Source organism: Haliotis rufescens, unplaced genomic scaffold, assembly GCF_023055435.1.
Source record: "Haliotis rufescens isolate VD_foot unplaced genomic scaffold, xgHalRufe1.0.p SCAF_6, whole genome shotgun sequence".
Classification (NCBI taxonomy): Eukaryota; Metazoa; Mollusca; class Gastropoda; order Lepetellida; family Haliotidae; genus Haliotis; species Haliotis rufescens.
Window position 1 is genome coordinate 27,924,692 of NW_025964334.1, and position 72,089 is coordinate 27,996,780.

The 72,089-nt window shown below is 39.5% G+C and overlaps 3 protein-coding genes across 3 annotated transcripts; 2 read left to right on the plus strand and 1 right to left on the minus strand.

Moving 5' to 3' along the window:
- Positions 1-1,990: 1,990 nt before the first annotated feature.
- Positions 1,991-36,930, plus strand: LOC124141086. Its single transcript, XM_046508983.2, has 6 exons — positions 1,991-2,060; positions 5,687-6,044; positions 21,872-22,025; positions 23,994-25,133; positions 26,685-26,875; positions 27,853-36,930. Exons 2-6 carry the CDS (start codon positions 5,904-5,906, stop codon positions 28,225-28,227), a joined length of 2,001 nt encoding a protein of 666 aa, XP_046364939.1. The 5' UTR covers positions 1,991-2,060; positions 5,687-5,903; the 3' UTR covers positions 28,228-36,930.
- Positions 36,931-41,193: 4,263 nt separating this feature from the next.
- On the minus strand, positions 41,194-58,549 carry LOC124141084 (COMM domain-containing protein 9-like). Its single transcript, XM_046508981.2, has 6 exons — positions 58,398-58,549; positions 47,122-47,259; positions 45,403-45,487; positions 44,638-44,727; positions 43,484-43,587; positions 41,194-41,493 (listed from the first exon to the last, which is right to left on the minus strand). The coding sequence occupies exons 1-6, from the start codon at positions 58,434-58,436 to the stop codon at positions 41,353-41,355; spliced, it is 597 nt and encodes a 198-aa protein (XP_046364937.1). The 5' UTR covers positions 58,437-58,549; the 3' UTR covers positions 41,194-41,352.
- A 190-nt stretch (positions 58,550-58,739) lies between these two features.
- LOC124141085 (uncharacterized protein DDB_G0286299-like) lies at positions 58,740-60,363 on the plus strand. The gene is made up of 4 exons (XM_046508982.2): positions 58,740-58,894; positions 59,517-59,607; positions 59,779-59,908; positions 60,100-60,363. Exons 1-4 carry the CDS (start codon positions 58,881-58,883, stop codon positions 60,228-60,230), a joined length of 366 nt encoding a protein of 121 aa, XP_046364938.1. The 5' UTR covers positions 58,740-58,880; the 3' UTR covers positions 60,231-60,363.
- Positions 60,364-72,089: the final 11,726 nt, after the last annotated feature.

The following is a 72,089-nucleotide window of genomic DNA, read 5'->3' on the forward strand; positions in this document are numbered from 1 at the left end:
ACATAACTGCATTGCAAGAAATATCCGACTGCCCGCACACAAGCTATAGATATCGTAAGGGTTAATATTAATAAATCATTTCGGTTTGATTTCTTTTTATCTATGTATTTGTATGCTTGTGTTTGTTGCAGTTGCAATTATATACCACTCACAAAAAGTTAAGGACCACCCGATTCATTGATTTTACTTTTGTTAATCTGCCTTGATATGAAAGAATCCATGGTCCCTTGCCTCTTTTGTGGGGACTGGTCAATTGCATGTATCAGATTTTCGTGGTCAGTATATAAGCAAAGGAGTTTAAAAATATATTTGTATGATTAATGCTTTTTCGCAAGTAGATGCTCTTTGAAGCGATATCAACATACAAGAACATGAAACAAATAATGTTGATGTTGATCATAGGCGGATCCCCATGGGGAGGGGCTGGTAAAAAATCCACCTCCCCCCACCCCCACCCTGAAAACCAAATGTAGTATGTTGTGGGCAGTACAATTATCTGAGAGAGGATTTTTCATATTTTGGACCCCTCCCTTTTGAAAATGATGGATCCGCCCTCAGTAACCCCCTGCATTGTGAAGGCGATTGCTTGTCACGCAGAGGGACAGTTAGGACAGGAAACCAACAAGAAATGGTTACTCGATAGTGTTTTTTGCTTTTTATACGGGTATCAAAGCTATATTTTGGACCTTAAAGTTTGCAGTGTTTCGGTGACACAATACCAAGTAACCTTTTTGAAAACGTTTGTAATTTTTGAAGTCAAATCCAATTTAAACATTGCAAATGTTTTGTCCCAGTAACATTTTGATAACGTTTAACTTTTGTTGTTGTCAAATCCAGTTTTTAAGTGTATACTTCCTTTGCGTGACAGTTTATACTGATGGATATGAACTAAAAACATGTTTCAAAGTCTGTACTGCTTCATGTCCACAACATGAGTCACTTCTTGTGTATTCACTACATTATCTTCAAGGTATTTGTGGGGCGGTCGGGTAGCCTAGTGGTTAAAGCGTTCGCTCGTCACGCCGAAGACCCGGGTTCGAATCCCGACATGGGTACAATGTGTGAAGCCCATTTCTGGTGTCCCCCGCCGTGATATTGCTGGAATATTGCTAAAAGCGGCGTAAAACCATACTCACTCACTCACTCAAGGTATTTGCGGAATGCAGGCTGCAGCTTCAAACAGAAACTGACCTATCTCCATATCTGTTACCATTTCAGACTAATGGGGATGGACGGGTAGACAGTTCCACGGTGACACAACACGCACGTGTACATGTTCCCGTGTGTTCCTGGTTCTGTTCTGGAAATTGAATGTACTTCGGCGGGCGGTGGGGTTGCCGAGTGGTTAAAGCGTTCGCTCGTCGCTCGGGGTCGTTCCCCACAAGGAGACGATGTGTGAAGACGATTTCTGGTGTCCCCTGTTAGAGACAGACAGACAGACAGATCACCACCCGATTAATTTAGTCGTCTTGTACGACAAGCATAGGTTGCTTAGGTCCTTGAAAGGAGTCCTGTTAAAAGCGGCGTTAAACCCAACTCACTCACTCACTTGAACGGAGTCATATGATGGAAAATTATGAATGTTATTAATTGCAACAGTTGTAAACAATCCTTGTCTCAGTTTATGAGTTTGGTTTTACGCCAATCTTTGCAATATTCCAGCTTGGGTCTATATCTGGATTTAAGCTGCCTATGTTACTCCACGTCTGTGCCAAGTCGCACGTTGGTATAATTTGTTTGTTCAGAACCCTCGCGCGAATGTTCTTTGTGAGTTATTCATATTATAAGGACATTATTTCACACACGAAAATGTATATACTTTTAATTCCTCGTTGCTCATATTGTTCTATAAAAATCGCGATTTCTTTTAAAAAATTGCAAACAGAGCTTATACTTCTTTTTTTAAATAAAGAATGGTTTTGTTCCGTTAACAGAAGTTCCCTCAGCCATCATGACGTGCCTAATGTTCTCGCCTCTTTCTGAAATCGACACGCTAGTTGCTCGCTCAAACGCAACCAAAATGGCGTCCACCAACAACTTCCTTGTTGGAACTGGGTGAGGTAAGCATTCATTGTAAACAACATGCTTTTATCTAAATGTCACGTATTAATTATGCCTCTATCAATGCTGGTCATTGGTGTATAAACAGCATGTTATGTTAATGAACATGAGTTTATTTTCAGGAAAGACATTCGCGCAAAGAAAAAGCAGATGGTTCATATTCATAAGCAGCTGATAACTATTGATCGCGGTTGTTGGTGTCCTAAAGCCAGTCAAACAAGTGATCAGATAAGGCATATGTGCACATTAGTTATAATGTCTTCTTTCTGTTCAAACAAATTTTGAACAAATGGCCAATGTCGTTTTTGATCATAAACAGCTTCTACATATCACCTCGCCATGCTCACTGTTCTCAGGTCAACAGGTGTTTTATTGATGAAGTGTTGATCAGAGCTCCAGATAAGCTTTTGGTGTTGTGGGTATTTTACCCATGCATTTTAAAATCATTGGGTATCAGTAATTCTACCTGAGTATTCAAATTTCTGTTACCCACTAGTTTTTACACATGTGGGTATTTAAGTTAAATATTTAAAAACACAACTCATCTAGTCCCTGCAAACTGGTGTCATGTGGGTTCGAGAACTTAATAGGACTCAAAAATACCACGATACTTCCATAAGAAAGTGTGATGGCAAATGATCATGATGTAACTGTCATCGTGGAGTTTGGCAAGGTTGACGGAATGCCCCTTTATAATTTCAAAATAAGTTGCTGATTTGCTAATCGAATATGCAGGGTTACTTCACAATATTTTGATGATACGCACAAGTTTTATTTTTGTAGCGTATCTGTAATGTTTGTTGCATATTTTGCTTGGATTATATTTTACTGTGTATTTCTGCATTTCTGATGCGTATTTCACGCAGATACGCAGCTTATCTGGAGTTCTGGTTGATATAAGAAAACTCCGTAGAAATGGTGAATATGTATTTGCAGTTCCACTAATCCACCAATTCCCACGTTTCTGGTTATTCTAAAGACTGGTGCCTGAATTGCCTGGTGCCAAACCAATGACGTACGTGTTAGCCCATTGTACCCACCAAATCAGTCTCATTTAAATCAGACTTCGGTGCTGGCGACCCTATCTGATGACATCCCATCACAGGTTACGCCAGAAAGACTTTCCATCCGACCAATTAGGGGTTATGAGATTGCCGCTAAAGTGAAAGCCTGAATGTGTTTTCTAATGATGTTGTACATGACTGATTCCATCAAAATCTCTCCCTTCAATGGGATATAAACATTTGAAACATACGAAACATATATAGCTTGTGGGAAGTAATGCCATAAATTCTTGGCCATATGTTAGACATTTCAGAATTTTTTTGTTTCAGTTTTTAATTTTTAAACTGAAAATATTTTATGCAAAATATTTTTCAAAGCATCATCTGGAATGGAAGTCTCCAGGTTGAAACTAGTGCCTAAAGCTCAAGAAGACCCTTTCTGATTGGCTAATGAAGACTTCTTGTCAGTCATTTCATTGGTCAGTCAGAGTTCGCAAAAGGCATTCTGACGTGACCTTAGTGGCATGTCCTCAGATCGGTAGCAAGCACTAAGACCTGAATAGAAGGAGATTGGACCCAAATTAACCCCCCAAATTCCTTGAGCCAAAACAAATATAACAATTAGGGAGTACTGCACTTTATTGGGCACACTTTTTCGGATTTTGATTAGTGCTGTGTAGAGAATCGAACACATGTTAACAGCTTAAGCTAAATTATGCTGCTAATGAGTTAATCTCTGGACAAATAATTAGTGCTCATTTCTCATGTGAACAGCACCCAGTTGTTTACCTTGATGCTCGTTTTCTCTGCGAAACCCGTAACTTGATAACAATTGTACAGATATCCTCATTGGAACATTTCGTTGAAAGAAACAGCCAACTCATACCTGAACTCAGAACCAGGCCTGAGAACCGTAAAGGGGTGCTTAGCCTATGTTCACCATGACTGATTCTTGATTTATCATCACCAAACTCGTTCTTGTGGGGGTTTCTCTGAAGGTCAAGGTCTGCAAGGTCCCCACCCCACCCTTAGAAACCAACTGTTGTATGTTGTTGGCTGTAAAATTAGTTTTTTAGGGCATCGGTTGTGAAAATGAAAATCACGGGTGAGCCATGAGAAGGAATACAGGTCTTAGTGTAGGTTTTCCTGAATGTGAGTAATAGAGGATGTGTGTTGTTTTGATCAAGGAAATACAATAAAAGCCTGTTTACACTAATTACTTCGATCTTGATCATTTAATACCTATCAAAAGAACTTTATCTATTACCGGGTAACACTGATCAGTGTATTTTCTGGGGCTTAAGCTTCAATTCCTTTCTAGTGAAGACTGAGCATACAATTTCAGAAATATATCCCCCAAAATATTTATGATCCCTAACTTATTTTGGTCTGTATGTTAGCTCCCCTGACAAGATGTGAAGTGAGTTGATGTCATGCTGCGATGTACATCATCAGTCTCTCATTAACGTGATACTATAAGGGTAACACTATTTTTCAGGGCATTATCATTTGCAGAAGCCCAAGGTCTTCCATTAACTGCCAGACGAAGGAGGGCAGTTGAAAAGACCGAGGGTTTCTGCAAATGATAATGCCCTGAAAGATAGCGTTACCTTTATTATAGCTAAAATGGAATTTTATCAAATAAAAAGAAACAATATCGGTTTTGAAACATTTACTGCAATCAACACAATGTCACTGACCCACTTTTACAAATATGGAAACATCATGGAACAAACCAGATGACGTCACTATTGAACGTGACGTCACCTATCCCTATCCTATGACGTCACACAACAACGGGCGTGATAATGGCCCGTCGTCAAGCAATATGAGGGCATTATCAAGTTACAGTGGCCCGCTCATTTCTGATAACATGCGGGCGGTTTAATGATAATTCTATCCATTTTAGCTATAAGTATTTGATAATAGACATGCACATTTAAACTTTTCACAAATTAAGTAAGCAAGTCAGAGCTTTTCAGAGTCAAAGACAATGTAATGCTTAATTAGGGCCGTTACGATTCACTCGCGTATTCGTAATCGAACCATATCCATTCATGAAATGAATTCGTTATTCGTGGCCTCTAGAATCGAATATTTATTAATATGCAATCATCTGCATTTACATACCCTGTACCTAAAACATCCACAAGAACATATGATATGCATAGATTTCTTTGAAGACAACACTCTTATAATATTTAAATTGACAGGAATTTGGTCACTGGTCATTGTAGCATTTGAGCAGATACCAAGACTAGGTACCTGGACAAGTGGAGTTTATATATAGCACGTCGCTATATAAGTGCAATCATCTTGTACGTGACGTTAAACGCCATTTCACCTCACCTCACCTCACCTTCTAGGTAGCCACCACACATTAGCCTGTTTCCAGTCTTACAGGTTTTTTGGTTAGACTAACACTTTTGTCTCGGAAAATATATGATTTGATAGACACATGCAGCTACATTTAAATTGAAAAGGAGCTTCTGAGAACATGTGAAAAATCTTGAATTGCTTCATTTAGGGCTATGGCATTACAGTAAAGGCTGGTTGGAAGGGAAAATAATATGGTTCAGTGACTGTGCTTTTTCTTAGGTTTACAGTTGCGTTGTCCACAGATTTCAGGTTCATCCAAGATGGTGAGAGGAGTAGCTGCTCAGTCTGCCATTGTCTGGTGATCAGGGGAAGGTGACAGGTTGTCTTCGATTTCACCACTGACCTAGAAGGTTTAAAGGTCACAAAGCTCGTCAAAGGTCAAGGACCTTATTGAAAAATCAAGGTCACACTGAATGGTCAGCCTTGAACTTTGTCTGCTGTGTGTAGGTGAAGGCCGCAATGATGGAGGAAATACCTTTCCGATGTTTGCCATACACAGCTTGGCAGGAGCTGACTGTGAAATTAGAGCCAAACCTATTGCTTGGCTCGGACTGGCGACATTTAGCAGAGAAACTAGGGTACGACTCAGAAGATGTTGCGGTAAGTTGCTACACACTTTGTATGAAATGTTTTCCATTGCTGTCATACATTGCCATGGTGATTGAACATGAATTTTTGATGACAGGGATTTATCCTTGATTCTAAACTGACAGGGAAATTGGGAAAAATTGCTCTTTTGTTCAAAATTGGGATTTTTTAAAGTTCTTTCCTTTCATAAATTCCGGCCTATTTTAACATTATATTTTGAGATTTAATTCTATGCGATAATAGGTCGTTCTGACGTGACCGGTAATGAATAACGGCCTCTGAGTTGGTCTCGATAAATACCTCATGGAAATCTTGTGTGAAGGTATGTGAAAGTCATGTACCTGTAATACAATCCTTCACTTAAACTCTTCTACCTCACATCCTGTATACATTGGATGCCTGATACAGTCCATTAGGCGGCAGGTCAATTTTGATAAGATTGCAGACTTTTTAAAGGAATGCTGTAATAAATATATGTTTGTGATACAAACTTCCTCTTATCATGCTTATTCTGTCAAGGCACCAAATTAGTTTTATAAAAATGTCCAGCTTGACAATACATGCAAAGGGCTGACCTTCTGACTGTTGTATTACAAAACAAGATCCTTTCAGACAAGGTGATTTTCTGCACATTGCACTGTGGTATATTTACCCTCATGGATACATTCCCTACAGGCATAGAACACTTGACACCAGCACACAGTGCAGCAGTAATCAGGTAATCGGTCTGTTGATGTTATCTTGCCTGGTCAAATTGCATCCAGTTGCCATGGTTACTGTAAATTCTTATTTACTTAAACTTCATCATGTTCAGCTGCTCATATATCCTCTGGGACAATGTTACTTCAGGGTCCTGACATAACTTTCTTTATTTAACAATAACATTATGGCACCCATTTGAAATGTTTAGTTATTGCAATTTGTTATTGCATTTGTATACTCGGACCCCGTGGTACCGAGGCATTCATGATTTCGCGGCATTTGTGATTTCCCGTATGCTAATCAGCAACCAGGAAGTCTTCGCTTCGTAAACAATTGCAATTGCTGCAGAATGTTCTGTCTACTGGTAAGTAAGCATTTATACTTAGTTCTAGCATGTTTTTAATATTGCCTTATCCCCCATCTATCAATGGACTACGATATAAAACGCTTTTTCTCAAGTGAACTTTCTCGGTCAACCTGAACTAGGTCATCTGCATATTCAATGTTGACAAATAAGGTAGCGGGAGCGACGAATTATTTTCATCCTTTTTTAATAAAAATCTTACAATATTTTTACTCAAATTTGTCGTTGTTGTTTGTTTTTTATTACTTTTTTGGGGGGAGGGGGGGTAAAATGGTAAAAATGCATTTAATACCTATTCATTATTGCACAGACTATATTCTACTTACCGGTACCTTTTCTCTTTTCAGGATAGCAAGACTGTTAAAGTAAGGAGGCAACTATCTTTTCAGCAGCCTAAGACAGTTAAAGTTAGGTGCCAGTATGATGCTGCCAATTTGCAGCAAGCATTTGATGCCACTTGCGATGGAATGTCAGTTTATCGCTCATCTTGTTTGTATATAGTTCTGTAGTCAACTCTTCAGGACAGAACAAGGGCTTATGTTCCTGTTGATGCCAAGCCCGGGGGAGAGATGCTTTTGTCTGACAAAGAGGAGCAGCAGTTACTCATGCACATTAAGTACATGTCCAGCATAGGATACGGCCATACAAAGATCAATGTTCAATACCTGGCAGCCGATTTTGCAGTGACATGTAGCAGTAAAACTAAGAGTGATAGACCTCTTAGTGACAACTGGTCTTATGGGATCCTAAAGTGATGGCCTGGGGTTAAACTTGCCAAACCCCAGAAGCTATCCATGCTGAGAGCACAATATGCCTCCCGTGAAGCACTGCGTTCCTACTTTAAGGACCTGGCCACTATTTTGACATTCAATGAATTGCGAGAGAATCCCGAAAGGATCTACAACGTGGATGAGACTGGGATCAGTACTGAGCATGCCCCTCCTACGATCGTCTGTGAGTCCTCGTACCAACCACAAGCAGTAACATTGTCAAGATCTTCCACAGTTTTGTTTTTTTAAAATATTTTTTTATTGAGTTAGATCTTCCACAGTTACCATCAGCGGTGGTGGTAATGCCATTGGTAACCACATTCCTCCTTACTTTGTCTTTTCCCTGGAATGATCACTTCTTGGATGGAGCGCCACCAGGAACAAACTTTATTAAGTTGAATATTTGAATAATGTAATACACATAACTTTCATATGAATAAACAATGGGATTAAATAGACCTTTCAAATAGTATATGGCCATATATAATAAAATGTTCTTGAAAAATTGAGTAATTTTCTTTTGTTACTCCAGGATATTTTTTTTCATACCTACCTAATTTTTTAGGACAAAATTCAAGTGAAAAAAGTGTGTGTTTTTTAAAAAATTGGCCTGCCCCACTTTTGAAATGAGTTTGAAATCCATAAACAGAGAAATAAAAAAGTGTCACCTCACACTGTGTTGGTACTCAACCCCATGGGGATTCCTTGACCCTGTAAATAATCCAGTCTGGACCAGACCAACCAGTGATCATGCCATCAAGCTATAATGACACGGAATCAACCAAACCACCTAGTCTTGGCCACCCAAAACCAACAGTAAGGCAATATGATTATTATTAGGGATATTTATTTGGAGTGAAACTGAGCTCACAATGTCATAAAACTTATCCCCAAAGAGATTCATGATCCCTAACTTGTTTTGTTTAGTATATATTCATGATATACACATTATATACACATGGCATATTCATCACATGCTATGTGAATGCTATATGAATGATATTAATGATGTATACATGATATATATACAATAACATAGGTTGGTCAGAAATGATATTTCAGTTGAACATACTTGTGCAATGAACAGTGAACCTCTACAGACGGAGCAAGGCTGTATTATATCCTGTTTTGAAGGTTTAAATAGAATCCCACTGTCATGCCCTGGGTGTGACTGGCTGGTTCCTGACCTGGGCATGCCTTGCCAGGTAGTACATGTAGTCCAAGCTGTAGTTCTCTGGACTAGTATATCCTGTTGAGGAGGCACAATCTGCTGCACAATCTGGACCTGTATCGAGTCTAGGTCAAGACTTTCTGTTAAATGTCATGTGTGTTGAAACAGAATATTTCTGTGTGAATAGTGTCTGAAATACTGCCTGCTGGTGGCTGGTAACTTTTCTGTTGGGCTGCATGACTTTTCCTCTGCCTGGCCAACTGTCGTGCAGATAATTTAAGGACTACTTCTGTTTTCAGTTTTATCATACCTCCTCGTAGATTTGAAACTGATTGATTTACAATATTATCCCCCGCCCCAACGAAGTTGGCGTGCGTGCGTGCGTGTGCGTGCGTGTGCGTGCGTTCTTACAAAACTTTGCATGTTTACCAGACACATACTGAACTGGTGCCTTTTGCTATTTAGGAGTTTTATATTTTTATTTTTTACGTTTCCATTGCAACAAGTTGGACTTGGGTTCTATAAGGGTGCTGTTCGTTTCCGGAGCGTAACTCGAAAACCGTTAAATAATTTATTACAAAACTTTGCATGTTTACTAGGCACATACTGAACTGGTGTCATTTGCTATTTAGGAATTTTATAAATTTTTATTTTTTACGTTTCCATTGCAACAAGTTGGTCTTAGATTCTATAGGGTAGAGTTTGTTTCCGGAGCATAACTCAAAACCCATTCAATACTTTCCAGCAATATACTGTGCATGTTTACCAGACACATACTGGACTGGTGCCTCTTGCTATTTAGGAATTTTAGAAATTTTTATTTTTCACGTTTCCATGGCAATAAGTTGGACTTAGGTTCTACAGGGGTGGTGTTCGTTTCCAGAGTGTAACTCAAAAACCGTAAAATACATTCTTACAAAACTTTGCATGTCTACCAGGCACATACTGAACTGGTGCCTTTTGATATATAGCACTTTTAGAAATTTTTATTGTTTATGTTTCCATGACAACAAGTTGGATTTAAGTTTTAATATAGGATTGGTTTACTAGTATAACAAATAAATTGTTAAATATTTCCTACCAAACATTGCATGTCTATATATATAGCGCATACTGAACTAGTGTCATTTGATATTAAGGAGTTTTAGAAATGTTTATTTTAGAATTTCCATTGCAGCAATTTTGACATGGGCTAAGAGAAATGTTGGGTCAGTTACCTGGTTTGCGACCATAACGTGTTAAAATGGGCGGGGGATATAGATGACTTCGTCGACTATATGCTTGTTTCAATTGAATCATGATGCGATTTGTCCCTTATTTCTTGTGATTATTAAATATTTATTATAGATATAGAAACAGGCTCCGTCCGTCACGTTTCCGGAGCATAACTCAGAACGCGTTCGATATATTTTCATGAAACTTTGCAGGTCTGTCAAGTACATGCTGAACTGGTGCCTTTTGCTATTAAGAATTTTTTGAAATTTTTATTTTTTACGTTTCCATAGCAACAAGATGGACTTAGGTTCTGTCAATTATTTCAAACACTGTTAGCTGTTACCAGGGATGGAAATCAACCCCTGAATGTCTTCTAGTCCAAACAGTGATAATATAACACATGGAAATACCCCCCACTCCAATGTTTTGATTTTCTATTGGCCCTTAGGATAGTAATGACTGGTATTGGCCTGACTTTTGTTTTGCAATTTATTGTAATAATGAGTTATGTTTTGCGATACATACCACAATATGTTGCATGTATTCTTTCATCAGTAATTTGTTTTCAATCTAAATAGAAATAATTTTTGACATCATAGTTGTATATACAGGAAGCTGATCATGAATAGTTTCACTTTTTCAATCCCAGGAATCAGGTTTTTTTTTCTGAATTTCATAATTTCAGTTTTGACTTGTCACTTATGTAACAAGATGGAAATTGCATGATTTTGAAAGACGCAACACTGATATTTCCAAATGTAATGTGATACATATTCATTAGTATTTCAAATCGTGGTATACCGTTAATACTGCTCATCTCTACTGCTTAAACTGGCGGATCCAAAGGAGTGCACAGGTGCAAAGAAAACTTTGCTGTTAACTGCCCCTTGGGCCAGTTCATGACAAGGATATTACATGCATCTCCCATTTTCAAATCCTGCATCCAGTTTTTTGTGTACATCATAAATTGAGAAACAAAAATAGCTGTGTTTAAATGACTTGTAAGTGTGAGAGCTTCTTGATACGTGCTCTTTGTGGTTTGACGGTTCGAATGGATGAATGTTAAGCATGCTTCAAAAGTGAGGTGTGGAAGCAAAGGGGAAATTGTTGATTCAAATTTGGGAATTGTAACAGACATTTGCTGCAGACTTGGGCCGAATATCGGCCTCTGAGTAGGTCCAGATGTATCCCTGACCATGCATCTCGAGGCTCATGGTAGACTAATGCTACTTAGTCTCTGAAAATATGTAATGTCGAGACAAACCAGCAACTGCATTTAAATTGCAAAGGAACCCCAGTGTGATAGGAAATTCGGGGGGAAATCTTGACTTGCTACATTTAGGGATAGCATTACAGCAAAGGCTTGGTGGAAGGGAAAATAATATGGTTTAGGGACTGTGAGACAGACTAACGCTCATGAATATGCTCCCTTTACTGGCATAGAACAGCAACACTTGACACCAGCATGCCTATGCTGTTATCATGTAATCTCTTTCATTGGCTATGACACATAACCGTGATGAATGAGCACGAATTTGTGATGACAGATCCATGCTGTCCCTGTAAGGGCTGCACTCTGTCCATTTTTGAACATGTTGAAGATTACTACATGTATCACATATCCTAAAGAAAGGCATCTTTCCAAGTCAGACAAGCTAATTCCTCAGTTCCTGTGAAGAATCTAGGTTAGAATTGGTTTTTGGCAACCCATGCTGATCATAAGAGGTGACGAACAGGATCGGGTGGTCAGGCTTGCTGACTTGGTTGATGCATGCCATCCCAACTACATAGATCCATGCTCATGCAGTCAATCACTGGAGTGTTTTCAGACGGCTGTCATACAGCTGGAATATTGCTGAGTGTGGCATTAAAAAACAAAACAAAATTAGACATCACTGAATATGATGGACTGTGGTCTGGGTGTTCGCTGTTTAGTGAGGAAAACTAAACCGAATAAATAAAAGATGGATTTAGGAACTATGTGAAATTACAGATTCCTGGTATCTGCCCCCAAATCATTATTTATGTCTTGGCAAGGCACTTGCAATCATTTAATCATGAAGGCCAGATGATCTGTAATTTAGAGTGGGGAGTAGGTTTCCATGGTTACATGTCATATTTCCTCTATTCATATGATTAAGGTCAGTGTTAATGTTTTGAAATCATTCCTTCCAGTACAGAGACACAAAAGGAATGGGAGGTTATCTCAGATATGGGCTCGATGTCACAGTTTGTGTTGAGCAATATAGCAGCTTTCACGGGTTTCAAGTCACTGTTATTTCCATCAGGATTTTTTTGTGTGTTTCGCACATTTGCTAAAATACTCTTCAAGAAATGATTCAAGGACTAGTATTGTGTTAAAAAAAAATATATATATATATATATCATGATATAGCCCAAACCAAAAATCTAAGAAAGATTTTGACAAGTTCTATGTTTGATTCTGTTGTCATCACTCCACAGCTTTCTAAGTGCAGTGACAAACGTTGCCTTACTTGCAGGAATATAATTGAAGGCTGTACAGTCCAAATTACAAAGGACACTAAATTTACTGTAAAACAAAATATGACTTGTGGTACTAGAAATGTTATTTACTTGATTGTTTGTAGTGAATGCAATGAAAAGTATATCGGAAAGACAGAACTTAAATTAAAAAGAAGAATGAATCTTCAACGTTCACAAATAAAGCAGCCACACAACCGCACAATTCCACTCAGTGAACATTTAGATACATGTGGAAGTGGCAACTTTTTAGTTTTCCTGCAGCATTTCATTCATAAATACACAGCTAAGTTGAATGTAAAGTTATTTGTCCATTGTCACCTTGGTATTGTGATGTCATAGTTCTCCTAAATGTTATGATGTCACGTAACTATATGTTACTACTTCATGTCCGTTATTCAGTTATGGCCTGATGAGACTTGTACGTGGTACGAGTTGAAAGCGCTAGGCAATTAAAACTGTTCAATCTTACTCCACTTATTTAATTATTACTATATTGTGCCTGAGAGTTAGAGCTTTACTGTGCTTTATATACATTTTATTGAGTTTTATGTATAGAGCATGGGCCTAGCATCTATCAGTCATAAGGAATTGACGAGCAAATTTTAGTCATGCTATTCAACATGTTTGAAACCCACCTTTGTCATCTGCTAACTCATATTTTAGGATATAGGCCTGTTCTACTGGGTATGGGTGCACAGGTGGCCCAGTCGTCTAAGGTGCCGCGATTCGCTGTGCAGAGTTGCGTCCCTTGGGCACGCCAGAAACCTATGATTGTGGGTACGAATCCCTGTTTGCCCCGATTATGTTTCTAGGTTTGTCAGCACCATACCCGTGCTCGTGGGTTTCACCGAAGTGGTAAACGTCTGTGAGACTTGCATCACTGCACTTTGCAATATGAGCATTGATCGATGCAGTTTGGTCTGTGAGTCTGACCACCCGATGTCGTTAGTCCCCTCTTGCAACAAGCATGGGTTGCTGAAAACCAATTCTATCCTGGATTTTCATGGGGTAAATAACCTTGTGAGTACCATAAGTGTTCTCATGGGTTTTGCCAAAATGGTAAACTTTAGAGTATGACCTGCATCACTTCGGGCATTTCTCCCACACTAAACTGACACGCTGTAACATGACAGAAACAGTGTTAAACATTGCTCCCTCACTCACTCACTCTACCCCAGATCTTAGCAGACCTCATAATATTATTTTCTCAATGTCCTTACCAGAAATGCAAGCAGAAGTTTGAGCTTGAGGAATGAGATTTAACACCAAATATAGGTAGTAACAGAAATTTTGAAGGATGGAATTTACTTATTAACATGTTCAGGAAATGTTTATGTATGTATTTTGGATGACATAGTACTATGAAGGTGGAACAAACTAAAAAATATTTCTGAATGAACTATATTCTGACGTCATTCTATTCTTTGAACGCTCCATTATTTTTCACGAATGGAGGGCTGTTTGTCATCTATACATTATCTTGAACCAACATTTGAATTTATTTCCATTTGGAATAGACAGAACTATTTTTTACATTTTTGACAAGTGAATAATTTTGATTCCCCCCCGAAAATGTGTCTCCAGCGGAGTTCGAACCCTCATCGTTTGATGTGAGGACGTGTAATTGTCAACCTCAGCTACGGCGACGCATGAAGGTGTGGTTGTAATTAACTATAAACTATTTTCATATTTTTGCATAATGCTTAAAAGCTCAAAATAATATGTATATATTTTGTGTTAGAACAGGTTACCTACAACAATGTTCATATTTATAATAACTAGATAAATGAGAAAAAACAAATCAGGTAACATATAAATCCTTGTTCGGGGCTCTATATTTCCTATTATTCCCATCAGCATGTATTGACAATGTGCAAGGGATTGAAAAATACTAGTTTAGGACCCAACGCAATTATGAAGAGCCATGTACCATGCATTGTAAATGTCAGCTTGCGACGGAGGTTGGAGCATATGCAACAGCGGCAGAGTACGCATTCCTTGTGCATCATGCAAGGGCGACTCGCACAGTATAAATACTGTTCTGGTATATTTTTCAAATATTTTCCACAACTGAATATTTTCTCAAAGTGTAAAAGTAGGGATGAGTTATAAGTAGGGGAATATCCTCGTAACTCTCCATTACTTAAAAATAATGGGCCTTGGCCTCTGCTCCATTATTCTTAAGGAATGGAGAGTTACTCGGACATTCCTCGCTACATAATGACGCTAAGTATATTTGGTTCAATAAAGGCAATAAGGTGATCAAGGTGTCAAGGGTATTTATGATAGAAGTAGGGCTGGGACGGGTAACTTGGGTACTCGGGTCGGGTGCAGAGCTCCAGATAAGCTTCTGGTGTTGTGGGTATTTTACCCATGCATTTTAAAATCATTGGGTATCAGTAATTCTATCTGCGCATTCAAATTTCTGTTACCCACTAGTTTTTTACACATGTGGGTATTTAAGTTAAATATTTAAAAACACTATTCATCCAGTCCCTGCGAACTGGTGTCGTGTGGGTTTGAGAGCTTTATAGGACTCAAAAATACCACGATACTTCCACACGAAAGTGTGATGGCAAATGATCATGATGTGAGTGTCATCGTGGAGTTTGGCAAGGTTGACGAAATGCCCGTTTATAATTTCAAAATAAGTTGCTGATTTGCTAATCGAATATGCAGGGTTACTTCACAATATTTTGATGATACGCACAAATATTATTTTTGTAGCGTATCTGTAATGTTCGTTGCGTATTTGATACGCTTGGATTATATTTTACTGCGTATTTCTGCATTTCTGATGCGTATTTCACGCAGATACGCAGCTTATCTGGAGCTCTGCGGGTGGGTACTGAGTTGGACCCGGGTACCCAAAGGACTACCCAGACCCATGGTTTGTCACGTGATATATTGTTTCTTGACAAATATTCACTAAATAACTACAATTTTAAGTCTCTAATGTTCGCATTTCTTCATGACTATGAACACGTTCCTTCTGACTTGAATATGTTTGAACAAAGCTGAAACTTCAGTCAACTTCAGTGTATGCATGACCACATCGTTTTATACGTGTATCTAAATACACTTTCCCAGGGCTACTGTCAAACTATTCCCAATGGGACAGTTTGTACCTATCTTTTGACACCCAACAGCGGGTACCCGGGTAGGGTCAGGTAATAGGGGTGTGGGTACCCGGGTAGTAAATTTGGACTCGTCCCAGCCCTAGATAGTAGAATGGAGATGTGATACACCTGATGAATGACCGTCCCGCACAATAAGAGCGGAATATCAGTGTTTAATTTAATCAAGTCCAGTCGAAATGACACTAATAGACAAATCTAGCTAGCCATATTCCTCACTTTTTTGTGTCTCTTTTGTAACTCCATATACAAACTAAAGATTGTTAACATGTTTAATTTCTTAAAATTAATATTCAGAAGTTTCTGTTCTTTTCACGGGTTAATGATAATAAGGGCACTTATATAGCACTGGACTCCATACTCAAATGGTTTGCTCAAAGCATGTACTGTGGAATGTCTGATTATTGTCACAGAGCTCCAGATAAGCTGCGTATCTGCGTAAAATATGCATCAGAAATGCAGAAATACGCAGTAAAATAAAATTCAAGCGTATCAAATATGCAACAAACATTACAGATACGCTACAAAAATAAAACTTGTGCGTATCATCAAAATATTGTGAAGTAACCCTGCGTATTCGATTAGCAAATCAGCAACTTATTTTGAAATTATAAACGGGCATTCCATCAACCTTGCCAAACTGCACGATGACAGTTACATCATGATCATTTGCAATCACACCTTCTTGTGGAAGTATCGTGGTATTTTGGAGTCCTATAAAGCTCTCGAACCAACACAACACCAGTTTGCAGGGACTAGATGAATAGTGTTTTAAATATTTAACTTAAATACCCACATGTGTAAAAACTAGTGGGTAACAGAAATTTGAATACTCAGGTAGAATTACTGATACCCAATGATTTTAAAATGCATGGGTAAAATACCCACAACACCAAAAGCTTATCTGTAGCTCTGTGTCATTCCCATTAGCTGACTAGGGATACAGATCTTTTTTTAGGGAAAGAAACATTTGTGGTGTGACTGTTTCACTTATTTGAAAAAACATTATGCAGCATCCAGCGTGCCTTGCCTGTCATACCAAGTTTGTTGTTTGTTGTTTATCACTGCATTCAGTAAGATGCCAGCTATATGACGGCGGTCTGTAAATGATTGAATCTGGACCAGACAATCCAGTGATGATACCATGAGCATCGATCCACACAATTTGGATTTGATGGCATGCATCAACCAAGTAAGCGAGTCTGATCACCCGATCCTGTTAATCGATTCTTACGGCAAGCATAGTCGCCTTCATATCAAGTGGTTTGTTGGGTCCACTGCTGAAAGATTGGTCAATCACTATAAACCAAGTCATATAATTCTTAATGATTTTTTGGGCTGTGAGTTTTGTACTGTTGGGACCCTAGAAACCTATGACAGTGGGTTCGGATCCTGTATCTCCCCGATTATGTTTCTAGGTTTGTCAGCACCTTTATGTGCCCGTTGGTTTCACCAAAGTGGTAAACGTCTGAGACCTTCATCACTTCAGGCTTTCCTACTACATTAAGCTGACACGCCATGATATAACTGGAATATTGGCGTTAAACCCAACTCACTCACTCAGCCTCATTGATTTTCATATATCAATACATTATCATGATCACAGTTATATTTGCCTGTGAGTACTTAGGGTCAAACCATTTGGTATTCTGGGGTCTAACCTACCTACAATGTCCTTTTGCAAAACAAAGTACCATGTATACAGTTTAGGGTAACATTATCCCCAACCCAGGATGCTTTGTTTATACTGCAGGGCTCAGTTAATAACTGCATCATTATGTCTAAATAATCAAAATGTGAGAAAGCATAAAACCAAATATTCTACTGAACATGTCGAATGTTTAACATGTTAAATGAATCATTTTGCAAAACATTCTCCAATATTGAAATTGGTCTTGTACAAGATGACTGTCAGCCCGTCGGAAACATTCTCCAATCTTGAGATTAGTCTTGTCCAAGATGACTGTCAAAATGTCTGATGTAACTTTGTTTGAACCATGTTTGACACGTGTCATATCTGTCATGGGCACTAGACTGGCTTGTCTGCCAGGTGAACTTTCTCACTGACCCAATATTACAATTTACATACAATTATTCAGCACCTAGAGGTCAGAGTCTTGCTTTTCAAGTGACCAGGCATGAAGACATTCACAACCTTATAAGAATAAGTTCATCAAGGACAGACTTGTAAGGAAATGTGTCTATACACTAGGGTATATTTCCTAATTCGTAGACAAAAACTTGCCATGTCAGTGTGGGATTGCACATATAATTGATAAGCTGTTAATTAAAACAACTCAAGATATGCCCTGCAGGTATTTGGTGATGGTCGCAGTCGAATGGATCTTATGACCTCTCCCCCAAGGCTAAATTCCACCTTCATAGTGGAGAGTTCAGCCCAAGGGAAGATAACACCTCCGTCACTGAGTGATACAGTTGGCTTGGGGGAGTTATAAACTTGAAGAGGCCTATAGTTAATCTAATTGCATTCGTAATTGATTTATGATATTTTCTTATCCTTTGATTTTTTTCTGTTCTTTGAGCAGTTAGTTTTTTCTTTGTGTGGATCGGTGACATATTGGTTAGGACGATTGGTGGGAAGAGCAGTGCTTACCAACTCGGGGATGCAGGAAAAGTCATTTGTGTTTTGACTTGGTGTGTGTTGTTTGTTGACTGACCATCAAGCAAATTATGGATGTTTTGGATGAGTTCTTTGAGCTTCAGTTTAACGAGGATGAACTTTTCTACGAAGATGTTGATGACGTAAGTTGTTTGAATGTCAAATTCAGTTGAAAATTCTGTGAATCGAAGATATAAAATTGATGTAGTGATGTGAATTTGGATTTTGCTGATGTTATTATGTCGGATATGGTTCATTTGTACATCAGACTAAAATGGCTAGAACATTGTGTCATTGATCTTGTGATGTTAATTAGCTTAATCATGTTTATTCCAATACAAATATTTTGATGCAGTGAATATAAGACTACATTTGAAGGTACTGTTGTTAATATACTACACAACTATTGATTGGGATAATCCTGTTATGCCATCTATCTATCTATCTATCTATCTATCTATCTATCTATCTATCTAATCTCATTTTATTCCGTTACGGTACTACAATACGTTTGGATAATACCGGTATATTGCATTTTTCAAAATTATGCATAACATCTTGTTGGAAGGTTTTACATTAGTGTCAACTCAAATGGAAATTTAGAAATTAGAAACTTCTTCCTGTGTCACTATTTGTGACAGTTTCCACTTTCCTGTATATAATGTGTCCATTACGCATGCTTTGTGAACATGGCAACAAAATATGAAGTTGTCAAAATCATGCAGGTTTTTTGTTTTTTGTTTAGGTTCATAACAAATAACAAATAAAAGAACACATACAATATATTGTGGTACGTATCACAATACATGAATCATTATGGCAATAAATTGCAATACAAAATGTAGGCCAATAGCCATCACTAGGTATCATAAGGTATCATATATGTTATTATGATAGGGTTGATGTCCTACACCATGACAGAGCTCCAGATAACATTTTGAGCAATTGAGTTTTTACTCTTGTGTTTCTATTTTAATTGGGTTTTTACATTTTTCATTGGGTAACCCATATTTTTTCACTCATCTATTCATCAATCTATTGGGGTTTTCCCAAAATCAGTGAACATTTTAAGATTTAAAATTTAAAAAAAAAATGATGTTTCAGATATATAAAACTGTTCTAGATAAATAGGCTTGAGCCGGAAAGTAAATTAGCTCCTTTGTACGCATGCTGAAAAAGCTTCATTGAGAATTTATGCAAGCTGTTTTTATACATTTGAGTTTTTCATTTAATGCATGGGTTTCTGTATGCAAGGTAATTGAAAGTAATTGGGTTTTGAATATTTTTGGGGGTATTTTACGCTAATACGCTGCTTATCTGTAGTTCTGCTATGAGTGAGTGTACATGACGTTTCAGGAGGTTTTTTGAGCTACTTGCAGCCTTTCAGAGCCTAACTAGGAAGTCATATTATTTGAATTATTATAACATTATGTTCATTCTCTATATGACACAGGGCATCTCCATTGTGTCCATATCCGTTTATCTGTCTATTTCCGTCTAAAGGACGAGGAATGATAAGGTTGTTAGGGACCCTGTTTGTCCATCTATATCTGCATTATTTAAGAAATAAGGTCAACCTTTAGAAATTATGAAAGTTATGAATCTGTGCATATGAATGAGAAATAGATTTTGTATTTTTCAACCACTGTATGTTTGGACAACACTAAATTTTGATGTCAAACTCTTGGAGGAAAAAAAAGGCTTTTTATCATTCAATAATGTTATTATTATTATTACAAGTTTTCAATACTTTTATAATGTATTGTTTCCAGATGATGGCCGGGTCAAAACTTGTTATAGTTTGTGGGTCCAAGTTTTAAACACCCTGTGTACAAAATTTTACAATTGTGGAATAGCAAAACTAAGGAGACTTTTTTATCCAACTGAATATTTTGGCTCCCATCACATAGCTAGATTCTTTAGGATATGATATGGTAGACAAATTATGATTATCTGACCAAGCTGACTGCCTTTGCTATGACCAGACTTAGGCCACTGGTAATACACATTCTACACATTCTATCATGAAGTACTCGATTCCAATTGGTCAATCAGAGGCTATTAAATCACAATAAACCCCCTCTGATTGAAACAGCTGGTTTGGCAGCTGCATCACTGCGGATGCTTATATTCATAAAATAGTACTTTTTCAGAATATTTTATAATTATATCTACAATTATAGGTTATAAAATGCAAAGTTACTACAATATTCGGGGCGTTTGGGTAGCCTAGTGGTTAAAGCATTCGCTCATCACGCCAAAGACCCGGGTTCGATTCCCGACATGGGTACAATGTGTAAAGCCCATTTTTGGTGTCCCTTGCTGTGATATTGCTGGAATATTGCCTAAAGCGGCGTAAAACCATACTCACTCACTAAATTACTGCTACAATATTCAAAGGATGTGTGGCAATGCATTTCGTGCAGAAAACACGACTTAAATCTACAAAGAGAATGTATTTTAGGTTCTGGAGACAACAGAGAGCTTGGAATTTGGATTTAAATGACTCTGACGTCATATCTTTTGCATCACAATGAGCGATAGGTGCATTCGATTCCAAATTCAATTTAGCACGGTTAAATTGACAGGTAACCTAGCTCTACATTGAAAACACAGTATGTTTATCTCCTATCTGATAAGAGTGTTATCTTTTGTGTTATGACCTTTTTTGAAAATTTGTTCTGCACTTTTTGCACTTTGTTGTGTACCTTAGAGTGACACAAAAGGCTCTGACGATTGGTCTACCACTAATGTTATATTACTGACTAGGAGTGCAACGATATAGTGAACTATCGATCTATTGCAATTGCCCTACAGTTGTTCTATATCGATAGGAATGGTATTGTCGATAGTATGCATAACAACTGATGGATTCAATATTTGAAATTAGTTATAAGTAAAACATTAATTATGTGTCAGAAAACCTTTTGCAGTTTCAAACATGACGTGAGTTGATTAGCAAGGATGACGACAACTTCAGATTAGTGTTATCACCCCTTTGCTTTGAGTAGTGACAGGGAGAAAAATGTTTGTTTTTTTACTCTGTCGTCAATACTTTATTCATTTCTATTACATTAATTGATATAGTGATTAAGCTTTGAAGTTGGTTTAATACAATAGTCACCCTATTGCTGACATAACAACTCATTCTTATACACATCAGGTTTACTCAAGCTTTCACAGTTAGATTTCATGCCTTGTATGGGACTTTTTTACTCTTCTGGAGGTAATGTTATTGTTAATGCAGTTATTGTTACACCTGGTTAACATGGTTGCTCCAAAAGGTTTGAGTACATGATCATGTTTTATTTTCAGTAACAAGGAGATTAGTGAATGGTAATGTTATTTGTTTCAGTACTTTGAGTCTCGCCGACCGGAGAAACCATGCACACTGTTGCTGCTGGGAGAGTATGTGAAGAAGGAGTCGTCCACGATCCAGAAGTTGAAGACAGCACTGGAGGAGATGGCAAGACCTGATGCTGTGAAGGTGCTGAACAATCACATGCAGGGTAAGGAGTACTGAAGCTGACTTGTGAGTGAGTCACTAGTGTGGGTCAGTCTGTCTGCTGGGGAGGAAAGTGGCTGTGTCAGGGTTACTGGTGATGATGCAAGGTGGCTGTGTCAGGGTGATACAAGGTGGCTGTGTCAGGGTTACTGGTGATGATACAAGGTGGCTGTGTCAGGGTTACTGGTGATGATGCAAGGTGGCTGTGTCAGGGTGATACAAGGTGGCTGTGTCAGGGTTACTGGTGATGATACAAGGTGGCTGGTTCAGGGTTACTGGTGATGATGCAAGGTGGCTGTGTCAGGGTGATACAAGGTGGCTGTGTCAGGGTTACTGGTGATGATACAAGGTGGCTGTGTCAGGGTTACTGGTAATGATACAAGGTGGCTGTGTCAGGGTTACTGGTGATGATACAAGGTGGCTGGTTCAGGGTTACTGGTAATGATACAAGGTGGCTGTGTCAGGGTTACTGGTGATGATACAAGGTGGCTGGTTCAGGGTTACTGGTGATGATGCAAGGTGGCTGTGTCAGGGTTACTGGCGATGATACAAGGTGGCTGGTTCAGGGTTACTGGTGATGATACAAGGTGGCTGTGTCAGGGTTACTGGTGATGATACAAGGTGGCTATGTCAGGGTTACTGGTGATGATACAAGGTGGCTGGTTCAGGGTTACTGGTGATGATACAAGGTGGCTGTGTCAGGGTTACTGGTGATGATACAAGGTGGCTGGTTCAGGGTTACTGGTGATGATACAAGGTGGCTGTGTCAGGGTTACTGGTAATGATACAAGGTGGCTGTGTCAGGGTTACTGGTGATGATACAAGGTGGCTGGTTCAGGGTTACTGGTGATGATGCAAGGTGGCTGTGTCAGGGTTACTGGCGATGATACAAGGTGGCTGGTTCAGGGTTACTGGTGATGATACAAGGTGGCTGTGTCAGGGTTACTGGTGATGATACAAGGTGGCTGTGTCAGGGTTACTGGTGATGATACAAGGTGGCTGGTTCAGGGTTACTGGTGATGATACAAGGTGGCTGTGTCAGGGTTACTGGTGATGATACAAGGTGGCTGGTTCAGGGTTACTGGTGATGATACAAGGTGGCTGGTTCAGGGTTACTGGTGATGATACAAGGTGGCTCTGGTAGGATTACTGGTGATGATACAAGGTGGCTCTGGTAGGATTAGTTGGGACCTACCATAACTAACACAATGATCACATTATTATCCCCCGCCATGAAGTGGAAGGGGGATATAGGAATGGGTGCTGTCCGTCTGTCTGTCCGTCCGTCCGTCCGTCCGTCACATTTCGTTTCCCGAGCAGATCTTGAAAACCGTACCATATTTCTTCACCAAACTTGGCACATAGATAGGTCTAGTGGTGAACTGGTGTCTTTTGATAGTTTGGGATTTAAAAAAAATAAATAATTTCAAGTTTCAATGGCAACCAAATTTGGCACATAATGTCATCTCACAGTATTGAATACATTTCCTTTTCTTGTTGGTAAGTTCTGGATTGCTTGAGTGTATGTTCCTCCAAAAGTGTCATGGACACAATTGTTGCATTCACTGACTAACTTCATGCAGAAACACAACTCATTACAAATACAACAGTGTAACTGATCTTAAACCTACTCAACTGTATAAACACTATATATTCTTGTCAACCATACTCTGTACTTTACTTGCTTGATAACGGTGTTAGAACCTAACTGAAACCATCGCTCCTAATTGTAATAAAGAAGTTGTTCGTCCATATGTCTCATCCTTACTCATTACAAATACAGTTACATATTCTATCATAATCTGCAGATCGCAAAACAAGACCAGTAATAACTTTTTTAGTGCTGCAATTAGGCCATTACTAAAAGGTCCAGTGAAAATAGTTCACAGGAGCTAATGCATTGCACACAACTGGACATGTCATATTGGCGGGGGATGTGAGTATTTCATGCTTGTTTTATTTTTATTTTCAGAAGCCGAAGAAAAGTATAAGAATGAAAAGAATGCAGTTCAACAGTCACCTCGCACCCCCGATGAAGTCTCCTACAACTGGCCGTCAAACTCTTTTGCGCCTCACATGTATCCATCACTAGACATGCATGGCCACATGGCACACCAGGGCATGGTGAATTCCATGCAGTATTGCCCAACCAGTGCCTGCCACATCCTCCAGTCTCCACCCTGCAGGCACAATTCCATCCCTGAGCCACGACACCCCATGTGTAATGGCTACCCTAGTCAGAATGGAAGTATGTCCTATATCATGTCGCGGGGTGTGCAGGGACACCCTTACTTCAGCGGTGAATACACTCCACCCCAGCACAATGGCTGCCAGGAGAGCATGATGGTCCATCAGGACCCTCCAGGACCAGGGGACATGATGTCAGTCGATGACATCGACATGGAGGAAGACAATCATCGCCGAGAGGAACCTGCACCTTTGCCACGGACCATCATGAGGGGAGATAACCAACTGTCATCATTCACTCACTCACAGTCCATGGGACAACCAGCCGCTATAGATGTTGCTCGTGAAGAGGAAGTGGAAACTTCAGGGCGTAATGCCAGCTACATTGCAATTAATCACGTTGGAGAAAGACAACACGGTCGACCAGAATATTACGGCCAGAATATGGGCCCCAAACAGCCTATGTCATCCTCCAACAGGCCTTACATTATCAAAGGCACCATCATCAACATGAACAGTCATCAAATGATGCATGATGCAGGCCTGCGGAAGGTGTCCTCTCCACCTATATCCAAGCTGCAGCAGTTGGCTCAACTACCGCCTTGCTACCAGCCAAATCAGGAATACAAGAAAATTGTTGCAGATCAGAAGGTGGAAGATGAGCGGATGGGAAGGCCTCGACAATTCAAAGAAGAGAAAATTGATGCTCCCAGCTGTAGTGGTCACGATCATCTGAATTTCACTGACCTAAAAAAAATGCAATTGCGAGCTAAAAATGGAGTGAGAGAGACGCCCAAAACGTTTCCGCGGGTGAAGACTCCCACTACAGGGACTGTTGTAGGCAGCCTGCAGATGAACCAGTCCAATACACTCACTAAGTCGTCTTCCATGCCAGTAGATATGAAGCCAGCTGAGTTCAGGAAAGGTAACTATGTGTTGAGCTGTTTGGCGCTTGATGCTCGCAGCAGTCTGTGACTAAGCCACTGGTCCATGTCCAGTTAAAGTAAAAGTTCAGCTTATAATAGTCCATATATTAACACTAAAATCTACTGAAAATGATGTTCGAGCTAGTAGTCTGAAGTCCAAGTCTAGTAAAGTCTGTTCGGTCTTGAAAGTTCAGCTAATAATAGTCCATGTGACAACACTAAAATCTACTGAAAATGATGTTAAGAGCCATTTTCGAGCTAGCAGTCTGAAGTCCAAGTCTAGTAAAGCCTGTTGGGTCTTGAAAGTTCACCTAATAATAGTCCATATAACATATAATCTGCTGAAAATGATGCTAAAAGCCATGTTGTAGTGTGGTAGCCTAGTGGTGAAAGCTATGGGGAAGACCAGTGTAAAAACCATACTCATTCACTGGTAGTGAGGAGGGCACGGTTGGCCCAGTCGTCTAAGGTGCCCCGATTCGCTGTGCAGGGTTGCGTCCCTTGGGCACGCCGGAAACCTATGATTGTGAGTTCAAATCCCGGTTAGCCCCAATTATGTTTCTAGGTTTGTCGGCACCATACCTGTGCTCATGGGTTTCACCGAAGTAGTAAACGTCTGAGACCTGCATCACTTCGGGCTTTCCTCCCACATTAAGCTGACACGCCTTGGTCTTACTGGAATACTGTTAAAAGCAGCGTTAAACCCAATTCACTCACTCACTGGTAGTGAGGAACATGAGATGAGTCCGAGTGGTAGCAGTGGTAAGACACTGATGGAGTATGTGTCCTTGCTGGGACCCCAACACTATTGTTTGCTTGTATCCAGGTATCATAGATCCATAGTCACATATCACCATTGTGTATGATCAGCTGTTCTAAATGTCAGGTTTGAGTAAGGTTTCCAGATTATTAATGTAAACGTACCGATTTGGGAAAACAAGATCGCGGTCCCAATGAAATCAAAGAACTGCCCTCCTAGCCCAAGTAGGTCTTATTTCCTTATTCAAAGTACAGCCGTAGTAGATCTGAATTCCTTTTTTAACGTACAGCCATAGAAGATCTGAATTCCTCATTCAAAGTACAGCCGTAGTAGACCTGAATTCCTTATTCAAAGTTCATCTCTGGTAGATCTGAATGTCTTATTCAAAGTACAGCCCTAGTAGATCTGAATGTCTTATTCAAAGTACAGCCCTAGTAGATCTGAATTCCTTTTTTAAGGTACAGCCGTAGTAGATCTGAATTCCTCATTCAAAGTAGAGCCGTAGTAGACCTGAATTCCTTATTCAAAGTTCATCTCTGGTAGATCTGAATGTCTTATTCAAAGTACAGCCCTAGTAGATCTGAATGTCTTATTCAAAGTACAGCTGTAGTAGATTCGGATTCTTTATTCAAAGTACAGACGCAGTGGATTAGAATCCCTTATTCAAAGTACAACTCTGGTAGATCTGGGTTTCTAATTCAGCTCTCCTTGAGAGTGAGTGATCAGTATAAGAGATGCCATCACGTTTCCACCAGCATATAATTACACAAGTCTCCCTGTGTGCTTCCAGCCTTCCGCCATATCAAGGTGTTCGTGACGTACTCCAACGACAGCAAGAACCACCTCTGCCATGTGCTATCTCTGTGTAACTGCATGGTGAAGAACGGGTTCTCGGTCTGCGTTGACATCAACAGCCGCTATGTCTCAACACTCCCCAACCAGCATGACAAGGTCAACTGGTACCAGGAAAAGTTCAATGAGGTCAGCATTCATTCAAATTGTCATTGATGGGGAAAAGAATCAAACAAATCATGTTGTCCAAAACTACAGGGTGGGGGTCAAAGTGAAAATAAAATTGAATTTAAGAAAAAGAAATTGTGTGTATAAAATGTTAAGCTTTGGATTGAAAGACATGCTGTGTGTACGGGTATTGTTTCCCTGAATGACAAGTCAGAAGGTTACTTCCCTTCTCATAATGATATTTTCAATACTGAAATTTGAAGGCAGAGTGTAAAATGGCTATATGAATAGGAGCTCTTTCATTTTATTGCATATTTATTATAAAGGACCTAAAATGGAGGGGGTATATACTATATTATACCAAGGAATTCTGTCCGTCCTTTTGGGGGCATTTTTTGTGTGCAACCTATAACTCAAAAACTCTCTGATTCTTTTCAAACTTGGTGAACACTTTCTATACCAATAGAAGAGGTGCAGTCCAAAGTTTGATTTCAATATTTGGATTTCTTGAAAAAACACAGCTATTTTTCATGTTTTTCCTAAAAGAATTGTTTGCTTAAACATTTGTGTGACCTGTGACTTGAAAACTACTGCTTGTATTTTTTACAACTTTAGCGAACGGTTTCCATACTTTTAGAAGAGGTGCAGTTCAAAGTTTGATTTTGATATGTGGATAGTCTGAAAGAATATGAATTTGTCCTATAAGGCTTGTCCTATAAGGCGACTACTTGGATCAGATGGTCAGGCTTGGTGACTTGATTGAATGCATGTCATCGTTCCCAGACAGTGTGGAACTTTGCTCATGGCCTCAGTGATATGTCTTGTCTATACTCAGTTACTTATAGTCTGCCCTCATGGAGCTGGAATATTCCAGAGTATGACGTTTAGCAACAACGAAAGAAACTTTAGTGCCAAATATTTGCTGATGTTATTTCTGTGACATATTATCATGAGTTGTGAACTCTTGCTAATTTCACATTCATCATCATCTGTTTCAGTCTGATTTCATCCTAGTATGTCCGTCTGCTAAATACAAAACGGAGATCGAGGCGCAGGAATTGTCCAAGAATGGGATGATGCCGGAGAGTCAGCTCCACACCCGATACATCTACGCACAGATGCTGAAGGAGTACAGACAACATGAAAAGAACACCAGGTTTGTCCCTGTGCTGTTCCAAGACTCTGATGAACTGTACCTTCCGTCATGGCTAAAGAAGACGTTGAAATACTCCTGGCCAAGTCAGTACAAGGATCTGTTGTGGATGCTTACTCGCCCCGAAGATCGAATCAAACCCAAGCCAAAGTTGTTCTCCGAGTCCACCAGCCAATCAAATTCACCAATACATGAGGACGAGCACTTAACCGATTCTTGAGCGGGTGACAGATTGTTGAGAAACATTATTCTTCATGTTCGTTGACTTTCTGTTTCATTCTAAAAAAATCAAGAAGGAAATCGTCTCACTCTCATGGGGAGACTTGGCTTGAACCAATTGGCAGCCGTAAGAAGTGTGATACAAATTATTCAAACATCACTTTGTGTGCTAACTCAGATGTTTGGGTAGATGTCAGTCTATTGGTTAAATACCCTAATTCCACAGAGAAAGAGTGTCAGTTGAATTGGACACTATTACAATGTCTGGACCTAGTCTTGGGAACCAGGCCGTGGAAATTAGCCTCCTTTAAGATTGAGAACTCTAACTGACCAGCGAGGCTTCTCCTCAGGTTGAGGGCATGGGACATGTTCCACCAAGCACTGATTGACCAGTGTTGATCGCAGGGGAGACATTCAACCAAACAATGACTGACCAGTGAGGCTTCTCCTCAAGTTGAGGGCATGGGACATGTTCCACCAAGAACTGATTGACCAGTGTTGATGGCAAGGGAGACATTCCACCAAACAATGACTGACCAGTGAGGCTTCTCCTCAAGTTGAGGGCATGGGACATGTTCCACCAAGAACTGATTGACCAGTGTTGATGGCAAGGGAGACATTCCACCAAACAATGACTGACCAGTGAGGCTTCTCCTCAAGTTGAGGGCATGGGACATGTTCCACCAAGCACTGATTGACCAGTGTTGATGGCAGGGGAGACATTCCACCAAACAATGACTGACCAGTGAGGCTTCTCCTCAGGTTGAGGGCATGGGACATGTTCCACCAAGCACTGATTGACCAGTGTTGATGGCAGGGGAGACATTCCACCAAACAATGACTGACCAGTGAGGCTTCTCCTCAGGTTGAGGGCATGGGACATGTTCCACCAAGCACTGATTGACCAGTGTTGATGGCAAGGGAGACATTCCACCAAACAATGACTGACCAGTGAGGCTTCTCCTCAAGTTGAGGGCATGGGACATGTTCCACCAAGAACTGATTGACCAGTGTTGATGGCAAGGGAGACATTCCACCAAACAATGACTGACCAGTGAGGCTTCTCCTCAAGTTGAGGGCATGGGACATGTTCCACCAAGAACTGATTGACCAGTGTTGATGGCAAGGGAGACATTCCACCAAACAATGACTGACCAGTGAGGCTTCTCCTCAAGTTGAGGGCATGGGACATGTTCCACCAAGCACTGATTGACCAGTGTTGATGGCAGGGGAGACATTCCACCAAACAATGACTGACCAGTGAGGCTTCTCCTCAAGTTGAGGGCATGGGACATGTTCCACCAAGCACTGATTGACCAGTGTTGATGGCAGGGGAGACATTCCACCAAACAATGACTGACCAGTGAGGCTTCTCCTCAAGTTGAGGGCATGGGACATGTTCCACCAAGCACTGACTGACCAGTGAGGCTTCTCCTCAAGTTGAGGGCATGGGACATGTTCCACCAGACACTTATAGAGCTCATCTGGAGACTGGTTGGCCTGGTATTTTTGGGGTGGGGGGTGGAGGGGGTGCGGCCATTTACATCAAGATGACGAACTGTTAAGTCATGATGCCGTAAATGCTCCTTCAAAGACAATGTGTTCATCTGGCAGAAATACACCTTGGGACTTCACTGGCAGATCCAGAGTGGGGATGTGCAAAATCTTTCCAGGACACCTCACATGGTTAACTGCACCCATGGCCAAGTCACAGTATGTCCAACCCCTGTTTTCAAAATCCTGGATCTGCCTGGACTATGTGTTCTTAGGTGTGGCAGCCATTTGTATCAGGATGGCAGACATTTACATTGTGGCCACATAGGTATGATGGAAGTGTTTGCGGCCGGCATTGATGGTGTTTTACTTTATTATGCTGGATTCCTAGGGATGTTTTTTTTTGTGGGGAAGCTATCTTCATTGTTGGAAGTCTGGGATGATTGTGAAGGATGTTATTACATGGTTTGGTCAACTAATTGGTCAACTAATTGCTTTTTGTTCATCTTGATATGGCAATGGGACAGTGTCTAGAGCATGATCTTGTTCTGGAGAACGATGGCAGACTTGTGACTTGTTTGTGTAATAGCTGCCAGATCCAGTGAACTGAAACCGGAACTGTTTCTCTGCATGTGAGCTGTGTACATAAGCAGGTGATTATTATCTGGGGAATGTCTCCGAGTGAATCACAAGCCAGACAAGGCTTTATGCTGTATATCTGCTCGCTATATTTATCTCATATTTACAGGTGTGATATAGGTACAGCGCCATAAAGTCCAATAAAGAGGAAATGGTTTATTGCTCATTTTACATTATTGCAATGAATTAAAATTAAATTAAAGTACCTTTGAATTTAGGAAAATAATTTCTAAAAATTCCAATATTTAAAAAAGGTTTAGATATGCAAATTTGCCTTAGATATTAGATAAATCCCTTATATGACATCCAAAAGTAATTATGATTCTTTAAGTGAGTGATTTTGAAGCAATATGTAATAAGCATTTAAATTTTGTTTCTTAAACGTTAAATCTTCTCAATAGAACTCACTGCCTACTGTGCTGTGCTATGCTATTTCTGCATCAATATGGGTATGTAGGTAGTTAGTGAAGAAGATGTCTATGTGCATTTGTATGATTTTAAAAATTTGAAACATATAATCAGTGAAATGCATAACAACCCGGTGACTGCCATTTTCTTCAGTGTCGTGTAGATATTTGAACTGGCGGACACCTACCTCATCCAAATTGCTCACATATCTTTGGGTCATGTAATTTAAGGCGACTATGGTCGTGAATTGTTCCAAGGTATTTATGACAGAATGGAGATATGTAGTCTGTCTCCGGGTCCCTGGATCACTGTCCCTTCTGCCAAGCTGACTGTAATGCTAATGCTCTGGATGAAATAGTTCTAGATTTTCCACAGGTTCTGAAACTCCCATGTCACTGGGGTTCCTCCTCGGTTTAAATGTAGTTACCCGTTTCTATCAAAATTATATATGTTTAGACACTATAACAAGTCTTTGTGATCATGTTAACTGTTACTAGAACATTGAAGCAACGTATACCCCATTCTGGACACAGGAGCAGTATCTTGTAAGAACTGACCGTGAGTTCAGGGCAGCCATCATGTGTGACCTGGCTTATGTCTCATCGCACTCACTCGTTCACAGTCCCAAAAGTGTGACTGTGCTTTCTCATCTTGTCTTGATGATGTTCTTCATGTCTCAATATGTAATATATTTCATTTAATATACAGTGAAGCCTTGTTTATCTGGAACCTGTTAGCCAAGAAAACAAGCCTTCTGGAGAAACCCACTGAGAACGAATGTCTACATACAAAAGGACATTTCTCTGAACCTGTGACAGTTTCATTCAAATCCGATCTAGGTTCATGTTACTGCTTAACTAAGATCTGAGGACTTCCCATTACAGGTCATGTCAGAACGACCTGACAAAGTTCTCCAGCGAGAGACAGACAATGATTTCGACAGAATCATTTGTACAGCCCAAAGCTGTCGTTTGGAATACCCCGTGTTAACCTTTCCGAGGATGCATGATTAGAAAACACATTTTGACATTTCCTGATCTGGTAAGCCACACTGATTGATCGGATTGAAGCAATATCTTTGTCAAAATAGTTTTCAAAGTGTGGATGAAACTAGTGCCGCTTGGCCTGAGAAAGCTGCTTTCTGATAGGCTAATGTTGACTTCTTGTTAGTCTTGTTATCCACTCAGAGGTCACAAAAGGTCATTCTGACGTGACTTGTACTGAGATGTCCTCAGATCTTTATTTATCGGGAACAAGAACTAAGATCTGAGTTTAATGAGATTGTACCTGTGATACAAATACTTGATATAAAAACTTGTAATGATTTCACAAGGAACGCTGCAGACCAGATTAACGGAGCATCATGAGTGTTCATACTAATTTCCAGTCAATGGCAAATCAAACCTATATCTAGATTACCATGTATCAGACTTTTCAGTCTCCAGGGCATAACTTGAGTCCATCAGAATCACATGTAGATGCTGGTAAACAAACTGGAGAAAAACCTGCATGAACACCATGTTTTAGGACAGTAGGCGTTTGTGAACGGAAGAATCCGTTTCAGGGAAGTGAGTGTGACGCAGTGGACATGGTGTTTGTGCTGTGTGTGTATCATCATTGCACCACTTCAACACATCACATACGCAGTGCAGTTCACACATTATTCAGTGTTCCCTTTTACAGGTAATTACCAGGTTTTGTAACCGGTACAATTAGGCTAATTTTAAGTGCAAGGATTTCGCTTTGCTTTGAGGTTAAATGTATATTTGGTAGCGACTTAGTCTTGAAATGTGCAACAAAAAAAAAGAGAGAAAAACTTGAACTTTGTGTGAATGCTGTGTAGATCTAACATCGAACCTATAAGTTTATACAGGTCCATGATCTAACTAAGTTACTGCAGGGAGGATGTCACTGCATTGAACATGAAGTAGCAGGGGTAGACCAGGTAATTTTCAAACATTATTTTATTTGTTTAAAGTTGGGACTGACAAAATTAGGGGGGACTGGTAATTTGTAGAGGGTTAACAGTCCACCAGGACTGTCAGTTTCAAAAGCCAGCGGGAACACTGATTATTGTATTGATTCTAAAGCGTAAAAGCTGCGGTAGGCAGCAAGTGCACGCAGTTGACTGGCCCAGGAGCAAACCTTCCACCCTTGCCATTATTGTTGACCAGCTGTATTATGCTAATCTGCGGGTTCGATTATCAGTTTTTTTTCTGAAGTCTGTTTTGCAGTAGAGGTTTCTTATTTCATAAGAATCTGAAACACATTGCTTGCTTTAGAACATTAATTGAACGAGGAAGGGATTAAGAAAGGATCCCAGAGTTAACCATCATGTTGTGTGAATGAAGAAAGATTTTATTGAAATAGTAAGTCATGCATATTTGAAATGGGTGTGGTGTGTTGTGCCTTGTTATTCATTTATCAGTTTTAAAGGTAGCATCATCTGAGGGGCACACCACTGATATACGGTGTTGTTAAGAGTATTCATATTGTTGGAATATTTTTAGTGACAGGATTGATGACAATGTGTGAAGTTTTGTTGACGTGTAACTGTGCCTATATCTCATTCTGATTTGAGAGCTTGATGTTTATTAGACCAGATCATTCTTTTTCTTCTTGTATTACAAATTCATGGGACAAATTGGCTGGATGGAGGCGGAAAAAAGAATAAGTAAAAGCCCAGGTCAATACAAAAAATGTTTGTATTATGGATTTATGGGGCCAAATTGATAAGATTGAGGAAAAAATAATCTTGAAAATGTTTATATTTCTTTATTGATTGGGTAACTACTCAGAAAATAACTTCTGCTACTCCAAGAAGCAAAACTTCTTGAAGCCATAAATGAGACTGGCAGGGCATGTGGCTATGAATTTGCTGACAAATCACCAACTGTGTCAGTAAGTTTCTTTTCAATTATTTTCCTAATTAGAAAGCTCTTCTGTTATGTGACTATTAGGCTATAGCGCTTTGTCTGCACTGTGCAAAACCGTATAAGAAAAGTCAAGAAGAATCAATTCACAAACTACAACCGGCCTCGTCTAGGTGCCATTGTTAATAATGCAAAAATATGTATATGACAGTATCTTATCAGCAAGAAGTGATATGATGGGCAGAGATGAAGCAGTCCAATGAAATTATGTTCACTTCTGCTGATGGCAAGTGACAGTTGTGGAAGAGTTGCTTCCCTTCCAGTGAGATATTAAATGATATTTTAGTGTTGTTGGTGAATTATTTTTGAAATCATTTAATTATTTCTCTTCTTTCACTTTTTTTAAATAAGGGAAAAATTATTTCGGTTAATTCGTAGTACAAGAGAGAAAAAGTGCTCTGGCCTTGTCATTTGTTAAAATATATATGTGTTATTATAAGTTACTGCATTTTTTAAATGTTGTTTAGTATATATTTTGTCACCATTGATTCTTTACAGTTTTCATTCCTGCTGTCCTTAAGTCGTATGACTCTAAACAGAGATTTATTTTACAGAGATTGAGATGATTATAGTAAGAGTGCCACACTTGGCTACCTGGGGGTTTGGTAGTCTCATTCACCAGGAGCCTGTTCCACAAAATGATCATAGCGTGATCAAAGATATCAGAGCCTATGTTAACGTATGGGAGTTACAGTCATAATAGTGCTGAGATCGCTTTGTGGAATGGGGCCCTGATATGTGATAAATAACGTTAGATATTTGGTAGTGCTTTCCGTTTGTCATAATACAAATAGTATTTAGCTGCAACAAAATGAACGTCAATAAATTGCTACAACACAATGCTGACAAACCAACAACACTTTGGGTATTCCTAAAAGTTTGTGCTGATGTGCTGTTGCAGTACTGTTTAAAGCAATTTTGAATCACATCTCACTTTCATACTTATGTTGTTCTAGCAGTGGCTATTTTGGACAGTATAGAAAGAATAGATTCATTATCTTGCCAAATCTGATTCGAGTGTAGTTGAAGACCATTGTCTCATGGTACATAAATGTATTTTCCACCCTCAAAACTGGAGGGGTTTAGTTTAGTTCTTTGGATATGTATTCTTTTAAATTTATTGAGCAGCTAGAAATTTATGCAAGTGGGAACCAGATTAGAATAGGTACCCATCAGCCATGCTAGTCACTTCAGGCAACTGGGTTGGGTGGTTGACCTGGTTGATTGTGTAATTGTACGTGGTGTGGGACGTTGCTCGTAATATCAACCACTGGTTAATCTGATTTGATTATTTAAAGGCTGCTGTAATGTGTTGGAATATTGCCGAGTAAGGTGTAAAACAACAAACAGAAACAAAGCATGTTACATCAGGCTGAGGACAAACATTTGAGCAGGAGGTGGAGCATCCTCTATATCTCCAGGGCTCGCATTTCGGTAAATCTACACTCACCCCTGGACCACCCACAAGGTTTTCGTGATCTTAAATTACCTGCCTTTAATTTCCTTTAGCCAATTTGATTGGCTACGCTAGAAGGTCTAACACCAATCATAATGCGAGTTACTAACCAGTTTTAATGTAGTGGTTGGCGATATCAACTAAACAGTGCCCAGTCCCATAGATTGCGATAGAGTGTGAGAAATTCAACGTTGAAAAAATGACTGACACCCAAAAGAAAGTCCTCAAAACCTTATTGATGGAGAGGATGTCTTCATGTCCATAAAAACTGGCGGTGGCTTATAAGGCAATACGAGTTATATCCCTTACACATTCTTTTTCCTAATCTCGACATTTGATTTGTTGGTAAATTGTTAATGAAACTCAAGGGCAGGTAATATAAGATCGCAAAAACTTGTGGATTGTTGCAGGGGTTGGTGAAGGTTCACCAAAATGCGATTCCTGGAGATAGAGAGGATGGAGGTGGACGGGTGACGTGACTTTGGCTAATCGGCATTGGAAACATTTATGAATGTTGGCATTAGATAATGGGGAGGATATGACTTTGGCCAATCGGCATTTAAAATTTTTATGAAAGTTGGCCTTATATTATGGGGAGGAAATGTTTGAAAGAGGCCTTTAAAAGGCCTTGAATGTTGTGACTGAAAATATGTGTGGCCTTCCCTGAGATAGATATCTCATCATATACCAGATCATGTTTAGGAGAATATTTGAAAAATATAATGTGATTTCCCCCCTTGAATCGTTTGTGGTAACATTTCTGATGTTGAAATGTTCTAGTTGAAGTAGTTTAATTAAAGGGCGATACCTGTTGACTGTCATGCATATATGTAGGATTCAGATCTATGGTGGGACTCTGATCTGTGGCAGTTCTCAGATCTATGGCAGATTCCACAAATAGGGCAGATATTGGCACAAACTCAGATCTATGGCAGATTATCATAAAATATTATTAACTGGCAATTTTTGTAGTGCTAGACTTCAGATAGATTCATATATAGCTGCAGGCTTTTGATGATCAATATGATTTCTCTGGATTATTTTTATCATTTCCCCTTTGGAACTGCATCGTCAGGTGCAGGGTTTGCATGTACCGGTAGGAACTTTTCTTAAATACGTTTTGTTTGTTTTTTAATTTCAGTGTAAGGGTCTTTCGGTTCTGGATTCTTCCTCTGCTGGCATGAATCTGCATCAAGCAGCTCTCACACTTTGGCGAGGTGGTTGCCGAGCCCTCCCGAGCCTAACTCGGTTAGCACTCGGGAAGAGACTACATATATAAGATTATCATACGAGTACAGTACGAGTGTGTTACGAGCCCCATAGGAGTCCAATAGGAGTCCAATAGGATTCCAATAGGCGTCTAATAGAAGTCTAACAAGAGTCTACTACTATCTCGATACGAGCTGTACGAGCTTGGTACGACTTTGGTACGCGGTGGCTACAAGCTGCGGGAATGACACTCATACAGCTCGTATTAGACTCGGTCAACTCTGCGATAAATTTTGCAGACGATTCTCATACAAGTTCTGTATGAGCACCACGAGATCGCCTCGAGGGTACTACGAGTAGGACGAGTGTGTTATGAGTTTGTTACGAGTTTACTAGCCATTGGCTGGCGGCCCGACTGTTTTGAGCAGTTCCAAAACTCTCGCAGATCACTATGAGGTATCCCGAGTTACCCCCAGTTTAGAACGACCTCGCTACGAGCTCCATACGAGTACTCCCGAGTCAGCTCGGGTCCATACTCGGGACGCAAGTCAGCAAAGTGTGAGAGCTGCTTTAACAAAACCTTCATTTTCTATAGTGTCTGGCTCATCTTTTCTGACTGATCACTGTTTCTATTGGTAATAGACGTTAACTTACATGACGTCATCACAGGCAAGGAGTCGTGAAGTTATTTGAAGCATGACACAATGGAACAGATTGTCAATTTACAGATGAGAGATCAGAGATCATTGCAAACATGACATCATATAACAATGAGAATCTGCCACAGATCTGAGAATACACATTAGAGTCCTGCCATAGACTCCTACATTTATATATATATATCTATATACACTGTGGATGTGCCTTTGACAACATATATTTATCCAAGTGTGTCAAAATTTGTCGTGCTGATATTGTTATAATGCATGAATTCTTTCGTGAATAAATCTTGTTTAAAAAAATTCTGTCTTCAACTTTGAAGTTTACTTTAAGTATGACAGTACTATTTTTTTTATGTTTGTGCCTGCTTTGGTTGTGCTAGATGCTAATCAGTCCACACAAGTTCTGTTATTGAGTATAATTCAAAGCCTTTTCATATTTGTTTTATTTCTTTGTGAAAAGTGGCTTGGCTCTAAACCAGATGAACAAGGCCATTGCAGTAACTTAATTCTCGCCTAATGACTCAAGTTTTACCGTCCAGATCAATGTAACAAATAAGGAATAACCCAAATACATAGACAATGTCTCAGTTCCACATGGGTTCACCCTTATCATGTTTCCAGGTTTGTCAATACCACACCCATGCTTGTGGGTTTCACTGAAGTGGTAAACGTGAGACCTGCATCACATCAGGTTTTTCCTCCCAAATTAAGATGACATGCAGTATTGTAACTAAAATACTGTTTAAAATGGTGTTAAACCCAACTCACTCACTCACTCAGAGTTTCATGTGACTCTTGCTACAGTGTGTGGACTATGACCCGATATAAACAAATGTCTAATTTCTCTTTTTGTTTCATGTCAGGTTTTTTAATCGAACTAAGAAAAAATGTATGACTTAAAGGAGACATAATCCTTCCTAAAACTAAAAAGGTTGTGTAATCCAGGCTATCAAATACTGAAAATCATGAAATTAATGTGAGCATGAAAATGTTGTGAACTATATGGATGTCCCTGGCTCACATGAATAAAGTGACACACGTATTGTTTGAGTTTGTCATGTCAGGTTCACTTCACATGGGACCACCTCCGTGGTCTAGTGGTAGAGTGTCCGCCCAGAGAGCGGAAGGTCCGGGGTTCAATCCCTGGCTGTGTCATACCAAAAGACGTTAAATAATGGTACTTGTTGTTACCCTGTCTGGCGCTCGGCATTTAGGGGCTAAAACAAGGACAGGTCAGTTCGAAGTCAGTATACTGTGTCTGAGTGGGGCATTCATGTTAAACTGCTGCATGGTATCTCAGTGAGCTGGCACTATAAATCGGCATCAGTACAAGCAGCCACACACACACGCACATGCATGCACGTTGCTGTATTAGTGCAATAATCTTGGACACAACGCTAAACCCAATTTCACCTCACCTCACTTCAAATTGTCAGAAACAATGACTTATTAATGTAACAAAACTCACAACGAACAATGCATTTGAGGGATCAAATAGGGTGCAAGATTTAGACAGCGCTCCTCACCAAGTTCACTGACAAGTGTGGTCTGTTTGTTCACACAAGTTGATCAAGCTGTTGTGACAGTCGCCAATGATGAAGGACATTGTCTTTGTTCTTGGTAACCTGTTTGTTTAATCTAATGACTTCCACTAACTTTTGTAACAAAGCTTGGAACCTATACAATCTTCGTTGGTAACCCGATCTATTTCATTTAAACGTGAGATTGGAATCTCCTCCTTTTGATATCATGTCAAGCAGTTGGAACTAATTTTGTGAAGATAACAATCAATAATATTCAATTGAACTGCTATTGCCCCATACTATATCATGGAATTGTAAGTGTGCGGTCTTGGTGTTATTGTTTGCTGATGAATTTTCATAGCTCAAAGGCAGGGCTACTTGCATTAATTTCATGACACATTTTAGTCCAGGTGTCGACACTTGCATTTACTTACAGTATACAACAGAAAAAGATAAAAATACTTTTATCAACTCAACTGATTAGCCATCTTCACGAGGCAAGAGAGTTAACTGACTATATAAAAGTCCAGTTTCCCGCCTTGCCGAACTAGGCTGGTATATTATGGAGTTACATTTTGGCTGGACTAACGAGTCTATGCAAAGTCCAATCAAAATCGTGCACCGAAATTGAAATCCGGTTTGTAAACTGTCGTGCAGATTTCGGTCGATTGCAGGATTTGCAAAGCATGTGCACCACCAACTCGTTGTCAGCAGATATTTTCCAAATCTTCTCGTTTTCAATCAAGGTGCTCACGTGATTTGATGCATTTCACGATGTAAGACCCATTTTATCACAATATAGACATTGATTATCGATCAGATCGTCCTGACCGGACGCAACCATTTTGTGTGAAGCAAACGCAAGTGATACGAGAGGTGGAATCTGATTGGTCCTTAGGAGAGGCTTAGAAGGGACATAATTGGTAATAGCCACTGATGGCGCAACGCTCGAGCCCAGTTATTCCAGCCTAGTTGGGCAAGGGTGGAAACTGGACTTTTAAAGTCAGTTAACTCTCTTGCCTCGGGAAGATGCTGATTAGCAAGACAAGTACAGTACATGTCTCAGCTATTAAGTGAATTAATATACCCACAGAAGGTTGTCTCCTGCTGAGTCATCATTTCTCTCTATTCATTATCTTTGTATGCTTTAAACATATTTTGTTTTCAAAAGAAATCTGGATCGGTAAACAAGCAAATCTTGCTTATGTAAATACCTCTCCAGGTAATAACTTAACAACAGCTGGTTTTATATATAAGATAGTGCTCAACATAAACATACAAAATGCACACATGAAATACATGAAGCCAATACATTGAATCAAGTGGTGTCTGTGGAATAAGATAATGCAGTTTTTCATTACTATATGCATAAAATTAAGCTACTCATATCTTTTGCTTTTGACAATGACATCGTGAACTGATTGAAGAATAGTCATGTTTGTAGAACTGCTGACTGAACTATGTATCTTTGTATGTCCCTTACGGGATCGGGTGGTCAGACTCGCTGACTTGGTTGATGCATGTCATCGATCCCAATTGCATGGATTGATGCTCATGATTCACTGGATTATCTGGTCCAGACTCAATTATTTACAGACCACCGTCATATAGCTGGAATATTGCTGAGTGCAGCGTTAAACAACAAACCAAACCAATCTTTGCATGTCAGGACTGGTCATGGAAATAGCACTGATGAGGATTAGAGATTGTGAGTAGCAAGTCAAAGGGGAGTAACTCTGTATGCACTCCAAGTCAGCTGCTGTAATTTGGGAAATGAAGACAGAAACATGGTTCTAATTGTACCCTTTGTTCCTTGTTTGTCGGGCAACAACTAGAATATTCTTAACAGTTAACATGATCTGGCAGCTAAAGTGTATAATTGTACTTGTCTGTCTGGTCCAGACTCTAACAGGCTGATATAGCTGGAATAAGAGCAGACTGAATGGGACCTTGCTGATTGTGTCAGCGTACCGAGTTTGAGTTATCGACCGCTGTTTACAATTGTTCTATGCTTGGAAACTGCTGCTGTGACAAAACTGTGAATTTCTGACTTTCATCCACTCCCGTGATGATTCCTTTTAGAACTGGTCCCCCAGCATCTTATGATAGTCAACCGTATGGATTGGGTGGTCAGGCTCGGTGACCTGGTTGATTGCGTACCATCATACCCTGATGATGTGGATTGTTGTTCACCATATTAATCACTGGATTGCCTGGTCAAGACTCAACTTTTTATGGGCCATCGTCATATGGTGGGAACAGTGCTGAGTGCGGTGTTGGAACAACAAACAAACAAATGTGTGAGACTGACAGTATTCATATATCAATATCATAAGCAGTGATGCTGAACTTGCAACATCACCGATTATGATCAATTGTATCAGTTCTTATTGGCATAGAAGTCAACATGTTTCATGCCACTGCTGCAGACTTATCACACCACTTCTGGTATCCCAAGGGGAGACCACACTCTTGTCGTCCACAATTTGCTGTGCAGAGTTGTTTCCCTTCCATGTACAATTCACAGCAGGGTCACTCCAAGTTCACTCACTTGTAGCCCAGGATGTGATCTCGCTCATGTGTTGCATTCACATATGACATATCTGACTGCATAATAAGGACATATATACCAAAATGACAATATAAATATTGATAATTTATTTATGTATTTTACAAATGTATAATATATGGTACAAATAAACATGAAAATATGGTACATTCTTAGAAATGGAAGAATTCATTAACTTTGGTCTGGAGATGAAAACAGATTCTCTAACAGTAAATTGCTAATGTCCACTACACTCATCTGCTTGCTACTGATGAGAGCTGGTCTCGTATCTTCGAGAGTCCGTCCAGCATGGTGTCTAGCGTCTCCTTCGACAGTTCTACATTAACACTGGACACGTCCGGCACAATCCCCACATCTGTAGCTGTAGCTTGGACCTGGTGGCAGAAAGTACAGCAGAGTTATCACAAATAAGGTGAGTGAGTGAGTTGAGATTAACGTCACTCTGTACAGTATTTTAGTTATAGTACAGCATGCTGGGAGCAAAGACTGCAGTTCTCAGAAGTTAATCACTTTGGTGAAAGCCGTAAGCATAGATATGGTGCTGATTTAACTAAGACACAAAAATCTGGGATTTGAACCCGCTATCAAAAGATCCTGGCCCGCCAAGGCAACACAACCCTGCACCCTGGTGCGTAGCCTTGGCTTGTGGCAAGCATCACAAGTGTGGGGAATTTGCAGAAATTACTTGATTGCTCTCTGGTTTGAATATGGAATGACATGAGTCATGAAAGAGATTTTTGTTTCAGGAAGATTATTTTTCAGTCAGAGCTGCAAAGCATACATAGAAATTCTCAGAAAGGAGAGGGCAAACAATTTTGGGGTGACGCAGATGACATTGTTGTTCACAACAACCAGCATATCCAGTGAAAGTTTTAAATGTTGTAAGACCTGAAGATAAAATATTTTTCCAGCATTTCTGGCAACAGATTATATATTGTTTTAAAATCCCAGCCCCCGCCCAGAATATCAAACACTAGGCTTCTAAATTCAACTGTCACAATTTGAAAACAGTCTATGGTGGTATCAGTCAATGATGACAACAATAAATTGTTTGTCTGTTTGTTGTTTAGCTAATCTCATTAAAATCAGATCTTAGTTCTCGCTATCGCTAAACAAAGATCTGAGGGCATCCCATTACAGGTTACATCAGAACGACCTTTCATCCAACCAATCAAAGCGTCACTTACCAGATCATGAAAGTGACAGTCGGAATGTGTTTTCTAATCATGCAATCTCGAAAATGTAAACACGGGGTATTCCAAACGACAGTTACGGCCCGTACGACTGATTCCGTCAAAATTATCGTCTATCTCTCACTTCCGTGGGATAAACATTTGAAAGGAGGAGGCGTTAAACAGTACTACGTGGGAAGCACTGCCATACAATCGCAACCATATATTAGACATTCCGAAATGGTCGTTTGTTCAGTTTTCAAAATATTTAACAAGAACTGTGTCAACATATTTCTAAGTGTAGTCTGAAATGGACGTTGCCAGGTTGAAACGAGAGCCGTAAAGCTCGAGAAAGCTGCTTTCTAATTGGCTGATGTCGACTTCTTTGTAATTCATGTCAGTGGTCAGTCAAAGTTCGTTCTGACGTGACCCGTAATGGGATGTCCTCAGATCTTTGTTGAATGAGATTATTGTTTAGCACCACACTCAGCAGTATGCCAGCTATATGACAGTAAGCCTGACAGTGGCCTATAGGTAATCATCCTGTGATTGATATTGTGAGCCTCAACCAAGTCACTGAACCTGACCATCCGATCCACTAAGTCACCTCTTACGACCTGCATCTAGGTTGCCGGGCACCTATTCTGAACTGGAATCCCCATGGGGTAAAACAAGAAATTGGAATAACACTACCATGACCACAGAGCACACCAATTACAATCAATAAACATGAGCAGGAAATGGTCCGCAGACAATGAAGCAATCTCATTAAAATCAGATCTTAGTTCTCGCTACCACTAAACAAAGATCTTTCAGATCATGAAAGTGACAGTCGGAATGTGATTTCTAATCATGCAGCCTCGAAAACTTTAAAACGGGGTATTCCGAACGATAGTTACGGGCTTAACGACTGAATCTATACACTCTAGACCATATATATAAGCCATTCGTTCTTTTGTTCAGGTTTCAAATTTTTAAGCAAGAATTTGTCAAAATATGTTTCGAAGCGTAGTCGCCAATTTGAAATTAGTGCCGTAAAGCACGAGAAAGCTGCATTCTGATTGGCTAATATCAACTTCTTGTCAGTAATTCCATTGGTGGGTCAGATTTCGCGAAAGGTCGGTCTGACGTGACCTGTAATGGGATGTCCTCAGATCTTTGTTTAGCGGCAGCGAGAACTAAGACAACTCACCTGCATGTTCAGGATACATGTTGGCACCGACATCCTGGCCACAGTATCAGAAGATGTCTTCACGTCAACGCGCCAGTCAAAGTCAACCATTTTGGGAAGAGAGACTGAAAATAGAACAGAACATACTACAGGTTGTTACTTGTGTCTTTGGGCAATTGTGTTCCCCGAAGTAAATCTAAATTTCAAAACAGGTCTACCAATTCCCTTGATAATTACAACTAACATACAATTATTGACATATTTATTACCATACAGGGGGCAACTTCGTAATCTGGTACAGTTCCCAATGACGTTCTTCTGGAACAAGTATGAGTATTTATCAGTGCAACTGGGCTTTTTTCAACATTCTGCTAACCATGCAGGTTCAGATGTCACGGACGCACATGACAGCAGTCCCGTTTACCGGTAATTACCAGTTTTCTACCGATAAAATTAGGCTTGGACCGGTAATTCATATGACTGCCAGTCCCTGTGGACCGGCAAATAAAGTACCTCTTAAATCTTTGTTGTTGAACAAAACATCAGTGATATTCATTTTAGTACATTTTTCGAACAAAGTGAGCTTGTCTGTTACCACCGTTTGTAGCAACTTCGCCTCGAAATATAAAAAAGTTTGTGTGAATGATGTAGAGATCTAACTAAGTTTCATCCGAGATGACATCTTTGCAATGAACATGATGTTGAAAGAATTAAAACCTAATAATTTTCATGCGTACTTGTATTTGTTGAAAGTTGGTACTGGCAAAAATTAGGGGGGACTGCTAATTTTTAGAGTTGCCGGTCCACAATGACTGGCAGTTTCAAAAGCCAGCAGGAACACTGCATGACATCATCCACTATGATGTCACAGTATTCAAGTGTGATGTCACAGCACTTAAGCATGATGTCATGGTATTCCAATGAGATGTCATAGCACTCCAGTGTGATGTCATAGCATTAAAGTGTGATGTCACTGTGTCTCACAACTGTGCGAGTTTATGAGCACATAAAGTTCTGCAGACAATTACTAATAATGTTTGTATTTTACAATGATGATAAATATAATGCCTAAGCCGTCTGTTCTAAATGAAGTTTCCAGGCATCAAATACTCCGCAACACCAACAAATCTGAAAACACAAGATGGATATCTCCTGACTAGACATGAAGTACTCACCAAGTCCTCCTGCAGTCTGCATCTTCCAGCCTGCCATGTGGTCCATGAAGATCTTTGTCAGAAGGTCACGAAGGTTCTTGTGGAAATTGTCTGTGGTGTCAATTGCAAAGTGATATAAAGAGTTTGGCAAACTTGCTGATGGAACAAGGGGAGCAGGAATAGAAATTAACCTAGAAAGTCGACTAGTCCGAATAGTGACAACATACAGAAACATACCCCAAAATTCTACTAGCCCTTAGAACACCAGTAACATAAGCAAAACTGAGCGAGCGAGTGAGTATGATTGTATGATGGTTTAGTTTCTACATATAAATCATGTCCACTTGTAACTATGTTTACAAGGACAGACATCCGAATCTGCTGACTAAAAGAAATGAAAAGAAGTGGGTCTTTTATACCACCGACCAGAAATAAGTAACATGTTTCAGAAACCCTCATTAAATGTTGATATCAATCTATATGAATTATCTAAAATACCTTAATTGAACCTGTTGAAATTGTACCTTTAAAACTTTAATTCAGAACACAACAAATTAGAAAATAAAAATATATATTTCAAGTGTATTTTAAAAAATATTCTGACCCCCTGACCTGAATATTTGGGCCAAAAATCTGAAACAAAAAAGAAAAGAAAACAAATGTCTGGCCCCACTGTGAGATTTGTCCCAACTCCAATCCCGCCCATACTGTGCTGCCATTGTGACCGCCTGATTCCCATTTAGTCGACAGTGGCAGTAACCCATGGTGAGTGATTTGAGGCTGTACCTGGAAAGATAGTGATGATAGTCTTTGAGTCGGAGGAACCGAGGAATATTGCTGAGGAGATCACATGACCCAGGCTTGTCAGGAGCTGGAACACAAGACAGTGGAATATCAGCTGTCTCAAACATTCTTTAATGCTATCTAGATCAGGGATCCGGAAATATTTTTTGGCTAATCAGACATTTGCATTTTGATCACGCATCCACCTCATATCTGAGGTGCTGGATATTCTTTAATGAATAAAAAGAATAAACTCAAGCGTCACTTTTATAACACATATACATGATATATATGCAATTTATGAACCATTCAATGACACAGAGATCTAATAAATACAATTTCAACCTATCTGGATTTAGGTTTTGGTAACTCCAGCGTCGCATCGTCACAAAATTAAAACTCATTAATATTCATATATATGATAATATAACCGATAGGCGAGGTAACATTTTCGTAAGAGAATTTTCTTCTTTGTCTATTGTGCGACTTAAACAGAGTTCTAGACATTATGTGACTCTCATAAATAGCCTTGTGGGGATTCCATGTTGGATTCCATGAAGCAAGTTCCAATAGGTTGAAAAAGTGACATTCATATTTCATGCGATATCGAGCTGTGATTCGAACCAAGCACGAAATCTTGAATAAGAACCAAAATGGCGGGTGTCACTCCTTGTCTATATGTATATAAGAGGGGTGTGAATTTTTTTCTATACAAATATATTATGCTATACACGCTATCATCGAGTTCCTGTGGAACCTGGTTCATAAGAAGCGAATTCGTGGATTTAGTAGGGCTCGGTGACTTGGTAGATGGTGTTATCGTACTCCGTGTTATCGTAGTTTTCAAATTCCTAAATAGCACCAGTTCATCACTAAAAGGCCCCAGTTAAGGCAGTTCATGGCTAGACTGATATCTGTGCAAAATTTGATCAAGAAATATTGAGCTGTCTTTTGGGACAGAGGACAGATGGACAGATGGATATCGCCCATTTCTATATGCTCCTCATCATTTGTTAGGGGGGGGAAGTAAATGAATTGGTAGCAGTTTTGGGGGGGGCCACCATTTTGTCTTCCAAAACTACTAGCAGGGCCTTGTTCCAAAATCTGTTCTTAGCACTGTGACATTCATTACTCCTTACTCTAGCATAGTTACGATAGTTGTTGCGCAGAGTTCCCTATGTGGAATGAAGCCACAGTAAAGACTAGCCATGCAATATCCAACTGGTCGGAAACTGTCTGAGCTGTCCAGAAAACAATGAGATACATCCGGTAGTGCTGAATATATTGTTTGTTGTTCAGATGCAGCAATCAATAAAAGTTAGCTATACGACAGCAGCCTGTAAACACTTGAATTTAGACTGGACAATCTAGTGATTGATATTATGAGCAATGATACACAATGTTAGTGTCATGTATGGATAGTGATAAAATACAAACAATTGCAGCTGATGACTTACTTACTTACTTATATTAGAGATTTTACGTGCGCTTTCCGACTGATGACATTTTCAGCTTCCCTTTATATTTCCACCTTGGCTCCAAGTATCTACTAAAAGTTAGTTAGTGGAATTAATATGAATAAGGATTTAGGGTCTCATATAAATTGTGGATTAATATAACTAATATGAAATAGGTTACAATTCGGGTATGATGACTTGCAATCAAGCAAGTCCCCAAGTCAACCGATCCACGTGAGTCGCCTCTTAGGAACATAGTACTTACAGATCGACTGCTGTTCTTATCCACCCCCAACTTCTCTGCAGTGCTGTTGACGACATTGTCTGGCACACAGTGCAGAGACTTATGGCGAAGCAGGAATGCCTCTTCACAAATCTTCACAACTTGGTCCTTGGCAGAGGCCTGCAGATAATCAGGAATGGGTGAGGGAATGGAGCATGTAGACTACAAATCGGCAACATTGTTACAGGGTTTCAAATTGGTTCATTTTCTAGAACATTGGCTTATTGTTACCAAAAATGTCATGCATCCAAATGGCATTTGTCACTTTTAAAATCCCTGCTTTTAACATTATTATCGAAATCTAACTAAGCACAGGTGTTTAACCTGTGCGGGTAGTTAAAAACCTGCAGGCGCAACACGTGCTGAACTCAATGAAGATAATTTAATAACCTGTATATGTCACTAAAATGTGCTCTGAAATGCAATCTTTTCAATGTTATAATTCAACACATGTTTAAATGATGTATCATTATTCTGGATATTTACACGACTCATGAATGTGAAAACGTGTAGTATGGATGCAGAAAAAATATATGTTGCATGTACTTATCAGGGCTCCTCATCCTTATCTACTAAGTTTGGGTTTTAACTTGTGCTTTCGGACATACCGTATGCATATTTTGCGCATGGGCGGTGTGATGTGGTCAAGAAGGGTATATCCGTAAGGTAAGGAAACCTGGAAGGGCTTTACGGTAGCGGAATTTTGGCATAAATTTTGAATTTTGAAATATGCTATGCTAATAAGGTGGGGGAACTAAAGGTGTTTGAGAGGTTGTGTGGATGTGCTGTTGTGTTTTTCTATAGATTCATGATTTATGTTTCATTGGTAGCTTGTTTCTTGTGTTGGTTGTTTTTGATCTGTTTTGTTTAGATAAATACCTAGTGCTTTATAAGTTGTGAAAGTTATTTAAGGGGTTTAGTAGAGTTGCTAGTGTCATTTGGTTGTTGTAGTTTAGTGTGGATTGGAGTGTTGTTCTGTGTTGTTGGTAATGTGTGCAATGTAGTATTACGCGTTTATAAGTTTCTGTTTGGTTCAAATTTGGTTTGATGTTTTTTAATTTGGAGTAGGTGTGAGTTTAGTGTTGCCTGTTTGTAATTTGGTTATTGCCACTCTTCTCATCAAACACAATCCCTTTTAAATATCTTGCCTTCACCATGACATCCCTACCCTCGTCAAAGCAGGCTTAATTACATCTGAAGTGACTTGTTGCACAACCTTGTCTAAAGATGCTTTCAGATGTTTTGTATTAGGTATTCCTTGAGCCCTCACCTCCCCTTCTTCATTAAATCTGTTTACCCACACCTATTGACATAGATGATGACTCCCACACAAGTGTCACCAGGGCATCAACAATTGCACGGTGTTACATCACCCAGGTTAAACCTCCCCCTGGGGTGCATCACGCTCAGGTGGACATCTTTACTGTGACCTACAGGAAGGGACTTGAATGGAACAAGGGGCAATAAACACATGGGGATACAGGCCTTTGTGCTTCAGGACTACAGGAATGTAGACAGGGGGAAGATGTCACAGGGTGGGGAGGGGGACTGGGGTGTCATTGGGTGGGAGGTGGGGGTAGCGAGGAGGGGGATTTCAGGGTTAGAGATGGGTATGAGATATCACTGCGGGGGAGGGAGGTTTCAGGTGTGACACAGGTTAAATGACAACAGGCTGGGAGGTGGATTAAGGGTTAGAGACTGAGTAAAGACAGGGGCTGGGGGGGGAGAGGGTTTCATGGTTGGAGAGACAAGGGTAAATATTTCAAAAGGGAGAGAGGGGCACTTAAGGGTTGTAGACTGGAAAAAATCTTCAAAGGGGGAAAGGGGCACTTTAGGGTTGTAGACTGGAGTAAATATGTCAATTGGGATAGGAGAGAGGCACTTTAGGGTTGTAGACAGGAGTAAATATATCAATTTGGAGAATAGAGAGGGGCACTTTAGGGTTGTAGACTGGAGTAAATATATCAATTGGGAGAGGATAGGGGCACTTTAGGGTTGTAGACAGGAGTAAATATATCAATTTGGAGAATAGAGAGGGGCACTTTAGGGTTGTAGACTGGAGTAAATATGTCAATTGGGATAGGAGAGAGGGGCACTTTAGGGTTGTAAACAGAAGTAAATATATCAATTGGGAGAGGATAGGGGCACTTTAGGGTTGTAGACAGGAGTAAATATATCAATTTGGAGAATAGAGAGGGGCACTTTAGGGTTGTAGACTGGAGTAAATATGTCAATTGGGATAGGAGAGAGGGGCACTTTAGGGTTGTAGACTGGAGTAAATATATCAATTGGGAGAGGAGAGAGGGGCACTTAAGGGTTGTAGAAAGGAGTAAATATATCAATTGGGAGAGGAGAGAGGGGCACTTTAGGGTTGTAGACAGGAGTAAATATATCAATTGGGAGAGGAGAGGGGCACTTTAGGGTTGTAGACAGAGGTAAATATATCAATTGGGATAGGAGAGAGGGGCACTTTAGGGTTGTAAACAGGAGTAAATATATCAATTGGGAAAAGAGAGAGGCGCACTTTAGGGTTGTAAACAGGAGTAAATATATCAATTGGGAAAAGAGAGAGGCGCACTTTAGGGTTGTAGACAGGAGTAAATATATCAATTGGGAAAAGAGAGAGGCGCACTTTAGGGTTGTGAACAGGAGTAAATATATCAATTGGGAGAGGAGACGGGCACTTTAGGGTTGTAGACAGGAGTAAATATATCAATTGGGAGAGGAGAGGGGCACTTTAGGGTTGTAGACAGGAGTAAATATATCAATTGGGAGAGGAGAGGGGCACTTTAGGGTTGTAGACAGGAGTAAGTATGTCAATTGGGATAGGAGAGAGAGGCACATTAGGGTTGTGAACAGGAGTAAATATATCAATTGGGAAAAGAGAGAGGCGCACTTTAGGGTTGTAAACAGGAGTAAATATATCAATTGGGAAAAGAGAGAGGCGCACTTTAGGGTTGTAGACAGGAGTAAATATATCAATTGGGAGAATAGAGAGGGGCACTTTAGGGTTGCAGACAGGAGTAAATATATCAATTGGGAAAAGAGAGAGGGGCACTTTAGGGTTGTAGGCAGGAGTAAATATATCAATAGATAGAGAGGGGGGCACTTTAGGGTTGTAGACTGGAGTAAATATATCAATTGGGAAAAGAGAGAGGCGCACTTTAGGGTTGTAGACAGGAGTAAATATATCAATTGGGAAAAGAGAGAGGGGCACTTTAGGGTTGTAGACAGGAGTAAATATATCAATTGGGAAAAGAGAGAGGGGCACTTTAGGGTTGTAGACTGGAGTAAATATATCAATTGGGAAAAGTGAGAGGCACACTTTAGGGTTGTGAACAGGAGTAAATATATCAATTGGGAAAAGAGAGAGGGGCACTTTAGGGTTGTGAACAGGAGTAAATATATCAATAGATAGAGAGGGGGGCACTTTAGGGTTGTAGACTGGAGTAAATATATCAATTGGGAAAAGAGAGAGGGGCACTTTAGGGTTGTAGACTGGAGTAAATATATCAATTGGGAAAAGAGAGAGGCACACTTTAGGGTTGTGAACAGGAGTAAATATATCAATTGGGAAAAGAGAGAGGGGCACTTTAGGGTTGTGAACAGGAGTAAATATATCAATAGATAGAGAGGGGGGCACTTTAGGGTTGTAGACTGGAGTAAATATATCAATTGGGAGAGGAGAGAGGGGCACTTTAGGGTTGTAGACAGGAGTAAATATATCAATTGGGAAAAGAGAGAGGGGCACTTTAGGGTTGTAGACAGGAGTAAATATATCAATTGGGAAAAGAGAGAGGGGCACTTTAGGGTTGTAGACTGGAGTAAATATATCAATTGGGAGAGGATAGGGGGGCACTTTAGGGTTGTAGACAGAAGTAAATATATCAATTGGGAGAGGATAGGGGCACTTTAGGGTTGTAAACAGGATAGAGGTATAAACATGGGCGTGGGGGCATAAGGGATGCTGGAGAAAACACTGTCTCACCTCAGGGAAGCAGCTTTGGGTGGATTATGTTCTTCACAGGGGTCATATATGCATATGTATCTGGCCAAAATATTGTAATTATCTTTGACGGATGATCTTTGTGTTTACAATGAGGGTCTTTCTGAGTAGTGCTGTGAGTATTTGTTTGGTATATCTAGTCAGCATATATATCATCTCATGCCAGGGCTGTAGTACATGACTACTTCAGTCTTGATGACACCCACATGGGTACAATGTGTGAAGCCCATTTCTGGTGTCCCCTGCCATGATATTGTTGGAATATTGCTAAAAGTGGCGTAAAACCATACTCACTCACTCACTTGATGACACACGTTGAAATAAGGGTTCATCATCCCATGTTGCAGAGTTTGGGATGTTAAAAATACATGATAGTCATGTGACTCTCACAAATACTGATTGACTCCGAGTTTAGAGTTGCTTTGTAAGCTACTGGCAAACAATTACTCATTAAGAATGTTAAGCCACACCTTGGCAAAATACCAGTCTCATTTAATTCCCCTACTAGTGAGAACTGCTTCACACTGTCGTTATCCTGGACACACAAATACTGAATAGTGATGAGCATTTTGAGATACCATACAACCTCAGGCTCAGCATTCCACTGACTTTACATCCCACTTGTTTCTCTCTAACATCGCTGATCAGGTCAATTAGAAACTAAAGTTTTGGTGATGATGTTTTAAAAAAACTTTGACAATTTCACTCCCTAACCAAGTTAATTCCACGAATTTTACCAAAGAACCTAAATCATGTTAATATCCAATGTATCACTTCATCTTGTCTAAACTACTGTGGAAATCAATACTGAACAAAATCTGAAGTTTATTTGGGGTGTGGTCAATTTCTTATTTGATTCATAATTAATCTATGAAATCGCTCACTGTGGAAAATGAATATTCCTCATCTATTTAAATCTTTGAAAGTCATTTAGAAGTGATAAGGAAGCGATTTTATTGATGTAAACTTCTTGATCATGAGGAACACAACGCTTCAAATGTCAGGTTCAGTAGGATGTTACTCTTAATAATGGTTCAGTATAGGAATATTATTGTCTGTTGCAGGAAACAACAAACAAATCATCAAATGCTTTTTAACCACACAAACTATGGAGAATGTCATTTCTTTCAAAGGGAAAATGATAAAGGTACAATTTTTAGAAGCTATTTGCCAACCAATATGAAAAACTCAGCTATCCAAAGATTGATCAAGCAACATCGGCAACTAAGAAGGTCCTGATGGGAAATACTGCTCAGAGTAACACAGTCCAAAGGAACTAACATAACCCTAAGATGAATCAAATTGTTATTGTAAAAGATTACCCGGTAATGTAAAATGTCCATAAAAAACTGCTCAACCAAAATTAAAACTTTATTCCTTATTGTTATCCTGCTAAAACCTCAAATAAGTCACATCTAACTAGGTAAAACTCAGGTATTTGCAAAACACAAATTGCTGTCCCTGTGTCCCAAAAGACAGACTGACAATCCGCAAGCATGGGGATAAATTCACATTTTAGATTCAACTTGACAGCTTGTCCACTATTCCCATGTTTTTCTTTAACTAAGCCAAAGAAAACAACTACTGACAGAAGGCCCCAAATTTGACTGCCGACTGACTTGTAACCTTCCCATCAGCACCCTCAACTAAACCAGTCCCCGTTGTAGAGGGACAGACTAACATAGGGCCCTTGACATAAGGTTTGGTATGACGGTAAATATAAATAGTTCAATAAAGAAACCCTAGAGCATTAGGAACCCTCTCTTAGTTTCAGAGCTGAAAACGTGATGAGTTCAGGCTGCCAGAGAGAGGTAGAGATATTGAAAATGCATTTCTCTAAGCTCATCTGTTGCCTACAGCTCCAAACTTGTACATGTCTAATGCAATGATTATTAGGTGTCCCTATAAAGGCTGGCATCCTTTTTGATATAGTGTCAGCTTAACTAGACATCTTATTATATAGGCAGAATTACAATATATCCATGGACTTATCATTCAGTACAGACTTGGAGCAAGACTGGCTACAGCGCCAATCAACAGTTGAACAGATATTGAAACACTTCCTCAGCTAGTGTAGGGATAATCAAGCATCAGGCTAATCCAGAGTCAGGACATCAGGTCCACAGGGAAAGAGGAAATGTTGACAAGTGTCTGGGGTCAGATGTACACACACAGATCACAAGAGCCATACGCCAGTCTCTTTATAGAAACTCTTTAGTATTCCTGACTCATTTATAGTGTCAAAATTCTTTCCTGATCAGTTCTTTACACTTAACTTGTAAAGAAAATAACTGATAACTTGAGACCTTTTGAGTGATCAGGGCTGCTATGAGTTTCAGAGTCTGAAAGTTTAAAAGGGACTTTAGAAACTTTATACATATCACATTCAGATTTATTTCATTTCTCAACACCACAATGGTGGTACAAGAGCAACATATTGCAAAATATACATTGAAAGATGGTAGACAGTTACATTACTATCTTGATGAACAGGTTGATTAGTCAAATATATGTAAAATATATTGTAAAGGTGTTTCAGATTCTTTATTTTTTAAATTTCTGATGCCTATTACAATCTAATGTGTCATGAATCAATAACTAAAAACAGTAGACAGTAATATGCATCCCTGAAGTAACTTAGTTTGATCTAAACATCATTTACACAAAGTTCAGTCACAATTTTCTCTCTCCCTTTTGTTTTTGAATATTTCAAGACTAAGTAGCTACAAATATATAATTAACCTTGAGACAAAGCGAAATGTTATTTCCTTGCACCTTGCACTTAAAACAGACAAGGGGAAACCCTGATGGTAACAGATAAAAACTGACTTATTTAGAAAAATATACCTACATGAATATCGCGGATGTTTTGTTCGGCAACAAGGAGTTATAACGTAGCTTATTAGCAGGTTCACAGGAAATAGCAGTCACATGAATTACCGGTCCAAGCCTAATTGTACCAGTAAAAAACTGGAAATTACCTGTAAACGTGAGGGGCGGTCGGGTAGCCTAGTGGTTAAAAAGCGTTCGCTCGTCAAGCCGAAGACCCGGGTTCGATTCCCGACATGGGTACAATGTGTGAAGCCCATTTCTGGTGTCCCCTGCCGTGATATTGCTGGAATATTGCTAAAAGCGGCGTAAAATCATACTCACTTACTCACTCACTGTAAACGTGAACACTGTGTTCATAGCACTGATAGAGTCGTAGACTATTCCAATGTGTTCTCGTTAAAGCAGTTGGTCATATGTCATTGTATGAATATAGGCATGATGGTATTTCACAGAACATTGAAAAACAGCACAAGACTACATGAAGTAAAGTCAAGGCTTGAGTGAGTAAACCATTGGCTTGAAAAAGATCTATCAATGACCTATCAAAAAAAGTCAATACATATTTAACATTTTTTCTTAGTCTCCTCACCGACAGATTATTTTGGTCCATATCATTTGAACGTCAAACACCAAAAAACTGTAAAAACCTAAATGACATCATACCGATACCAGGTTTATCTAGGGTTCTAAAATAAGTGGTAGGCCAAATGGGACCTTCATTCTGATATAATCCCGTTTTTTTCTTAAATTCAAAAGTATAGGTAATTTACCCTCACATTTAATGCTGCTACATAAAATAAGTATAAATCCTGTGTCTTTTTATTTATCCTGGTTTCAGTGCAACACAAGTAACCATGGTAACCTTTGCAAAGCTCAAACATTAGTTATTGTCACGATAACATGACTTTCAATATCTCTACTTCCAATTTGGAATTTTTCAGACAAATGCCCAGTGATATCTTTGACATAAACACATCTACAGGTGAAGATCAGGAAACACTGCAACAGCTACAAGTCTGTTTCTTTGTTTGTTTGTTGTTAAATGCCGCACTCTGCAATATTCCAGCAATATGACAGCGGTCTGAAAAAAGAGTCTGGACCAGATAATCCAGGTATTGATATCATGAGCATCGTTTTACAAAATTGGGACACGATGACATGCATCAACCAAGTCAAGCCTGACCACCCGATCCCGTTAGTCCCCTCTTCGACAAGGATAGTCGCCTTTTACGTCAAGAATCTTATCAATCACACATTCAATAAAATAAAATAATCAAAGAAAATCCTCGTTGGAATATAATCAACCACCGATTCATCGACTGGAGATTGAAACCAACTGATCATCAATGAAATTGCATAATATATCGAATAATAGAAACAAACAGCAAAAACCTTTGAAGGTATCCATCGATGATTCATTTCACGAACAGCTTGGGTGAGAGTTTTGTGGACATGCCACTATAAATTTTTTACTCAAATAAATTGTTAGTTTTGCGACATACTTTAATTAATATGTTGGCCGGCTGACATTGTGACGTATTTAGACCAAATGTTACTTGAGGTCCTACAGCGTTTGGTTTGACTCGAAGACTATCTCTAAATGACATATCACCTAACTTGGCAGCACAAGCAGGGATACCAGGAACTGAGACTCCATTGGCTATAACACGCACATTGTAACATCTGTGATGCTCAGTGCAAGCCATACTCATCCTTATCATTCCAAATTCTAAAACATGTAAAATAACAGATGGCAAATTTCATGCTTGTTTCCTTGGTTGGATATTGAACCAACCAATCATGAATAGAATCAATACTAATCATAGGCTTAGCCAGGCATTCTGAGATGCCAATATTTGGCCTCAAGTCTACATAAAATATTAGTTTCCAATTGGAATAAAGTATTTCCGAATACAGGGACTCGATCAACAAAGAGATCATAGACGATCTTAACTCCCATACTTTTACATAGACTTACAACAGTCATGCTTTGTGGAAAGAGGACTAGGTTGGTCATTTTAAGTGTTTTAGCTTTTCAATGGATTTTTAATCAAATTTAGCCACAGAAACAAAGTTATCGCATTTAAAAATACACAACCACAAAATAAAAATTAAATTGGTACCCAGAACAGAGTTTAATTTCAGGAGCTAGAGACAATCTAGATTTGCCAAATCATTCTAGACTTGAGCTGGTTTTCATTTTTTTATTTATTCTCTTGGGTCTGGAAGATAGACTAGTCTTTCAAGAGTGACTTGTATTTTGCTGTTAACAGTGCTTATAACAAAGAAAAAGACTTTAATACTTACCAGCATTTACATTTTACATTCAATATCTCTAAAATTGGAGAAATCTTTTGAGAATAAAATAACAAATTGAACCTAACAATAGTTTTAGCATGCCCTGGGCTGTTAGTTTGGAATTCTTCACAAATCTCTGCTTTTACCAAATACTGACACATTGGAGCTGTGAACTCCTAATAGCTTCCATGCTTAGATGGCAGACGTTATTACTGGAATAAAGTACCATTCAGGCTACAGTTAAATATCCTTGTCATGTAGAGCAGTAATAAACAAATAAATGCAAAGCATCTTACAACCACATGTGTAATCAGTCACTTTTATGACGCCGATTACATAACACTTGTTCACAGCCTGTTCAATTGATGCTGGCTCATCTACATGCAGGCTTCCAGAATAAAAAGTTTCCTAGCAACAATCACAAAGGAAGTTGATGAAACTTCAGTGTATATCCTCAGGCATGATGAAATCAGGGTTAAAAGAAAATTTTATTGTCTACAAAAATAATCTGCTTCAGAGTTGTCATTTGTCTGAAGGTACAAGTGGTCGTCCACAAGAAAATTGTCTTATGTCATGTTCTACATGAATGTTGCCAGTCTCAGACTAGTGGACTTAAGCGGATTCTAATACATGGTTTCTATTCCTACAGGGATAGACACTGCCACTACTCCTTAGTCAAATATGGTGTCTACCCCTGTTACTTAGGTAATGGTTGCAACTTTAGGTAGAACTAAGAGCAGAAACTGAAAAAAAGAAAAAGTTGGTACATTTTCTCTTGAAGGAAAGGTCAAAGAGAAAAATCCACTTAACTAATCTTGTTTCATATATAAGCATCATGTGTTAATAATGTTATTCTTCTGTTGTGTTATTTTAGGAATCTGGACAATTTTACAAAGAACCAATTATTCAAATGAATAAAAGAACATAAATTAAGTTGAAAACATGCAAGGTCATTCAAATAGAATGCGGACCAAGTCAAACCCTCACGTTTTATTATGGTCATAAAACAAGCTCCACAGACCAAAGTCTAAATGGTATGAGACAGAAGTGTGGATTTGAAATAATTTGTAATCATCCTTAAGTTTTGACATGGGTATACCAAAAGACCAAACAACTCAGAAACGACGGCTCTTCCCTACCCCTGCTCCTATTATTCATGCAGAGGGGAAATGATCAGTATTGTATTCTTTCTGATTATGTCAGTTTGGCTTCATGACCAGCTAAACAGTATCTTGTTATATCGCTGAATTTTACTATGAGCGTCATGGGTGTGAAACGCCCAAAGTGACAAAAATCGAAGACCAGGCAGGGATTTATCTGGATCTGCATTGAGGCCGAAGTCTTCAAGAAATGACAGAAAAAAATACCAATCTCAACGAATGATCTCACAATTCCTCAGAAATTATGAAACTGGGAAAAATCCAATTTCGAACAATATAACAATCTTTTCCTAATTTGTCTGTTCGGAATCCTGGACAAATTCCTGCCAGTGCATCTTCTCTAATCTGATTTTCTTCATGCATATATTTTGTGATTGAATTCAGGGCTTTTCTTGGTATCAGTTTTAGAAGGCTGAACACCTAGTTGCAGTTTTACAAAGGTATAAATGATCATAAATGGGAAGGTTTCATTAAGTCTTAACAAATAACAAAATAAAATTAACACTCTCCTGTAGGGAAAGAACACACCCAATGTCCTGTACTGTAAATATGCACATATAGACTGAATGATGACATACAAGCTCTAATTTAAAAATAAAAACTATATATTACAACATTTACATTATCTTTAGACTGACTGTGGGCCTGACATCACACACAGCCTGCCCCATACCTACTGTAGTTGTGTTTTCAGCCACTTTCTGTGTCTAGTTCGTTATATTCATCTATATTGTATTTAGCATTATTTGTACAAATGCAATGCTGAAATCTACATGTTGTCAGTGAGACTCAGTATGGAATATAAAGGTGAAGTTTCACATAACATCTGAATTTGAAGAGACACACCCCCATGTCATGCATATTGTTATTGTTTTCATGGCGAATTGTCAGCGGAACCTGAGAAACAAATCTGAGTAAACTAGTTGGCATCTTTGATAACAGTGTACCAGAAAGCGATATACCTTCAGTAGTAACTCTAAGTATCCAAATTGATCAGTCATTTTCAACAGAGATTTGTTGTATCACCACATTGCAGTCACACTTGATATTTCCGGTCACATGGGTTTATTTACGGCGAAACGGGATGTCACTTCGCGGAACAAATTCTATCCAATGGAAGCTTTCTTGTAGATTTTCTGCATACATTAGCGAAAATGGTGACGGAGTTTCCCGAAAGTATCCGAAAAGGTATTTCCCGCCATCTTTGTTCCTACATTCATTAGAATGCACGCATGCTCAGTGGTTCACAATGGGCGTGACCAAACCAGGATTAAAAACTTTGTCCAATCAGAAGCGAGAAGTCGGTCACGTGACGCATAAATTATACGTAAGAGGCGGGAATCTCAACGGCAGTCGTCTGCAGTGAGCATTGTTTGAGGAAGGCGGCAGTCAGAGTTCTCCCACGTTCGTTGAGATTTTCTAGAGTTCATACCAAAAACCCCATCATGCCTGGAACAAAGTAAGTCACGATAGCATTCTTTGTGATTTAGTTATAAAATCATGTATGTTTTTAAGTAAAACTCTCACTGTATTTCTATAATTCTTTCTACAAGGAAGTGTTTACGCACAGCCTTTCTCCAGGCCACGCTGAACCAGCATGGTCGTCTTTGTTCATTGATGTTAGCATCTTCTCACAGAAATTGTGTCTTTACACATCTAAATGACTAGAACGTTTTTAGTATTAGCATCGTATAAGGGATGTCCTTTGTTCACTGTTAATAGTACATGAACACATCCAATTTAGTATTTGTACAACACGACATGAGTAAATTAATGAAAGGAGGTCAAGGCGTGAGAAGCTAAAGCAAGCAGAGAAAGCTATAGTGGGGATCTTAAACCTACATCCTGTTCAGTGTGTTTGATCAGCTTTCTCTGTAAAGGTTTATCTTCGTAGCATGCGGAAAAACCAGTGCGCCGTTGGGTGAAGTAGGAAAAGAATGCAACTCGCTTTAATATTTCCGTGTTTAGGCCTGAGTGATTAATATCGTCTGCTGGATGGAAAAGTAGGTCAGCTGGTTGTGTTTGCATTTACTAGATAGATTTCATAAGTTTTCATTCAAAAATATCTTTGTCATCACTAGGTCAGAAGTTGAGGTTGACACCACCCAAACCGAGACAGAAACTGTCGAGGTAAAGAAAACAGTCGAGGATGTGAAGGCACAGAAAGACGCCGTGAGTATGAAATCCGTTTTGTAAACAAAGGACCAATTTACGTTTAGTATTACAAAATGTTATTCGATCATGTTCTCGCTGTAAGTAATACTTGTTTCACAGTTTCGGGAGTTAAATAATGAAGTTCAATCCATGTTCGTTTTCAAACGATTGTGTGTTCCAATGTTACAGGCCAACGAAGCCACGGAGGCTAAGGAAGAGACCGAGGAAAAGGAGGAGACTGAGAAGGAAGCCGAGGAAGACAAGGAGGAGAACACAAATCAAAATGCCAGTGAACAGAGCGAAGAGGTAGAATCTTCAGGTGCGTAAATCAGTTCTTATAGTGCTTACTTTCACCAAGTTGATAGTCTCTTGTTGATGTTGCTTTTCACTGTATCAAACTGTTTACTTCGCGACTGGTATTACTTTGATCAGCTGGTTGTCTGATTTTTATTCCATGTATTATCGATGTCACAGGGGTATGTGTTTTTATGTCTTGTATATTTATTTCAGAGGCCTCAACAGAAACTACAGCAGAAAAGAGGAGTTCAGAGGAGAATGGTGAAGAGGAAAGTCCGACCAAGAAAGTTAAAAAGGATACATCAGAGGAAAAAGAAAAATCAGAGGAAAAGGAATCTGCCTAAATCTGTGTTTCTGGAGAGTGAATATGTGTCTCTCATTGACTGTTTTGTGACTGTAAACATGAGATCAAGTTGTAAAATTCTTCATGTTTCATTTTTAGTTCATGTTCATGTAATAAATCATTATTTAAATTCATACAAATTTCCAGTTTTACTTTTAAGACCGCTATGCCCCACATTACTGTAATATGTAATTATCTTGGCAATGAGGTCATGGTGGTAATCATTTAGAGTTTCTAGAAGCTCTTTACGCACTTGGAAATCTGTACCTATCGTGACAGTTCCTGGACTGCGAATCAAACACCTTTGATGTTTGAAAACAATGTTGGTAAATACTATGTATCCATTTCAAAGTGACAAAACATTAGTTCGCTTGGATTCATAAAGTTCAATGTTTAAACTTCAATAAGATATATTCAATGTTTTGATTTAGGGTAACTACCCATAAATTGAATTGCAACCCTGACGTGTGTCCCAACACCGTCAGTCATATCTTAAAAAACGTCAGTTAATATCAGAAAGACTGTCATGTTTACTGAAATTCCAAGTAAAGAAATATATTTAGAAGTTTGATTTCAAAAATTGTATTCTATTTTAAATGGTTTACATATGTTGTGGCTAATATGCCAACGTAGTAAGGCCACATCGACATGGAACATTTAGTTTTGGGCAATGTTTAGTATCACTGTGGTTAAAGGTTTCGCAAGTGTCGGGTAACTTCTTGCTTGTGCATTAACTGTATTTCCACATTCTAGTATATAGTTCAGACCGAACAGGACTAGGGGATAACCTCTTGGGAGAGGCGACCGAAACTGATATGGTGGCACCCGACGGCGTTCGTGCAACGTTGCAACCATAGGTTTGTCAGTTTCCATTATTTACAGACTGCACCATTTAGCTTGGATATTGCTGACTGCGGTATTCATTCATTAGCCTCATGGATAGTGCTGAACAGTGAATGACCTAACTGACGTGTTTAACGGTTAAGCGTGATAAATGGCGAATTGATGGCATAAGGTGAAATAAATACGTAAATTATTTGAACAGCACTTTATATGTAAGACAACAGAATGCACAACGCAAGGTGGTCATCCTTCCAACGATACTCACGTTAGAACTAACTTGCAACTTTCCTTTGAGAAACTAAATGAATACAATTGGTCATTTGATGTTCGCAAAACACAATTTTATAATCAAATGCCCATATTAATCTAAGTCAACACTGTCGATCGTGCACAAGAAGTGTCGGATCACTACTAAAACCCGGGTTAGAATAGGTCTTCACCCACCCATGCTTGCCGTAAAAATTGCTTGATGCATGTCATCGTATCCCAGATGCATAGATCGATGCTCATGGTGTCAATCAGTGGGTAGTCTGGCCCAGACTCGATCATTTACAGACCGGGTGTAATATTGCCGAGAGTGGCGTTAAGAAACAAACAAATTTCCCATTTGGGCCTTGTGTTAAACCTTAAAATCGTTGCTGGAATATGTTTTGAAAACGGCGTTAAACAACATTCACTATCACTTTGAAAGTGAATGTTTACTTATATACTTGCACGACCCTAAGTTAAGATATTTTCAGATGTGTATTGTAAAAAAATGTTCACATTGTGATGGTTCAGTTGGAACTTGATCAAGCATCAGTTTGTTTTAATGAACAATCGACGCATAAGTTAAAACTAACTGAATGATGTTTCGCAATAATCGTGGGGTGTCTGCTCAACTTCCAACCATTTGCGATTTTTGTGATATCAGATTCTTATGTCAACATGAACTTTAACGCAGCTGTGTAATGAACTGGCCCAAATCCCTTCCCGAGTATTCACAATACAATTAAATGTATTTATCAACACAGGCTTGTGTTCAAGCACGGAGTATACGTTTAGGAGCGATGCTATGTCAAACATTTACATCACCTTGTGTCTGGTAGCGCAATGCTTGAGTAAATCTTACGATTTACGATACTATATTTAGTTTCATTATACCGTGAACAAGAAAAAATATAAATACCATTAATACCTATTTACATTGTGCATCCCATTCTTCCAAACACGCATTTCTTCCAAATAACTTATGAGATGGTCCCTACAGCGTCTCGTCTGTCAACATTGCAACACGTTCATTTCGAGTAACTGGTCCATTAGGCCAAAGGTTTCTTTGAAGAGGATTTCCCGCATTTTAAATGTTTCTAAACTATTGTCGTGCAGGGCGATTCTCATTCGGCGATTAGCTGCGACCCAACATCGTACTGATAACATACAGAGGAGGTATTTAGATCGGTTAATATAAAATATATAATATCGGGTTAGAATAGGTTTTCAGCAACCCATGCTTGCTGGAAAAGGCGACTATGCTTGTCGTAAGAGGCGACTAACGGGATCGGGTGGTCAGGCTCGCTGACTTGGGTGAAGCATGTCATAGTACACCAATTGCGTGGATCGATGCTCATGATATTAATCACTGGATTGTCTGGTCCAGACGATCATTTAAAGACCGCCGTTATATTATAGCTGGAATATTGCTGAGTGCGGCGTTAAACAACAATCAATCAATCAACGAATACGTAAATAACCAACAACAGTACAGTAACACTGAGTGTTAAGTCTACATGTCGACACATATGGATGGGATATTGCCGATGCAACGTTAAATATGAGCTTTTCTGCAATTGCACAGCTGATTTTGTATGTACTTTTCATCTACAAATTAGAGTTATCTGCCCCTTAGGCAGCATTCATTTGTGACCACCCATCACGAAGTTCCAAGTAGCAATGTTCTGTTCTGTTGGTTTAGTGGACACTTCTCGTAAGACAGAATAGATTACTTTAACACATTTGAAATTAGAGAGTTCTTCTTTAAAAACTATTCCTATTAAAGTAAGATCCGCTAACCTGAGTACCGATAGAAAACGAGCTATGAGAAAATATCTACCATTGTAATAAAAATGATTTAGCTGACGAATACCGTTATTTATTAATGTCCATTTTGTATCACCTAAAAAAACATTTATCCACCTAAAGTACTTTACAAGGCCGCACTTGTTCAATTATTAAATAGATCTACTGATAAACTGACCGACACAGGTGTTGAAATGTTTTAACCAAATAAATTAATCACGAATATGCGTCGCATTGAAGTGAATCAGAATTCTTACAACCTAGCTGAACACGTTTATCTCGTGACTCACATGCCACCATGTCTGTTTCCATACCATATTTTATTATGTCATTGTTATTGCCTTGAAGCGAAATATACATTTTGATGTTAGAGATTAGTGAGTGAGTGAGTGAGTGAGTTAATATTTAACGTCACATCGGCAGTATTTCAGCCATATCGTGACGAGAACTGATATAAAATACAAATATTTGAATGGATTAAATATCTGTCATCGAAGGACAGTAAAAATAACTAGAGTATCCCAGTTTTGATTTTAAAACTAGTTGAGAACATTAAAAAGAATACATTTTCAATCAACAATACAATATAAAAATGGGCTATAGATCACCAGCAACCAAAGTTAGGCCACCTTACCCCATGGGGACCGTGGGGACTTACAATACTTTTGCTACCTGCACGACTCCCCAGCAGGATTTACACCATCCCTTCAGCCGCTGGTGATTATATGCAATTTAGCCAACACTTAAAATAAACAAATATTCTACGTCTAAAACTGTGGCAAGAATAAATGTACTTTGAATGATGTGGTCTTACATATCCTCTCAGGGGGACAATAATTTTACGTTACTTCAACCGCCTTCAAGGATACAGCCACTAACAATCTCAGTCATCAAATTTATTTTACCAAGTATAAAAACTATATTATATACAAAACATATCAATCAAAATTTATGTAACAATTCAATTTCTTTTAAAAAGGCAATAATTAAACGAGCATTGATACTAAAAAGATCCTTTAAGGATGAAACTTTGAAATATATAACCCTTGTGAACGAAAAATCAACACAATCAAGCAGGACATGCTTGACGGTGATTCTCTCATCACAAGGGATACAAATTGGAGGATCCTCACCTTTTAAAATATATTCATTTGTATATCTTGAATAGCCAATACGACATCGTCGCATAATGACCTCTTCAAATCTGGACTGACAGCCCAATGTTAGAGATTAGCACAGTACTGATGAACAATCAATGTGGACCATATCTATTTGTTTGTTCTTTAACGCTGTACTCGACAATATTTTTCCTATATGACGTCGGTCTGTAAATAATCGAGTCTGGACCAGACAATTCAGTGATTGACATCATGAGCATCTATCCACGTGATTGGGATACGATGACATGCATCAACCAATTCAGCGAGCATGACCATCCGATCGCGTTAGTCGCCTCTTACGACAAGCGTAGTCGCCTTTTACAGCAAGCATAGGTTCCTGAAGACCTATTCTACCCCGGATCTTCTTTATGAATATGAAAGTTAAGTTTATCATTTATCACATTACTTAAAAAATGCTTCATAAATATTTACTTAAATAAACTGCAGGCCGATAGGGCCCGCTGTAATTTAAAACTATCAGCCCGAGAACAAATTTGTAGGTCTCAGGCCAACGGGCCGATGTGTTTGACGAACCCCCCTCGACCTCTTTAACGACCTAGTGCGCTACCATCCCATCACACCAACGCGTAGAGTTAGTGAGTGAGTATTGTTTTACGCCGCTTTTAGCAATATTCCAGCAATATCATGGCGGGGGACACATTGTACCCATGTCGGGAATCGAACCCGGGTCTTCGGCGTGACGTCAACACGTAGAACCCATTAGACCTAATCGCCTACTCCCCATTGGTCAATACGTAGAGGGGAATGTCAGAGTAACTCTCCATTCCTTAAAAATAATGGAGCAGAGGCCCCGCAGGGGCCGAGGTCGAGGCCGAGGCCCAGGCCCAGGCCCATTATTTTTAATGAATGGAGAGTTACGAGGATATTCCCCAACTTAAAGCTCATCCCTACTTTTACACTTTGACTAGATATTTTGTAGTTGAAAATATTTGAAAAATATACCAGAACTCTTTGTTGTCTGTATTTATACTGCGTGAGTCGACCTTGCGTGATGCACGAGGAATGTGTTCCCTGCCGCTGTTGCACGTGCGCCAAGCTCCGTCGCGAGCTGATATTTACAATGCATGGTACACGGCTCTTCATAATTTCGTTGGGTCCTAAACTAGTATTTATCAATCGCTTGCACATTGTTAATACATGCTGATGGGTATAATAGGAAATATAGAGCCCCAAACAAGCGATGTTTATATTACCTTATTTGGTTTGTTTTTTTATCATCAAAGGTTTATCTAACTGCTATAAATATGAGCATTGTTGTGGGCAACCTACTCTAACACAAAATATATACATACTATTTTGAGCTTTGAAGCAGTATGCAAAATTATTAAAATATTTAATAGTTAATTTGACAGCATGCCTTCATGTGCGGCAGTAGCTGAGATTGACACTTACACGTTTTTCAAATCTAACGATGCGAGTTCGAACCCCGCTAACGGCACATGTTTTCGAAAAAAAAAGAAAATATTCACTTGTACATAAATGTAAAAAGTAGTTCCGTCTGTTCCAAGTGGACATTAATTCAAATGTTGCTTCGGGATAATGTACAGTTGACAAGCAACTCTCCATTCCTGAAAAATTATTGGGCGTTCAAACAATGGAATGACGTCACAGATGTGTTTTAACATAGAGATATAAAAAATATGTCTCGGTGATTCCCGCTATCCCCTAATTATTTTGCATAGTATACTTACAAACGGAGATAGTAACGTCCCTGGTAATGAAATAAGATAGCATACACTGAATAAGCGCTCAACTGCGTGGATCGATGATCATGATATCAATCACTGGATTGTCTGGTCCAGACTCGATTATTTGCAGACCGCCGTCATATAGCTGGAATATTGCTGAGTGTGGCGTTAAACAACAAACAAACACATGTTCCAGCTTTGTTATCCCTGGCCTATAGAAGTCTTCATCTTGGCCCGACGGCGGCAAACACCTCGTCGTCACTGGTAAAACACTCTCTGCAGCCTCTGGTGGTGGCATGTGTACAGGCGCATTGTCGGAATGTAGTACACCTGAACAGAACTTTCCTGTGACATAGTTCCGTAGTTCCATGGTATACTTATATAGTCATACAATAGTAGTACAGATATGTTGACCTCGTTGAGGATAGTCAACTATGACCACCCCCTTACATACCCGTGAAGATCCGGGGTAGAATAGGCCTTCAGCAACCCATGCTTGCCGTAAAAGGCGACTAACGGGATCGGGTGGTCAGGCTCGCTGACTTGGTTGATGCATGTCATCGATCCCAATTGCGTGGATCGATGCTGATGATATTAATCACTGGATTGTCTGGTCCAGACTCTATTATTTACAGACCGCCGTCATATAGCTGGAATATTGCTGAGTGCGGCGTTAAACAACAAACCAACCAACAACCACCCCTTTACTCCCCCAAACCGAAGTCATGACTTTGCCACTCGCTTGTACTTCTTGGGTGGCCAAAGGTTTCCACTGTGGCTCTAAGGTTTGGACTGTGCATCAAATGATGGACCCAGGCCTCGCCTTGGGTTACTACCTGCGTACACGAAGTATCCAGATTCTACTGCAAATTTGGGGCACGGGTGGCCCAGTCGTCTAAAGTCGTCGATTCGCTGTGCAGAGTTGCGTCCCTTGGGCACGTCTGAAACCAATGATTGTGGGTTCGAATCCCAGTTCGCCCCAATTATGTTTCTATATATGTCAACACCATACCCGTGCTCGTGGGTTTCACCGAAGTGGTAAACGTCCGAGACCTGGATCACTTCGGGCTTTCCTCCCACATTAAGCTGACACGCCGCGATATAACTGGAATACTGTTAAAAGAGGCGTTAAACCCAACTCACTCACTCACTACTGATAACTGGCCAAAATGTCCCTGGATATGTCCAGTCAGGTCAGCTCCTGATCTGGTGTCAACATTCTGAGGGCAGCTTGCTCATGACGTAGACGTGTTAGTTGAGATGAATTCTACTGACCTTAGACTGATCCCAATAACTAGAGTCTGCGATATGCTGAATTGTTGTAAGTCGGGTGAGGTGAAATGGGACTTAGCATCGCGTTGACGATTATTGTTCTTATATATATATAGTGACGTGTACATGTGTGTTGATGCTTGTACTAGTCCGGACAAATGCCGGTTTGAGAGTGCTAGCCTACTTAGATATACCATGCCGCAGTTTACCATGGATCCCTACTCCGACACAGTACATATACGGACTCCGAGTCGACATGTCCTTGTATTTTTCCCTTTATACCCAGCGCCAGGCAGGGTAAAAACAAGTGTGATCTTTTAATGTTTTTTTTTATACCGGGCTCGAACCTCCGGACAGACGGTCTATCCACTACACTACGGAGGCGGTATAACACGATGTAAACCACTGGATTGCCTGGTCCAGACTCGATTATTTACAGCCCGCCATCATATAGCTGGGATATTGCCGAGTGCGGCGTTAAACAACAAACCAACCAACCAAACCAGCGGTGTAACACGTCGGTCAGCCGTAAGCATGCGGTGGACGACCTCCACCTGAGTTTCAGACTTGGCATCTTCAGGACGACCAGACTTAGGTTCATCTTCTGTGTTACTTCCTCCTTGATTACGTTCAACGGCCTATTTCTCAACTATCCAGTGACAGACAATCATCTCCTTTTCATATCTACGTGTATTTTCTTTCGTGACATTTCCTTTTTATGAAGGGTTGTTTGTCTGTTGCTTACGCCGCTCTCAGCAATGTGCCAGCTGCACGACGGCAGTCTGTAAGTAATCGAGCTTGGACCAGGCAATCCAGTGGTTGACATCATGAACATCTGTCTACCCAATTGGGACACGAGGACATGCATCGGCATGCGGGTGGTTAGATTCCTTACTTGATTCATAGCGTGCCAACGTACCGTTACGGCTCTTCTTACGACAAGCATGGGTTGCTGAATACCATTTCTAATACGGATTGTGTTTTGCAAGTAGTCAATCACAGCCCTTTTCTCGTTACTTTCCTTTCCGCTGTTTCTCAAACCCCTGTCAAATTCCTCGAAAGCAGATACAGTTATCAGTCTGTAACATAGTCTTATATATACCATGATATGGTGACCCGTGAAGATCCGGGGTAGAAAGGGTCTCCACAACTCATGCTTTCTGTAAAAGGCGACTATGCTTGTCGTAAGAGGCGTAACGCGATGCCATCCACTGGATTGCCTGGTCCAGACTCGATTATTTACAGACCACCGTCATATACCTGGGATATTGCTGATGGCGGCGTTAAACAACAAACAAACAAACAAACAGACAAACCAAGAGATGGTATTCTTCCTACACTTGTTGAAACCTCACATTAGTCAAAGCAATATCTACCTGAGGCCGCAGGACTAGTCGATTTACCCTTGTATAACTGTAGGGGGCACGGGTGGCCCAGTCGTCGCGATTCGCAGAGTTGCGTTCCTTGGGCACGCCAGAAACCTATGATTGTGGGGTCGAATCCCGGTTCGCCCCGATTATGTTTGTAGGTTTGTCAGCACCATACCCGTGCTCGTGGGTTTCACCGAAGTGGTAAACGTCTGAGACCTGTATCACTTCGGGCTTCCCTCCCACATTAAGTTGACACGCCGTGATGTAACTGGAATACTGTTAAAAGCGGCGTTAAACCCAACTCATTCACTCACTCATATAACTGTAAAAACTATTCAACGCAGCATTAAACCCAACTCACTACACTTTAACTAGGATGTCAAGGGATATATGGTATGAAATGTTTTTGTGCACGTGTTTTTTAAAATGTACTTGTCATATATAAATTATCTTGACATAGGTAACATTTTACTATAATGGAAACTATATATGTATTCGCGATTGCCTGAAAATATGAATTTGGGAAACGTCCTTATGCATTATGAAAAAATGAAGCCAATGACCCGTATTTTATGTACAGTTTAGTTGGCTTTCGACAATTATCGTTTTGATATCGTGATGTACATCCACGCTTTATGTATGTGCTCACAATTCCATGATTACTGAATCGCAACGCCTCGAACACATTAAACGCGAACAGTCGCTGTGAGGAGCCGGTGGTGGAAAGGCGGCAACGTACTGGTTCATACTTGCTCCACCACAGCGCATCGAACCCATCATTTATAGCCAACAGTCGCTGGGAGAAGCTGGCAGAGGGGCGATGTGCACCATGACTGGTGCACGGATGTTAACTAGAGAATATAGATTAAATTCATGAACGTTAGTAGTTTTCAAATCCTGGAATATAATAACTGTGCCACGAATACACATCTAATGCAATAACCAATGGTCGGTGAACACAGATGCATGTGCGGTCGACATATAAATACTTATATTGATTTTATCCCTTTTCTGCTGTTACACGGGCTCGCTTGTGTAGTAAATCTGGGTCATCGTAAACAAATACAGTTTACGAAGCACAGATATGTCAGCATGCTTCATGTGTTTATTACAGAGATGATATTGTCGACAACAATAGATTGCTGCCCTCCCCCCAACCTATTTAAAGTTATCTTATGTCAAGATAGTAGAAGATTTGTACTTGCATATCTTTTTTTTTCTTTTTCTTTCTTAAAGCTGCTGGATTGGCCCTTGAAGATTCAAAGTGTAATTGGAAAAAGGTCGCGTTCAACAATAAAAGTGCTCGGCCTTACCATTCAGATAAAGAAATTAACTATTTAAAATAATGGCAGCTGATTATGTTCGTAAATCTAACTGAAATCAAATCAAATACACGCACACAAAGGTAGGTCCCGAACTATTCTATAATGCAGCTATCATTGTCATCTCCCCATCTGTTGTATATGGGCACGGCGAAAAAGCGCCTTGTGGACGCCCACATTGTCTCTTAGGCTATGTTACCCCGTTTTAACAACAATAATCCAATTTTTAGAAATCCGCGTTATAACGCCATATCACAATAGCGTGTTCCGCCAGGTATTGACAACACGATTTCTCCTTCCTCATGTCAAAGTCTTTATTCACACTTCATCCCTAAATGTGAATAAGTATCCGTTTCCCGCGATAATGTGTTTAAAATTAAAGCAACAAGCACGACACCGAGGCTTATCAACTTGTAAAGTTGGCCTGTTGCACCACCATGTCACCTGTTTGAGTTTTCAACCCTGTAATAATATTCACCGCATCCCTTACTTGGCCGGCTCTATGGCCTGTGCTTTGTATTTGTCAAGCCACCCACACAACAGCCTTTGTGGCGGCTGGTGAAGGCCAGATTTATGCTTAACAACAACAGACATGTCGGTGGCTAGCATCGTTTACATAGATGGAACCAATACCATTTGTCGTCATTAATTGCGTAACACTTCTCCCCGAATATCGTTCTAATCTCGTCGGGTCCATCTCTGCACCGAGTCCACCTGGGCCGGTTTCGTGAACGCGCTGCGCTTTGAACGTTCAACAGGATGTGTCGGGTCTGGTAAAGATTGACACTTCGTACATAGACTTGCAGAGGCTGTTATGGCCGGCGTGCTTATATTAAATATGTAGCTGTTTTGACAGTCTTCGTGTTTAGAACTGTGCAGCATGGCCACGTTCTTTTGTGTAGGAGATCAAACACGCATTCTGCAGTATTTTTATTGGTTTGTATGGAAGTAACCGAAACTATAGATTGTTTGGCTGTTCTAGATCATATAGCCTGAAGTCAAACATGACACTTTGGACTAAAAATACCACCCTGGACCAAAGCTTAAAACAGGACTAGAGTCAACGCTAGGATTAATGAACAGTTGGACACATGTTAATGATCTAAGCAGTACAGAGTAATATTAAGGTACATATAGCAGCTACAACACCTGGAGCGTCAGTAAATTGCGGCTATAACAGAATCAGCACTCAAAACCTATACGTTGTTAATATAACCTTTTTACGTGTTTGCCTTCAGTGCAAACGTAACTACAGTAAACTACGGTTATAACGAACTCAAAGAGACTACTACTTTTAGTTCGTTATAACCGTAGTTCGTTATAAGCATATATACAGCATAACTACAGCAAATAGTCGGGACTAAAAAGTTAGTTCGTTATATCCGTCAGTTCGTTATAAGCGTGTTCGTTATAACCGTAGTTTACTGTAGATTGAAGATAGATAATATTGTATTCATATTTGCTCTTTTTCGAACATATCATGATATAAAATATATAGATCTATACCTATGAAATATCAGTTTACAGTTAATGTCATGCAGCTGATTCGTGTGACAATTTTCATTATCAGATGTTATTTTTTTCTTTTGAAGTAAACAGCAGAAGACGAAATCAAATTGGACCAGTATGTACTTATCCCTTGGGCTTCTCATTGTTTCTTGCTGTGATATTAGCAACTGAAATAATATTAAGGTAACGCCGTATCTCGACGAAAGGCCTTTCAAGTAATAAAAATCATTATTACAATACCCAATTGCGTAGATCGATGCTCATGATGTCAATCACAAGATTCTCTGGTCCAGACTAGATTATTTAAAGACCGACGCCTTAAAGTTTGTGCGACATTAAATAACAGCAAATAATATTATTACAACAGGTTAAGAATGACATTGATCTCGTTAATCTGAAAATTCATGAATTAACGAACTCTCGTGTTCACACTGTAACCTGCGCAGAAAGAAGACTTTATCTTCGGGAAACATTTGAAACTGTATTTGTAGTCCATCTGCATATATCATCTTAAGAATTATGAATAAACGTGCATATCTATGCACTGAACCACATACTACCACTCTCCCAACCGTAAACAGATCTGTGGAATATTGCATATACTGGACACGTGATTAGTA

Coding starts and splice junctions, on each gene's coding strand:
- LOC124141086 (XM_046508983.2), top strand. CDS start 5,904: ATGATGGAGGAAATACCTTTCCGATGTTTGCCATACACAGCTTGGCAG. Junction 22,026..23,993: donor GCTGAACAATCACATGCAGG/GTAAGGAGTACT, acceptor TTTTATTTTCAG/AAGCCGAAGAAAAGTATAAG. Junction 25,134..26,684: donor GCCAGCTGAGTTCAGGAAAG/GTAACTATGTGT, acceptor GTGTGCTTCCAG/CCTTCCGCCATATCAAGGTG.
- LOC124141084 (XM_046508981.2), bottom strand. CDS start 58,436: ATGACTGATCAATTTGGATACTTAGAGTTACTACTGAAG. Junction 47,260..58,397: donor ACTTAGAGTTACTACTGAAG/GTATATCGCTTT, acceptor GATTATCTGCAG/GCCTCTGCCAAGGACCAAGT. Junction 44,728..45,402: donor TATCATCACTATCTTTCCAG/GTACAGCCTCAA, acceptor TTGACACCACAG/ACAATTTCCACAAGAACCTT.
- LOC124141085 (XM_046508982.2), top strand. Junction 59,608..59,778: donor TGAAGGCACAGAAAGACGCC/GTGAGTATGAAA, acceptor CCAATGTTACAG/GCCAACGAAGCCACGGAGGC. Junction 59,909..60,099: donor CGAAGAGGTAGAATCTTCAG/GTGCGTAAATCA, acceptor TATTTATTTCAG/AGGCCTCAACAGAAACTACA.